Genomic DNA, 72,089 nt, shown 5'->3' on the forward strand with positions numbered 1-72,089 from the left:
GCTGTTGAAACCTGCTGTGTGCTGCACTGCTGAGCTGCCCAAGCAGCACCAGGTTTGCCCACAGGGCAGCTGCACAGGTGCAGCAGCAGCAGGGTTCTTCTGCAGGACAGCAGCTTGTGGAGCTCACTAAAGCTCTTAAACCCTCCTGAGGTTCTGCTGAAGCGGCAGCAGCCACCTCAGCCTTTGAACTTTGAAGAGTTGCTTGAGCAGATGCCAGCCGTGACAGCATTTAAACCCAAATGAACACATTTGATCTGTGCAAGAGAACAACTTGGAGCTTGCAAACCTACATGCATCCCCACACAACCTCCAAGGCAAGACTGGATGGGGCCTTGAGCAACCTGGTCTAGTGGAAAGTGTCCCTGCCCATGCCAGGGGGTTGGAACTGGATGATCTTAAGGTCACTTCTAACCCAAACCATGCTGTGGTTCTATTATTTTTCAGAGCAGCTGAGTTTACATATCTACTGCTTTCTGCTCAAATTTATCACCCTCTATGAACCTGGCCAGCACTGATAATGTGCTGCCTGTGCCACCCCTGCACCCTGAGCCCCAGCAGAAACAGGGACATGCAAACCACAGCTTAAGCATCAATCAAGATACAGCTTTTATTAACCAGATTTTCCATCTCTGTCGCACACTGTGAGTGCTTATACAACACGAAGCTAAACACTGCTGGAAGCAATCAGATCAGGTGATACTTCTGTACCCTCTTAACACACAGATTCTTTCTTGGTGAGGATTTTTTTTCTATTTCTGTTCATTGATTCTCCTTATTTAGACTGCGAAATTCTTAAAACTGTGTCAAGATTGTCACGTCTTAAATACAGATTAAGTTGCTAGAGGTACATTATTTTTTATATATATATTTATATACACACATACAGAAAAATACAAGACTGTTTTTCCACAATATTTAATTTATACACTACTGTAACTATATGCAACTTTTAAAGACACATTAAGGGGTACAAGAAACTGTTTACTTGCTCTAAATAGTTTGGTCCAATATTATCTTTACTGTAGTGCTTATTCTTGCCCTTCCTCTTACATGACAACATAACACAACATACACCACATGCACAATCATTCACCTGTCAACAAATGGGTAAAGGACACCACTCAGACTAACATTTGTACACCCAAAGGTTCAACCAGCCACACACAACTCTAAGGCTATGTATGATACAACTATGCAGCATAAATGGTCAACACAGCTGTTCCAAAATGAGCACCATATATACAGTTGTATATAAAAACATTGGAAACAAAATACACCTGGGGTTAGTTAACAGGTGCCATTCCAAGGCTGTACATAATATCAGGAAAGTGTATTTACAATACTTGGAAAAAAGCTGCAACAAATAAGTTTATTGCCAATGCCCTTTATAAACTTGTCTCCTACTCGGATGTTACACTCACTGTCTGTGAACCACACATCGCATTTCTGGCCCTTGGTAAGACCCCTACTCAAAAATGTCAAGCAAACGTGTTCTATGGCTTCACCCACACATCTGTCCTTGTAGCTTTTAATTTCTAACAAGTGTCATGCTGACTAAACTGCAACTGCAGTTCAAAACAGAAAGGAGTAAAACACTTGTCCTTGCCTTGCTTAGGAAGCAGAACATAAAATCCCCAGTGAGGGTCAGAGCACTCCACACTGTTCATGCTCCCTCAGTAAAGTCTCTTACTGATCAACAAGAACTGTTGAACCTATGACCAGGCGTGAGGCTGCTCTCTGGTGCTCCACTTGCTCTGCAGTGGATGTGAAAGGCCTCATATCTGACCACTCCGCAAGCATTAGGGGATGCTTAACAGCATCAGCTCCTCTCTAGACACCCAGCATCTGCCCAGGGCACTGCTACATAACTACCACTAGGTCTCACCAGCATTGCTTAGAAGACCTAGTGCACAGCGTGAAAAAAATAAAACATTCCTGCCCTTCCCAAAACTAGAAAACTGCAATATATTTTATTCTAAATAATAAAATTCCACAAAGTTAGTTCATCTGGTCAAGTCTCCTTTTGTGCAGAAATACTCTAAGTCAAGACCATGGCATGGCAATGGGAAACCCAACAGAAAGGTTAATTGCTGCAAAATAAATACTTTCCTATATGCTATTTTAAACTGACTGTATGAAAAAGCATTATTACTGAGGGAAAATAAGTAGGGCACATGTGGGGAACAGCAGTATCTTAAGTCTTAAAAAGAGTAATAATGAGAAATATGTAATTACAAGAACAACTTCAGTCTGAATCCAGTTACCCAAAAGGTTTTCCATCCCTTATTGCCTCTTGAAATAACAAGGAAAGGAGGAGAGGACAAGGGAAAAGGTCTACAAGGGTAAACCCCTAAAATATTAAGTGTCATGATATACTAATAACAAAAGTAATTCATACAAATACTTTTATTTTCAGTTAGAATGTAAAAACTCAGAAGTAGACTTAATAGTTTACCTTTGTTCTATTAAAAAAGAAGATTGTCTGCTTATAATATTAACACATTTCTATGGAAGAAAGCTGCCTTACAAATCTACTTTTTTAAAGAAAGAAAGAAAACTACCTCTAGCAAAAAAAAGATCTTTTCCGTTTGATTTTTGAGCCACAACTTCATCCGTATCATAGCTTAAGACAAATAGTTGTGGGTTTAAAATTACCATCAAGATCACTAATTTTCAGTGCACCTTTGCTTTGTACAAGCCTTGGAACATCTGAAAGCTCCCTGAAGAGTTTTCAGCATCAAAACATTATTGCTTTGGTTCTGTTTCAGACACATGGAAGTATGCCACATATCACATATTTTAGTTATCATAGAAGGTCAGAACAAGAATTAACATTTCACAAGCAAACAAAAGCTTCTCTCTCTAATTTAAGTGCAGAACAGGAAACTTCTAAGTGCTCCATTTACATTAGGATCCAGATACTTATATTAATTTAATCCAGATCTTTCATAGTAAAATTATAAATGTAAAAAGTACACAATAAAATATTGTTTTGTTTAAAAAGAAAAACAGATCTGCTAGCAGCATGCAAAGACCATGCGCTGTCATACCATCAAGTGAACACAAAAATGTAATAAATAACTGCTCAAAGCTCACTTAAAAATCTTTTAAGACAACAAAAGGGGGTCCGTGACAAGGTGTTCACTGCTCTGAACAGGAAGATTGATGCTGTCAAATAGATCAAGCTACTAAAATCAGGTCATCATCAAATGACATGACAACAACTGGTTTGACTGGAGGTACAGAGAAGCCCCTCCTTTGGGTTACGCTGAATATTCACAGATATCATCTTTTCACAGAGAGGTAGTTGTAGCACACTGTTTTTCAAGTTCCTATTCTTTATCCGTTCAAATTTGTTTGCTGTGACTGACATTTGGTCAGAAAAAAATTTCAGGCTGCCCAGGGACGAAGCCTGGCTTGCACTTCCGCTGGAGCTTATACACATTTTCCATGTTGATTTCTCTTGTACTTTTACACTGGAAAAGGACAGATTGTTTTGAGGATCGATAATGTATTTGGTGCTGCCGTGAATCTGTGAGCCTAGGCAAAGGCTCATAAACTTCAGGCTTTCAACCAGTTCCCCTGCACTTCTAGACGACAGCTGCAGGGAGTTTCCAGATCCAGCACATCGCCGAGTGGAACCTGAAGTGTTGGTGCCACCGCCAGAACTACCAGAGGGGCTCCCCCCACCCTTGTTGTTATCACTTGGGCTTGTTTTGTCTAATCCTCCATTTGCATTACTTGGTTTGCTTTGTCCACCTCCATCTCCCTGGCTGCCGGGTGGCCCTTCACTACTATCCCGCCTGTGCCAGGAATAAGTAAACCCACTATCTTTGTCTAGGCGTCTCCTGCTTTCCGAGTCATCATCGCTTGTTTCTGAGCTACTGCAGCTAGAGCCCCGGCCCTGGCTTTTCCTCCTGTGATAGCGTTTATGCACTGTGCTCGGTGAAGCAATATTCATTTTTAACCTGCTGAGCTTTGGGGGCAAGTTCTCATCCATGTCAAACTCATCATCTGACTCACCCTCCTCAAAGATCTGATTGAGGACTGGTGCACTCTTTCTTGAAGTAAGTCGGTTTGTGACTGAAGGCTTACGGCGCAGAACAACTTGAGTAGAAAGAGAAATAGGTTTCTTATCTTCTTCATCCTCCTCTTCATCCTCTTCTACTCTGAACAAGCACTTCCGGCCACTTGTGGTGGGTTTTAAGCTCACAGATGGGACTGCTGAAAGTGCTGGCCCAGCTAACTCGGGGATGTCCTCCTTCTTTGCTGAATCACCAAGGGTCTTGCTCCTGTGGCCGTTGAGAACACTCTCAGCCATGCGAGCTGGTGACTGAGGAACAGTGGCATGGGAGAGAGGAGAAGCTGTAAGGTCATCCTCCAGATCCTGAGGTACATCAATTTTTGTTGGCCATGATTGCCTACATAAACAATTACAAAGGATGAAAGAGAAGTCAGATCATGGCAAATAAAAAAACGTAAGATCTGCACAAGAGAAGCACAAGTACTGCCACACAAATTGTCTGCAGAGTGGAATGTTTGTAAATAACAGCACTGAGTGACTGAGGAAAAGGAAACATTCTCAGAGAATGCGGATTCCTTTAGAAATGCTGTTATTTGAAAGGAACATCATATATACAAAAGCATAGTTTAGAAATTATGTTGATTACTGTCAAATGAAACCTTAAGATTTCACTTTTCTCAGAAAATGAATTAGGCAATAAAAAAAACAAAAAAAACCTTCAAAAACTTGTGTCTCAAAGAAAATAATCTGACACACTTATAAAACAACCACTACCTAGAGGATGATATGAGCTGATTCAAGCACAACTTAGCAGTATTGCAGACACCTTTTAATCTGAAGCTTCTGTTATTTTCTTTCCCCAGTATCCTTACTATACAAATTTAGGTTAGAATTAACCTGAGTGAGATTGAAAAGCTGAGTCAGGAGAAACAATTATCTCATTTTCAGTAAGTCTTATTCAGACCAAGCTCTATTCTACAAAATCCCCTCTATTTTTAAACACACATGAACTGAGATCATACATTTATTTGTCCTTGGCTGAGCAGCTGGAATAATACAGCTGCATGAATCCAGGACTCACACTGCTTGCGAGTATGACATTTGAATCCACTGTAAATCCAAGCTCAAAATTTACAACCGTGTAATAGCATTAGCTCAAATCAAAACTACAGTAACACGTGAGTGTAAATCAGTTTTACAGTTAGCAACCGGTATCTCCAGTATCTGAGAGTATCTAACGACCTGTATTCTACTTTAAATACTATATATTGTAATTTTCCTACAATGCACACAGAATAAATTAAGAACAAAGACTGTCAGTATTTCCTCTATTTTGAAAGCCTAATCTAAAAGACCAACACCTTAATACTGAATAATTCTTCAATTGCTTCACTCAGCATAAGTTGCACATTTCTTGTGGAGACCAAGAAACGTTTTCTAACCTCTCAAACTAAGAGTTACCACTAACAAAAAAGACTTTGCCAGTCACTTTACATAACTAAAGTTCTCCAGCATATTGCATGAAAATATGTAGTAGACACCTCTGTTCAGATATAGGTAGCATATCACAAGACATTCCCAACCATATTTTGGGTGTTCAAAAAGAAAGGACTGCCTGACTTTGTAGCCCAGTTCAGAAGGAAGGCATAGGAAGAAAGCGGGAGAGGAAATAGAGAATGTTTCACACTAAGTGTGACCCCAGATACCTGCTTGGACAGACTGCATGCAAAGACAGAAGGATCATACCAACTTCCTGATCTCTGCCATGTTATGAGAAGAAACAAGTAAAGGTCAGACACCTCTTTGCTATTCTTATTCTAAATGTGTTGTTCTTAAATGTTTGGAGTTAATGTAAGCCCCTGCAATATGGCTGCATTTGTTCAAGGCTCATTAAAATCTGGATAGAAAAGGATGCTGAACTGTGAGACGCCTGTCTACACAGGTAACAACTGACAGCTACCTACCCAGCTGTATGAGCTGTGAAGAACACTTAAGTCCACACAAAACTCATCCAGCCTAGCTGCACACTTTGTTTTGAAGCTTCAGTTTTGCTTATCAAACCAGTGACACAAAAATCCACCAGGATCCTGACACCCATGTGAGCCTGCATAGCCTGTTACCTGGTATGAGCCGCACTGGCTCTGTCCTGTCTAACCGTGAGCTACTGGTGGCCTCAGAGCAGCTTCCCTCCAGGAGAGGCTCTGCCTGAGAGAGGCCACCCAATCAGCAGCTCTGATCCAAGCTGTCCAAAAAAGAAGTAGAGCCCTGGCTGTGGCCCTCCTTGGTTTGAGACACTGGCATTCTCCCTTAGGCCCAGTCTTAGGATGACTCCTGAAAACAGTGGGAACCACTGACCTAGTTTTCTGATCACTTGCGTTGTGCTGGGTATTTTAAACAAACAACTGACTTAAGTCAGAAGCAGAACTATAAAAATGACAGAAAATGAAGATCTAAATCTCCCAAGAATTTACCATGCTTTAAGAAGAGAGTGGTTTGTCAGCAAAAAAAGGAAAAGAGTTCTGTGGCTGTCACAATAAAGTGTAAATATAATATCTAACAGTCCTGTTGTTTCCAGGCAATAAAACTCCTCACTACAGTATGTTTATCTCTCATAGCAACCCATGTTTGCCTCCCTTCACTTCCCTCTCCCCTTATTCCCAGAAGGCCCGGGGGGGGGGAGTGGGACAGAAGAGAAGTTCCAGGTTATAAGTTAATTCTATTTTTTCATATCTTCTGAAGTCTCAAAATCAAAGTAACCACTATTTTGTTGTCTTTTCCATAACATTATTCTATATAAACACTTTGAATTTAGAACCATCAAGAAGATAAGGAGTAACTACCTGGGACCATTAAGGGCTAGAGTTCTCAAGTTTATGCATATGTTCTTATGATGAAAAGAAAATTCATACTCATAAGGCAGGTTTCAACAGCTCCAACTTTACAAATTCATACCAAGATTTAGATTCAATGAACTTGTTTGTTCTAGTCCCTTATACAACTGGAGCAGTTTTCTTCTATACAACTTTCTTCTACTGACAGAGTGACACTGATGCAGAGGAAAAAAAAAAAAAAAACCACAAAATTTCAAAGCAGACTGTATTCACAATTTTCATTTGAAGGTAAACTCAAAAGTTTTCCTCTAAAGTAACCTGTTTTACAACTAATACTTAGTATTACATAAATTTGATGTTCTGCTTGGATTTCTTTTTTTAAAATAAATTGATGTTAAAGAGAGAACTGCAGAGGGAAAGTTACAGTATTACACTTGAAAAAAGCAAAATCTGTAAGGTGGAGCTCCACATAATTTCTGTTCTGTAGCCAACCCTTAGCTTGCCTGCAACAGTAGCTCCTCTAAAGTACTGGTAACCACAGAGCACAAGATAAAATATCCTCCGTTAGGGATTATTGAGTGAGTGATCTTATAGGAGCAGCAACAAAATTTCAGTCTGCTCCAGTTCAACCTACAGGGTGCAGTTTTATCTGGAGATGACAAAGGTGTTGAGAACCACACTAAGGTTCAGAGAGAAACAACTCATTATACAGGTAGATGAAACAGTATTCCAAAAAGACTCCTCTAAAAGCCTACAAAATCCCAGCCTAAATCCAAGGTAACAACCAATGGAGATGATGTATCTTTCACCTAGTTTCCAAATTGTGTGTCCTTAATTTATAACAAATGTCCATTTATTCTAGATTGAATTTGAGGTAGTAGTACTTCACTTTTATCAATTAGGCCAAAGAATACATGCATACATGCCAGAAGGACACCACAGCATTTATGTCCCTATTATCATTCCTATTAAATTATCTCACATGTGGCCTTGCATGAAAGGTACACAAAGAAAGCTTTGGAAAAAACAAGCTATCCTGTCTTTTTTTCCAAATCCTACAAATAGATTAACATCTCTGAAGGTAGGCAGCAACTCTAAACATCAGCACAAGCACTTAACATTGTTTTCTCATTAACAGATAGCTACTAACAATTGTTGTTAATAACAGTTACCAATTATATTTTACCTAAAGGCAACTTTTGAAGAGGTTGGAGGTTAGAGAAGAAAAATTGATGGAAATGCCTCAGCACAGCGTCCACTTTCACTGGAAAGGTTGTCAAGATGGGCTAATAAAGATTTATGTTTTCATTACCAGCAGATCCCCGGTAGAAGTCTTCCACTTCACTCAGGAAATGAAAAACCAGAATGTGTAACAAAAGTAACCGCTCAAAAGCTGCATTGTCCAATAGCAACGTGCTGATGGAAACTACATTATTTGCCTTTCGGGCTTTTTGGTGGGTTTTTTGGTTGGTTGGTTTTGTTTTTTTCCTGTGTTGCTCTTTTTAAAGGATATGCTGCTGTAACTGAACATACAGGATGCTTTGGTAAGTGGCTGCAGAGCAAATGGACTGGTTGAACATGTCTAGCCCAACTACATGCCAAAACCCCACTTCCCCCCTCTAGTTTTCCTGTGTCTGAAGCTTTGAAAATCTCAGTGAACGCTGCTGTGAGGTTTTTCCATCATGTTTTTGTCAAATAAATAAATAATTAAAAGAGTATCTATTGCAATGTCTTTAAATGGCTGATAAAGCAATTATTTCAGTAGTTTTCCTTAGACAACAGGCATCAACTGACATGAGAAAGAACATAACCTACAGATGTTTACTCAAAGTTTGATTTAGGGGATGTTCAGCCAATGAAAAATCAAAGCTAACAATTAAACCATAACATCAAATTCAGAGTGATTTCTCATTTATAACTAATTACCCATCAACAAGTTCATGGATTATGCAACTGATTTTTTTCCAGGCATATTTTTTTACAGAAGTTTGTCTGAGGTCGATGAACACACCCTTTCCTAGCAGATGTGAAAACTTGCTGCTTCAGACACAGACCTCAAATTGATTAGTCATTTCATGAAAAGTGTAGGAATTGAAGATATTATTGGTAACTGATTTCTGAAGTGTCGACAGCACTTTGAAGACATTTAAGATTTGCAATAAATAAATATTTCACTACTTGAGCAATTCAGCAATATTCTCAGAAAGACAAGTTAAAAAAAAAAAAAGGAACCATTTAGATTCCTAAATTCTCACCTGAACTGAGCTTTGATGTTGCTGGGGCTTGCAGATCTGGTCTGAATTTCTTTCTCTTGTTTTTCTCGCAGAATCCTTTCAGCTAGTAAGAAGTAAGTAGCAGTGATGTGATTGTATTTGTTAGTTTCCAATGCCCTGAGGAAAGTACAAAACATGAAATAAACCATACATCAATGGTTTTCTCTAAACTGGACATGCATCTCACACAACCTGCTCTCCTTTTCAGAGCAGAAAGAGTGCCTGAAAGCAGAACTGTGTATTTTTGATGTTTTGACAAGCATGTCTTGGTTTTATTAAAAATAAAGAGACAAGAAGTCTAGTAATTTCAATTTAAGTAGGATGAGGACATCCTCAGAATGTAATCCAAAAAGAAATTAAGGAATTCTTCCTTTACTAAGCATTCTTTAAATGATAAAATTTTATTTCAATTGATGCTGTACCCCAGTGACGGGCTTTCCCACTAGCACTTACAACCACAAAGCACTAATATTTGTTAATGCAACAACTGGAGGAAAAACCTTCATTGTTTTAGGGCTGCCACATTAAGTTTGTGGTAAAATCAAGTTCATAAGCCAGTAAGCATCATTCAGACATTCTAACAAGAAAGGATGCCGCTGTTATGCAGCTAAAAGCTTAAGTAAGACTAATGCTTCCCCACACACACCAACAGACAGTTTTTCCATCTTAAACACAAACAAATAGAAAACACAATTTTAAGTCCTCTTTCAATTTTGGTAATATTTTAGAAATTTGTGTGGTTTAATCTATTAGAAGGAACTGTAGCTTTCTGGCAAGCTCGCTCAGTGACAATGACTTTTGCATTATGTAGATAAAAGGAACAGTATTTTTAGTTAACAGAAGATTCAGGTAACATACTAATGGAAAAATACCAGAATCTATCACTTCCAACTATGTGTGAGATATGAAGCACAAGTAGAAGCATGGATTCAAAAACAGTTACATTTACTCAAGGTGGCAAACTGCTGCAGGAATTAAACACTGTTCAAACACATTTTTCTAAATATTTTTCCTAAGGTTGGGACTGCTTCAGTATATTTCATACTGCAATATCCTATTACAGAGCAAGATTGTAATATTTTGTCTGTAAACTGAATAGCTTGATACTTAAACACTGAAGTGCCCAGGTTCTCACGACATCCTTTAAGTAAGCAAAAGCTGTACAAAACAAACTGCATATAGAAAGCTGGTAACGTAATATAGAACTGGTAACTTACTCCACTATTGTATCTCGGTCTGCTATATCCCCAAGGACCATACGTTGTATTATACTGTTGTGTTCCTCTTCAGAGAGATTTTTATATGACACAAGAGGAATATTGTACTTTGTTGCAGGAGAAGGGTCAACTCCTTGGAGCCACGCATGGTTTTCAATCTCTTCTAAAGATGCCCTTCGCTTTGGGTCTCTCTGCAACATCCGTGTAATTAGACTGTGAATAAAAAATAAATCTAAACAAAATGCACTCACATGTTTAAAAAGCAGCCACTGTAAGAACATTAGGAAGAAATTTTCTGCTGTTGGCTACATAGATCTTTAGAAGTATCTACAGTAAAGAATGTGATGGGAAATTATTTATGCTCAAAGACATTCCAAATACTGCTGAACCAAAACAAATGACTGACTTATTAAAAACTATAAATGCCACAAACACAGCAGTTTTCATTTATTATGCTTAGGTTCTTAACCTGATTTTTCCAGTTTGTTTGGTTTTAATAGGTCTTATAGGGCAACTGTCACGGGCAACTGTCACAGACAGACTATAATTTTCTATTATTGCTGCTTTCAACAGGAATATGGAATGACAAGGTAAGTAGAAATATTTTATTCTGAAGTAGCTATCAGACATTTGATTCTTCAGTTTCCCTGAGAGAACAGTGATCTGTTCTATCCAAAGATTAAAAAAAACCCACAAAACAAAACACTGTCCGAGATGATGAAGTGACAAACCTACTAATGGGTTGATACTGAGTGTTTACAAGCACTGGAAAGGAAGTGCATAAACTCCCCAAATAAACAGCGGAAGAAGACTTGATTAGCACAGCACATCTTGTTCACTTACTATATGTGAAAAATTCTTGGGGGAGGTATTTTTGGCTTTGCATGACAAATAGAATGTGAATATACAGTTTTAGTGCCAAGGTTTTAATGAAACTTTATTGCTCCAACATGTGGAATGAACATTCTGCGGTTCTCACATAATGCTTTTTATTGCACTAATATACTACACCATGCAACTTTAAACTGTAAGGCCACACAAATCAGAAAGCTAATCACAATTTTCTTTTATTATTACTTCTTTTTAGTGCAAGATGATGCATAGAATTATAAATGGAAGTTTACTCAGGATTCTTGAAACTCTACTGTAAAAAAAGAAATGTCACATACATACTTAGTAGCTGTAGTTTCTGCCTTTACCAAAAAACGAAAGGCGGGGAGAGACATGGAAGCCTTGATTTTCTTTGCTTTTGTTAGTATTGTGACAGAAAGGGAACAAATTATATACTTCATTTGACTTTTTTTAAACTGCACCTGTAGTGAAACCCCACAAATGTGCCACATATACCTCCTGCTTTAAGTTTGCTTACGCATCCCAAACCACCAAGAATGCTTTCACTCCAAGCAGAAAGTTTAAATATTCCCAGTGTCTTTTCCCTAAGAAAACCTATGGAGGACTTGAGTAATGGATCATACCTTGTTGGTAAATCACACAGAAAAAGCACATCTACTTGGGCCTTTAAGATAATTAGTATTAACCACTATATTAAGCAAAAGGCTGCAAAAATACATTTCCTGGCCTCAGCAGAGCATGCAGCATCTCCAGAGGTTTATTCGACAGAATTCACTGATAAGAGCTCTTTTAAACCTCTTCCTGTATTGTATTTTAAGCCTCTTCCTGTACGTAAAGCTCTTCAAGCTGCTGAGAGCACTGACAGCAGCTTTTCCATGTTCCTGGAAATACTAGACACTAATGACAAGACACAAAAAAACAGCTATGGCATGTTATGCGTTAGATTCCTGGAGCACACAGATAACAGGTGAAGAGAGGAAACGTCATTATGACCACAGCTATAGCAGATTTCATGTTGAGCCAAGCAGCAGAATCCTAGATGCTGCTCTAGCTTTTGACAGAATCAAATGCATTTTTCAAGCATTTCTAAAAGCACCCAGATTTTTAATTTTTACTGAAAATTAAAAGATTGCAAATTCAAGAACCCAGTCAAACACTGTAAAATAGTCTAAGTGATGCAACTGGGACACATATTAAAAGGACTGAAGAGGTTATTAACTGATAGGGAAATACTGGGATGCATCAAAAAAACAAAAAAAGGTCCATTGAACACTGCAGAAAAACAATATCAAAATGAGTCATGATTCCCAAGTGGCATATGGTATTTTAAGACAATATTTTTCTCCCTTGATAGCCTAGAATATTGATTTGAAGTTGCAACTTCTGTAGGAGATGAGCAAAACTTGCTGTAATATTGTTGGGTTTTGACAACTTGTGTTTTGACCAGAAACCTGCAGGCATTGTTACCTTTCTAACCTCTGCCACAGAATACACTCAGCAACGCCTTGCAATTTATCCAGCAATCAATGATAAGCAACTTCTTCAGTCATTTATAAAATGCATGACAACTAAGACAAACAAAGATACATTGTGTAAAACCAAAATGAAGTGTCACACAAGTGTGGGGAAAAAACATATTGGCAAAAAATATCAAAGGATTAATCTTCAGACACAAAGAATAAGAAAAGCAATACTGGTGCCCAAGAAACTACCCAGTCGACAGAAGGAGACAGGCAAGGAATATTCCACACATGGATAATATGGTATGGGCAGTTCCCAAAGGTAATGAGAATCCACGTCTATGAATACTTGCAAGTTTTTTAGTACTCTACTTACTCTTTACATTCTTTGGACACATGAGGTGGCACTGTGTATTTGCAGTCCATTATCATAGTCAGAGTTTCACTGTCATTTGCTTCTTGAAATGGTGGTTGTCCGCAAACCAGCATAAAGAGGATGACCCCCAAACTCCATATATCTGTAAATATACAGCACATACTGTAAAATAACAGTTGAGAAACAGACATAATTACCATAAAAACCATAAAATATTCTTGAGATGCATACTGAGGTGATTACTGCAGTCCTGATTATAAGCACTGCTTATGGCATTTGCAATTACACTGAAGTACAAAATACAGTAGTTCCACTGTTTGACAGCTTTTATAGTTTCAGAGGGGAAAAAATATCAGAATTCATGACTTTAAGTCATGCACAACGTGCAAGATGCATAACACCTTCAACAGCAAAGAGCTAGATAAAGCTCAAGATAAGCTGGTCACTCAGAAGAATTCACTACCCTTTTCTTCACTGGTAGGCACAGGTTATTAAAGAGATTTGTATTCAAAGCATGTTCTTTTCTGAAGGACTAACATAAACTGGTCTTAGTACAGTTTACATTTTACTCTGAAGTAAGAAATCCCAAAGAAAGCCACTTATTTCAATGAAGCTGATTTAGATATGTTTTTCCTTCAGTGATTTTTGCTACTTCCACTGGTAAACCATTAATTTATGTAAAACCATCTTCTTACACCAATCATATTGCAAAGTGTAAAGGGGTGGTTGGTATTTTTTGGTGGTGGTGGTGGTGTTTTTGGTGTTGGGCTTGTTCTGGTTTGGTTTTTTAAAATATCCCAATGTAACAATTAACAGTGATTTCTACTACACTCTGGGAGTCTTCTTGTTCCCTTTTATTTCCTGCTTGCATAAACATAAAAACACTTAACTTTCTTGCTCCCCAGTGAAGCGACACAGAAAAAAAGATGAGAAAGAAGCACTTCCAGGCATGATGCCCTTTAGTTGGTTTCTACTTACTGTAAAAGCTAACATTTAGTTCAAATCATAAAGAGTTTGCCTGAAAGAAAATATTTCACAAGTCTCCCTGCATTCAATACAAGAAGCTTAAATATTGAGAAAAGTATCATACTGAAGAAAAATAAATAACTACAATATATGCTTAGAGAAAAGGCCATGCTCTGACACTTACGCTACAACTCCATGATCTGGAAATTTCAGCTGTAATTTTGGGTCTTACATCTTAGCACTTCACCGATCCATACCCAGTAAAACCAAACCAACAGATGAAGTGAGAAAACCTGAACTGTCAGACAACTCCTGAGGAAAGAGAGGAAAGCAGCTGGCACAGGGTGAGGAAGCAGGGCACACCAGTTTGTTCTTGGGAAGAGCTTGCAGGAGGGAACCACACTTAAGTTACCCACCCAACTGCATCTTACTTTATATGGCTTATTCAAAATACTTGACATGCATTTAACACTGAAGGATGGGTACAATTTTATTTAATAACATAAATAACATACATTCATCCCTAAAACAATTACTCGTTTTGCTACTTACAACCCATTCTTCATATGGTTTAGCTGACAGAGGAACAGAAAAACTATATGGTAATTTTTGTTCGAGCTCTAATTTGTAGTAAGTATATCCTATTAACTCAGACAATTATCTGATCTGTTAGGCTTACTAAGGCCTCAATTCTGTAGGTACTGAGCATTTTGAGGCCTGTGCACCATATCACACATACCTGCAAATTTAACATGACTATTCCCATGTTTAAGATTCAGTAAGTGCTTAAATACTTTGATAGCCTCATGCCAGAAAGCTAAATGTTCTGTAATATGGGATTTTAAAAAGCCTCACAAGAGAGATGATTTGATCTAAAAGACACACATCTTTAATTTTGTAAAACTACTTATACCTTTCTCCTGCTGTTCTGTTTGAAAGCCGCCAAAGGTTTTGGGGCATTATCCAAATCTGTTTGGATGTCCCACAACACAACAGATTACAAGAACTCATTTTTTGCAAGCACATAAAACATATGAATTTATGCTTTCCTATGAACAGTCATCTTTTAGATATTCATGTCCTTCCTAGGTTCTTATCTTTGCCTAAAGATCTATTTTGTGGTATGATCTGTCCTAGTATTCTGTTTGATACTCTCCCCATAATAGAATTCTCCCTGTCTTATTTCAGTACAAAGTATTTGTGAAGAGTTCACATAGTATTCATAATTACAGACAAATTATGTTTGCGATAATAAAGCAATATACATTGGTAAATTTAAGCCAAGAGAAAAATACTGGGAAGGGAAGCAATATTAATTAAGTTGTAAGTTAAAAATAAGCATATAAAGTGTTTAAACAGAAGAAAAAAATCCCACAATACTCTAAGAAATCAAGCTTAAACCAGTAATACAGTATTGAGAAAATAGCAATCTCAGTAAGACAGAAATTAAAGTTCCATGAAATCATCATATACAGGAAACTCTAGTAGACCTTGAAGTTTCAACTGCACTGAATAGATACTAAACATCCTTAAGTCTTTCCTTTTAGCAGGCAGCCTCTTAATCAATTTTCTGTTTTACACACGTGGCTTCTTTTCTTGGATATACATATGCTTCTCTATTTCAGTTTGGAAGGATTTATGATGATAGATATCATTTTAGTTTTCCTAAAGTTATTTAGATAAACCTGGATGAACATTTATGTTATAAAAGGAATAAAAAACACTCTTCAGAAGCAGAACCCAACTAATGAAACAAGCTTTTTCCTCTCTTTTTTTTTAAATACACCTGCAAGAGAAATAAAATACAAACTCTAGCTAATAGTGAAATATCAATCATGTTGGAACTGTTCATGAGGTACCATTCCTACGGTAACAGTTGGACTTGGTGATCTTAAAGGTCCTTTCCAACCTAGTTGATTCTATGATTCTATGCACTGAACTGGTACTCTATGTCCATGTATCACGCATTTTGTAAAATGCACAAGATGTATACTAAAAAGGCATCATGTATGCAGAAAAAAGTTTTGTTAGAAACTTGAAATGGTGCTAAAGACTCTTTGACCTTGTCACATCATCTATACGTTTTCTTACACTCTCAGCAAAGAGCACTAGGGTAGCAGCAACTATACTATCTTATTCTTGCATACTACAAAGCTTACCATTACATTTTTCAGACAAATGTGTACTTTGTTAGCCTGCCAATATAGCAGACACTTATTCTGATGTGACCAACAAATAGCAATGGAGAGAAAAAATTGCATTGCTTTTATTCTCACCATATTTTTATAGCTGTGGCTGAAGATCAACTTCCTTGAATCTACAGTCATGGCTGCTAAAATGACTTAGCTCAGAGTGTCAAGGACACAGCTGAGCAGCCTAAGCAGACTTGAAAGTACAATAATAACTAGGAAACAAGAAAATATTGTGCCTAAGGAAGTTTAATCTGCATGTTAAGACTGAAGACAGAAAAATCACTGGAAGACTTAGTGCAGACCTTATTATGTCACAAGACAGATGTCGTCTCGAGGTCACCTTCACAAGCACTCCTATTATCATATTATAGCAAGCCTCTTCTCATGGAAGCATAGACAAGTGAATTAAGAGACCAAATTCAACAGTTCTGTCTTGCTCCTTCACATGCAGACTCTCTAATCAAGGGGTTGCTTCCTGGTCCATTTTCTCTGTCACAGTTTAACTAGACCCAGTCACTTGTTTGCAACTCCACATTGCAATTAAAACCAACCAACCTGATAAATGATGCAACATCTTTAAAAAGACTCTCTTTCTGGTCAATTGCAAGTTTCCACCTTGTTAAATGCACAACAGAAAATGTACATGTTGTTACAGCCACATCTAAGAAAAAAGAAAACTCACGGTGTTTGCATGTGTGTCCCCCACCCCAAAGTGGCAAAACTTACTGCATTTTCCAGCAGCCTTTTTCCTATATACAAGTGACCAGAGATCAGCCTACAGATCTTTGGTTACAGGTGTTTGCAGAAGTTTTTGATGGTCTTTGACTACAAAAGTTGCATAATGACAACGCTCACTACATTTTGTCATCCAGCATTTCAGACAACAATCTGTGAGAGTTTGCTTAAAAAGAATGATCAATACATAAGCAACCATCATAATCATGCATCACAATAATTAGGAGGGGTGTCAATTATGGTCAGCAGGTCAATTGAGAAGACCCTTCTGAGGGCACATCTGAAGCACTGTGTCCAGTTCTGGGCTCCACAGTACAATAGGGATATGGACATACTGGAGATAGCCCAATGAAAGCGATGAAGGGACTGGAGCATCTCTCTAGGTGTCCCTGCTTGACCAGGGGGATTACGCCAGATGACGTTCAGAGACACCCTCCCTGCAGCATGAAGCACCAAGAGTAAAACTATACTTCCTTTTGCCCATGAGAAGCAGCACATTCTAGGTGTTTGAGAAACTGAAAGCATGACAGCACAGCAAGAACTAAAACAACATAGTGTGAACACACAGAACTTGAATGCTTCATTTAAAGCAGCACAGTGTTGTCTCAGCTCCACTATAACACAATTATTTTTCACTTCTCACTGTGTAAAGCGTACAGTAAGTGTATGGTAAGTGTAAAGGAAGTGGTAAAAAAATGCTGACAGGAAGCAGGAAACATTAAACAAATTTTCAAGTAACTTAATTTGAAATATATGAGCCCAGGAAGAACAATGGAAAAACGGAACTGGTATTTTAAAAGTGGATTATTTAGTGGTATTTCAAACTACCACCATTACTCAGACAACAGCTGCGTGCAATTCTAAACAAAATAAGAACAGTAACAACAGTATCGTGCCCTTCTCACAAAATTTCATATATTCACTTTTTCCAAGAAACACACAACACGCTGGATTAAATAAAAAGCAGAATTTTTATTGGCAGATAGAAGAATGGTTTGGATTGGAAAGGACCTTAAGATCATCTAGTTCTAACCCCCTGCTATGGGCAGGGACACCTTCCACTAGACCAGGTTGCTCCAAGCCCCTGTGTCCAACCTGGCCTTGAACACTGCCATGGATTGGGCAGCCACAGCTTCTCTAGGCAACCTGTTTCAGTGCCTCACCACCCTCACAGGGAAGACCTTCTTTACATCCAACCTAAATCTCCCATTTAAACCCATCACCCCTTTTCTTATCCCTACAGCCCCTAACGAAGAGTCCCTCTCCAGGATCCTTGTAACCCCTTTAAGACACTGGAAGGCTGCTATGAGGTCTCCACACAGCTTCTCTTCTCCAGGCGGAATAGCCCCAACTTTTTCTCAGTCTGTCTTCATTTGGGAGGCGTTCCAGCCCCCTTATCATCCTCATGGCTCTCTTCTGGACTTGCTCCAATAGCCTCATGTCCTTCTTATCTGTTTCCAGGACAACAGATACCTTCCAGTTTTGCTTTATAAAGTTTTTATTTTATATGTTTTGAAGACACTTACAGTTTGACATAGATAGTACTATCAAAAAGGGGAAAATAATCTCCTTTGTAAAAAGGATCAATAAACTTGAGGATTGAAAGTACTGTTTATAAACATCTCTTCTGAATTTAAGTAGGTGACCTACACTCCCAACATGCAAATAAGTTTAAACATGCTGGTTTGCCAGCCTTCAGTGTAATCTGAAAGCCAAGGTTTAAACTCTGAAGATTTCAAAGCAGATAGTCCAAAATAATGAATTAATACCCACATAACATTTTGAAAGAGTTAAAGATCAACAGTTAAATAACTATATGGTACATTCAAGAAATACTAAGTTTATACCCAAATTTTTATTTTTAAGCCATTCTATATATGCAAGAAATCAATCCTGCATCTGTGCTTTCCACCTTTCTCTACTGGAGATTCGTAACTGCATGTTTTACTGTCAAATTCAGAAAAATACTGCAAAAGAAGGTTTAAAGAAATAAAAATTATGCTTCTAAGATACAATTTTTTGTTCACCCATTTAATGCAATAACTATGTGTCCTGGGTTCAGCAGTAGCAGTCATGTTTTTTTTTTCCTTTGTGGTAGCTGGTACAGTGCTGTGTTTTGACTTCCAGCCTGAGAACACTGTTGGTGAAGTCGATGTTTTCAGTTGCTGCTAAGTGATGTTTACCCTGACCAAGGACTTTGTGAGGCCCATGCTCTGCCAGGGAGGAGGGGAAGCCGGGAGGAAGCAGAGATGGGGCGCCTGACCCGGGCTAGCCAGGGAGGTATTCCATACCACAGCACGTCATGGCCGGGGTGGGGGGTGACTGGGAGTTACCCGGAAGGACACGGGCTTCCGGGTGGAACTCGTTTTCTTGGCCGGTGTATTCTCTTCCCTTGTTATTTTCCCTTATCATTGTTGTAGTTGATAGTAGCGGTGGTGATTTGTGTACATTGGTTGCTGGACTGTTCTTGTCTCAACCCGTGGGAGTTGCACTTTTTTTTCGATCCTCCTCCCCGTTCCTCCGGGAGTGGGGGAGAACCCCGGTGGGGGGGACACACGGACCTCGATTGTTGCCAGCTCGGCACCACTCACTGGGAGTGAGTGAACAAGTTACCTGACTGGGTTTAAACCATGACACTATGGTACATTTTGGAGAATTGTTTCCAGAATAGTGCCATCTGCCTAAGAGATGCAAGATCTTTATGCATGGCTGTCTGAGAAATTAGTAAAGGAGAACCAGATTATTTTATTATAGCGCATTTTTACAGGATTTTTTTTATTTCCCTGAACAATACACAAAGCCACAAAACAGGAACATTCTTTGCCATTCAGTTTTGTGCTGTCATAATCAGTGCTGCTCTATTATTCTTTCCTATTAACAGAGAAAACTTATCCGTCCTCTGGATCCTAAGGAAGACAGAGGATGGAGGTTTGCGTTCAGCTGATCAAGTGCTTTGACCAACACTTGGTCAGTACATGCTGCCCATTCTTGTTCTGTACCCTGCTACTGACCATTTCTGCTCACATCCTAGGTGTCAAAAAATGGGAATAACTCCTTCTGCTGAGAGACTGCTTCCACCAGCACAGCAGAAAATGACACCTTGATTTGTAAATCCCAAAGACTGTTCTTACCCTATTAAAAAGAGAGAGTTCACTCAAACTGCGTGAAAGCCTCAGTCAAGATCTAGTGATCTTATTTGGTCAAAAGCATCAACTGTGACAAGACAGCTGCATAAGCAGATTAGAAAGATGTTGGAGCAGCAATGAGATAAAAGCCTGACATCTCAAAGCAAGGCTTTCAAAAGGAACAGCATCTCTTATTAGACCTGCTAATAACTGGGAAAAGGAGGAAGAAAAATAAAAACTCAGTTTTAAGGAACAGATGTTTTTCTTTAGATCGCCACACAGTTGCAAAAACATATCTTTTTTAAGTGAATAGAGCCCCTGTAGTATGTTGACACCTTGTGTCAACTCAGGGGAAAAACCCTAGCTGAGACAGTTTCCTACCTTTACACACCATTAGAAGCTGTAGATACACATTTAAAAGCAAAGATGACAACATCTATTTACGTTTTTACCCATTCACTGAATGGCAGTAGGTTACTAAAGGGCTACACAAGCACCAATATCAAAAAACCACAAAGGAATGTGCAGAACTATATGGGCAAGATCTGAGTGCAGAGTAAGACTGCTTTTTTGAGACCTTTAAATGGGCTACAGCATTGTTTCCCTTCAGTTCAATGCAAATACGGTTTGACATACAGGATACACAGTAAAGAACTCTGCAGAGATGTACCTTATTCCCCTTGCATACCATTTTAAGATATTAGCTAAAATGCTACATTAATGAAAATAAAAATTAATCAGGTTTAAGACAAAACTTTTAGATATTGTAATAAATGTACTGCTGGATAGTGCAACCAGATAAAGGAGCAGGTTTTGTAAGCCAAACTCCTTGCCCTGGGCCAATGACTCACCATACATTTGCAGTTATATTCCCTTATCACAGCTCAGAACTGAGGTGCCACTGCCAATTCTAGATTTGAGACTCTTAACTGAAGAAACAAAGGGAAGACAAGGGCTACAGAGACCCACTTTTAGCAAAGCAGATCTAACCAAGAATTTATTTTTAACAATTTCAAGTTATTTTACTATTCTTAGTAATTTAGAAGTTGGAGGCTTTCTGGAAACTGATTAATGCTCTCCTCCCCTTAAAGGGTAATCTAATTTGCCCTCTTCAGAAAGCTGAACTTAGAACTTAGGCCTGACATGCTGCATTGAGCATGCTTATGACCTGTAAAACTTCAAAGGATTATGTTGAAGGAAGGCACAGGTATACTGCAGCGGTCAAAATCTAGGTCTCTTTCAAAAGCACAGTGAAGACCTCAAGATGCAATTTAGCCTTTAATTTGCATAGTAGTATATTGAAACTGCCATTGCTATAACAAGAATAAAATATGCGAGATTAGGATTTTTAAAAGCAGTAGTAGCTAGATGCAGTAGAGAATATTTTATTGTTTTTAAAGCCATTAAATAATGTTGAACTTGAAAGGACTGTTAAAGCAGGATTCCCAGGATCATAAACCAGGGCTTTGTATATGCAACTTCCTTACATACGATGAAGTCACTGCCATAGAAACCAAACTACATCATTAGCTGTCTATGCTATGCCTGCCTTAACACAGGGCAGTCAAACATCTGTTATGCTCAAGTTTGTGCACTGCACAAAGGATATCCATATTCCTCTGCTTAACCACTGGAGCTTCACCATTTCATTAGGTATTGATTGCTTTCTGAAGTTCCTCATTTACTCCTAAAATAAGCACTATGGATTTCAGAAAGTTAGTTTATGTCACATAAGGGATTCTTATACCTTAAGATTCAAATTTCTACCACTCCTCAGAAGTCAAACATGTCACGCTTTGTATATGCTATGTGAATTTGTGATTTTAAGCAGCCTAAAACACATACTCATTTCGAAATAGACACATTTCACTTTTAAGTACCTAATGTAAATTGAGTCTGCTTATTAAAGTTGTTTATTTTTGTCCTTGACAGGAAAAAGGTGGGTTTTTTTTTCTTCTAGCTTAAATGTAGAACTGCTTAACAGTTTATACAGTACATATTTCTCAGTTAATAAGAGAAATCTTTCTCCAGAAAGTCTGCTTCTTCAAAAGTGATTCGTAACACTGAGTAAATTTAGTCAGGTTTTATGCATTTCTCGTTGTAATGTTTACTACTAGAAGCCATTTAATGAGAAAAAAAACCAAATCTTTTATGGAGATGACAGTAACGTTTACATGTTTATTTTGCCACTGCAGCAGTATCAACACTGTGGATAAATGAAGGATGGAAATGGACCCCAATTTCCAGCACCATGGGCAATCTTAAGACATTAAAGAACGTGATCACAACTGCTTCAAAACAGATTTATGGAAGAAAGCCCAATCCATAGAAAAAGACTCGACACATCAGCTTTTAAATATTAAGTTCTTCTATGTAGAGCTAAAAAGCAAAATCCAATGCAAAGATCACCAGCATCTCTGCACTTTGGGCACACTCAGGGCTATGCAGCAGCTGAGCAGTATGTAAAGACTGCTGTTTTAAACTCCAGACAAAAAAACCTATTATGAACTGCTTTATTTGGGTTGTAATTTAGGGGTGCAACCTTCACTGGGCTCCGAGTAGGTACAAGCTGATAATTCAGTGGTAAGAATGCTTTATACAAGTTGAAATTTAAGATCCTGTTCACAGCATAAGCTATGGAAAACAGAATGAACAAATTTATAGCATAGCTTCATGTAATATTCTGAAGAACCAGAACACAGTTGAAGAGTAAAAATTTATACGACATGTCAAACATTGCAGAAAATGAAACTTTAGAAAGTGATGAAAAATTACATCCTAGAGTATAAAAGGATAAAAGCTGATATAATACTGAATTGTTTGGATAGCATCTATTGATATACTTGTGCTTCAAAAGGAGAATAAGAAAAATATTTCCACTCCTATATAAGCTAAAAAGCTTTTAAAAATTGCATCTCTTGTATAAAAAGTCAGTAGCAAGATAATATAGAGTAACTGTTAATTATTTCAGCATTTCTATGTATCACAAGTATTTTTAGACTACCATGTGCACAGACTGCTGGAAGATGCTCAAACTGGAGCACTTGTGAAATCTGAAAAGTATGGGTAAACAACAAAGATTACTTTTTCACAGATGATCAGTCTTTAAGTGATTGAACTGTTCTTCCATTCTTTAACTTTTAATGAAAAAGGCTTTGAATAAACTTATGTACTGACCGCTCTAGTTTTCAGGGATACCACCACCTTAAATTCAGCTATTTTGGGGGTCTTTGCAAAGTAGAATTTATTTTTTCCTTGCAGAAAGCTGAGGAAGAGATCATCTACAATCAATGCTCGAAACATTTTCAAAATTAACAGGCACAACTGGGTTTTCTCCTTGTTTTAAAGCACTACAAATCCAATTAAAATTGCTACTAGAACACATACACAAGTGAGTTAGAAATCTTTTCCTTCCCCCATCCATCCAAAAAAGAGCATGAACAGCAAATGGCATTTAGTAATTTATTTTCATAATTAGCTTATCTGTCTGATGAAAGAGTCTGCTCTATAGATGTTATTTTATTTGACTAAAACATGATCGTCAGTAACCAGTCTTATATTTGGAAGTGTTTCTTATTTTCATTCAGTCTGGCAACTAGTACTTAGTTTTCCCTGAAGACAATAGCATGGGTTTTGCTGGTTGCATAAAACTATTAAAAGATAGAAAAAAAAAGTTGTTCCTTTTTTTTTTAGTAATTACTGACTCTCAAATTTCAGCAAGGATATTTTGACAAAAACCACCACCCTTGAAAGGTCTTACTGAACACATGCCACTGCCTTTATTCCAAAATAGCCTGCTTGACTCATCAATTCTGCATTTAGAAATGCATTCTATCTCCTTTGGTTTCTGTTGCTTAGTCACATTTCAGAAGTTACCGAGTCTACATTAAAAACACAAACAAAACCAACGTTTTCTGCGTGAATTCCAAAACTCCTGCTCCAGGAAACAATGAGCCAGAATGAACACCAATACTAATTAGTTAAATGTAAAAGGAAGGTTTTCTCTCTGTATAAAACATATTCTCAAAATCACTGGACATACCAGTCTATAGAGCACATACAGCTTATGCACATTTCACTGCAATGTTTTTGGTTTCCTTTGTATATAAATACTAAGGTGAGTGTGCTCCTGGTATTTAAGAAATGCTTCATATTTTCTGATTGACTATCTTTGCCTAGAGGTTTAAGCTGTAGAACGTATAATTAGCACTTTATTTATAAAAAAATAAGGTCTTAGTACAGCTTTCCATGGGTGAATGCAATGCTTGAGCATCTGGTTTATAGTAAGCTGATTTAGGTCCCATCATATCCACTTTGTCAAATTAGTCAGCCATGGGCTGAACATAAGTAATCTGAATATTTGTTCACAAGATACATGAAATGAAGCTTCCTGGCTATGGAGATGTATTTGTCATAATGAAATCTTGTTCCACAACAGCAGTTTGAAATATTATGAAAACAGTTCCCTCACAAACTCAGTGAGATGACTAAGAATCATCCCTATACTTAAGTTACAGTTTAGCTGATATGGTAGTAACTGAAGACTGTCTTGACAGGTTCTCCTCTGTAGTTTCACTTGGATAAATTATTCTTTGCTTCACCCAGTAATTTACTGATGAATGCATTAAAACGTGTGCATGAAGTATTCCAGAATGGAACATAAGTCGTACTTTATAAGTATTAGCCAGCACAGATTTACTGAGAAGTCATTAGGATCACAGACTCCCACCCTTCATTACAGCTCCGTTACATCATAACTTCATTTCTGGATACAAGGCTCCTAAACCTGTAGCACAACACCCTCAATTTCAGGCATTAAGAATACTTTCTTGTTAATAAGTAATTGGATTGAGAGTAAAAAGCAGAATCAAAGGATAACATACTACACAAAAATTAGACTCTCCTAGCTGCATACCAATCAGCACAGAAGTAAATTCTTTGTTAACATGGCATGAATATCCTCAAGACTGAAACTTCCTAAACGTGTTCTACCAACCAATTCCTTGTATTTGCCCCTTCTAAAAATTACAAAAAGCTCATTTCTGACATTTTTTTTAAATTTTATTTGGTTTTTTCAGCAGCGAGATACACAGCACAGCAGGGAGAAGGCAGAAGAGTGTGGCTACTAACACAAGGACATAGGAAGAAAGCACAGCATGGAAACACTGTGTACTCACAACAATTCCTTCTGTTTTGCTTCAAAAAAACATCTGAAGCTGGAAAGTAGAGCACACAATTCTCCTAAAACCACACTTCGGACACTTAATGAGATTCTCTTACATGGAAGTTGAAAATAAATAAACTAGGCTGAGTTCATCAAACCTGAACTTGCTAACACAAAAAAAAGGGCAGGCCCTGCCACCGTCTCCCAGTACTCTAATCCAAACTGCATGCTCCCTTCACTTCATTTGCACCAGCTCTTCCACTCAGTGCTAAGGGAACAGCCAGTTCTGCTAACCTGGCAGAAGGCAAGCCTTCTGGTAAGGTAAGGCAGAAAACGTTTCTGTCAAGTGAGCTGATAAAAACAATTCATCAAATGGTCAGTCATGGAATAGAGTGCAGCACATGAGGAGTAAACTGCACTGGTACAAGCAAAACAGGGAAGACCTTTCATGCTGGAAGCAGCTAAGTATTACACTTCTAGCTTTCTGCACCCTTGTATCTTCAAGCTTTTTCTATAATATATCTAAATATAAATCTTCTATAGTGTTGCAATACAACATTAAGAAGGGAGATTTTCAAAACAGAACAATCAGTGAAAGTTTTTGCAGGACTTCTTGCTTTTCATTTCTGTCATATTGGGCTATAATCCGATTTTGAGCATACTGAAACTCCAGAATGCTGTCAGGTATGCTAAATGATTCAACACTGTATATGGTTTGCAAGTATTTTACCATCTTTTTAACTCGAGCCTTGTATTCAGCATTTTTATTGCGCAAAAGGTTAGTGTTATACAGACTGGCCATTAGGCTTACACTAGTCATTCAGTTTGTGAATAAAAGCTGTACCCACACAGAAACATCAAAACTAGCTCCAGAGGCTAGATAAGGCTCAAGCAACAGATAAATGTGGCTGAAGCTTTGAAAACCCACTCCAACCACACTATATTCAAGTAAGAATGCAAACATTTGATGCAAAAAGAAAACAAAAGAATTCGTGATCATTCCAACAAAAGACAAAGTGGGTCTAAAAGCAGTATAATGATCTCAGGAAAGCAAAACGTATGTATGACAAATCTTCTGTTTTCTTTAACAAGATACCCAGGTCTGGATTGCACAAGAAAGCCACCATCTAACTACTAAAGCAATGGATGTTATAGAAGTGCAACGAGGCAGGATGTTATCCTTTGCAACTGAGGCAGCAGCAAACTGGATTTAGACTACAAACTGCCAGTTGCAGTAGTATGCAGCAGTATAGCACTGAGCCACAGGAACCACAATATTCTTGTTAGTCGTGTCTTTTATGAGGAATATGCTGCCACCATTCTCTTGGTGTTGCTGTGACAACAAACCACAGGGCTAAGTAATCGTGATGGTACCTACAATGTTATTTGTGTATCACATTACCCTGTTAGAGGCCTGCACTCAACTGCTAAAGAAACAATCACAGTCTTAAGGATCTGAATTTGCCCATTTCTCATCCCTAGAAGGATGAATTCACTCTGCAAATGTTTCCATGCAGCTACAAAACCACATACAGAATATCTGACTATAATAATAAAACCTATCAGAAGTGCCAATGTCTTCCAGAATTACTGTAGCCCACACAGCACTTAACACTTTGTAGAGATGCCAAGCAGTTAAAATAGAATTTGCTCTCCTCTGAAAGAATCAACTGATCTGAAAAACTGTAATTAAACCTTATCACCTAGGAAAGAGGTGATTTCTATTCATTTAATGATCCAATCTGTTGATGCTGGTAGAGCAAAAGTATTACCAGAAGCATGCTTTATTCTTTCTCACCTGTAGTTACGCACTTCTGAATACTGCTGGAGTTCACTGGATTGCACCACTGCTCTAGACAGAACTCAGCCTGACCTAAAATATGTCCATTTGATTTACAAAATGAACTTTATGTGCAACAACAGTCCTCTCACTTTCCTCTGACCAGAACAAATTTTAATTGAGTGTGAAAAAAATATGGGAAACTACAGGCAACAGAACTTAATATCTAACTCAGCTTTTTCAAAAGCCCTGGGAGCGTATGATCATTGCCTAATATTCCTCTTGCCTCATTTTAACTACAGCCTTAAACACAAAAGGAAATGAGAGACCTAAATTAAATAGTCTCTTCAAGTGTGAAAACTTTAAAGTAGCATCACAAACAGGACATTAATCCCTGAACTGGCTGAAACAATTATGTTTTCATAAAGCAAGCTTTTCCATGATATTTATGAAGCATATAACATAATAAAAAACTTGCCCGGAATATTTCAGCTCTTTGCAGCAAACAAATGTATCCTTCATATCACATTCTAATATTATTTGTAAGACACCACAGAAGACATGTTTGTGGAAAAAATCTTCAGCAAGAAAAACCCACTGTATACCTCGATCAATTTTTCTTGCAGTAATTTTTGCAAATACAGCAACAACTTTGGATACATAAAAAAAAGGTTTAAAAAATATTTAATGAATGCAAACATACCTTAACATGCAAAGCATATAAGCAGGGCAATCTTTTTTAATTTGGCATTTTAGTAAATCAAGCTGGTTTTCAAGTGACCAGATGCTCATAAAGGGGCAGGACCATGTAGCTGCACTGGAGAAAGCATGACCTCCTTTCTCATAAGCAACTAACTTTTAGATTGGTTCAGCTATAATATAATTTCATCCTAACTGCAAAAAATCTTTCCCATTGCCAGTCATTACTGCAATATTAATAGCCCTATTCATCCAACAACTGAATGAGTTCACAGCGCTTCACCATAATTTCAAGCTATATATACACACCTTGCATATTACTAGCACCAAAATGTAACTGATATAATTTCTCTTCTTTGAAAATGTCTAATTTATTCTTCATTTCAAGCATCTTCAGTTGGGCAGCAATTACAAAACTTCAGTTTTTGTTCAGTGTCCAAGATCTGACTGTTACTCTTTTTCAACACGTAATTCACATAAGACACTGTATAGAATACTTAACAAATGTACTGTTTCATGTAGCTTCGGAGGGCACTGCATGCTTCAGGACTCATGCTTCAGGAAATTCTCAACATAAAAAGACAAAGAACACCACAGAAAAATTCAGGAGTTAGGATCCCCGATTTGCCACTAATAAAACCAGAACTAACTCATCTAACAGGGGCCTCTAAGTAGAAATCACTTTGTCAAGCATCACTTCAGCATCACCATGGATTTGCAAAACCACAAATAGCACAGACCTCTAAAATCCCTAACTATAGCACTTGCGAAAGTAGCCCACAGTAAAACACCTATTCAAAGTTAGAAGCCAGGAAGTAACATTCAAATGTTTAAGCAAAGACCACAAGTTCTACTAGCTAAAAATATTTATATTAAAAATAATGCGAGAATTTTAGTTCACTAGCCTGCAGGAATACTTTGTCAGCATGTAAAATTAGCAGACTGTTTACCTCCAGTAGATTGGTAAGAAAATGGGCAAGTCAGTCTTAATTTAAACCATCACCACAGCTACTACTATAACCATAGCAAAATACACACACAGCTGTGTCAGAGCCTTAATGGGTGTTGTTAAGAGAGTATAAGTATCACGTACTGGGAACTCAAGAACTAGAGACATGTTGACTACAGTAAGGTATTTCTGAAGCATCATTTGGAATTGAATTTATTGTAGAGGTAAGTTCTATCTCAACCAACAGATAGGAGTAACCTGTATGACTACAGAATATTATCTAGTGACTCTTATTAATGCTTAACGGCTATTTGAAAAAAAACTCTAAGTTAATTCTAATATCATATGCAGTAGACCTAACAGAGAGAGCAAGAGAATTATCTGCAGTCTGCCTAGCACACTTTCCAGCTAGAAACATACAGACAAATCCACACATTACTATTTCTTCTACCTTTCAAACAATTGGGAGCAACTAGAAACTCACTCTCTACTTTTTCTCAGACAAGAAAAGGGCAGAGAAGGGAGTGTTAAAGCCTTCTTTAACACCCCATCTTCTCCTCTGATTAGGTTTAGACAAATTAGTATTTATTAGAAATTGATTCCCACCACCTTGCAGCAGAAGACATAAGAACGACAGTGTGAGTCCAGGCTGCTTATGTAGCTGAAATGAGCTAAGAAAATCACTCTGGGTGTTTGGGGTTTTTTTCAGCAGCAATGGGGGGGAACAATGGACATTAAATTAAAAACAGGCACTTCTCTGAAAAGGAGATAGGTCCTCTTAACAAGTGCAAATATACACTGTATTCACATTCTTAGTAGCAAAGTTAATTACAATGCATACAATTGCATCACTTCATACACAAAGAACTTTTATGCATTTTTGCAAATGTTTGAGTATCTCCTTCAAACGGAGCTGCTCCAACATTAATTCATCCATAACTAATCCAGATTATAAAATTATCTCGTCAGTTAGCTGGCTTTCACATGGGGCATTATCTTGAAACAGAAAACAGAGTGCTACAACACCACTGTACTTTAGATTAATAGGTGAATTCAAAAAGGACATACCCACTGCTGGTGCATCGTATTCATCCCCAAGTAAAATTTCAGGAGCAGAATATGCAAGAGATCCACAGCTTGTGGTGAGCTTCTTTCCAGGCTGAAATTTATTGCTGAATCCAAAATCAGTCAATTTCACAAGTCCTTGTTTTTCAAAGAAGACCACATTCTCTGGCTTTAAGTCTCTGTGAACTACGTGCAGTTTATGGCAGTAGGATATAGCATGAACTATTTGAGCAAAATATTTTTTTGCCAGATCCTCATTCAAACCTTCTTCATGTTTCATGATGTAATCGAACATATCTCCTCCATCACCTAGCTCTAAGATAAGATATAGCTTAGTCTGGGTATCAATCACTTCATACAGCCGTACTATATTGGGATGTTGCACTAGTTTCATGCATCTAACCTCTTGAAAAAGATGTCCAGTGGCTAAAGTGTCTAGCTTGGTCTTGTCAATTACTTTTACTGCTACTTTTTCACCTGTAAAGACATGACGAGCAAGTTTGACCACAGCAAAATGGCCTCTGCCCAAAGTTTTATCCAAGTCATACAATCCTGCAATTTTTCCATCGTATCCTCGCTTGAAGCCTGCCATTCTGTTTCAGAAGATGATATAATATTTAAGCTCTTTGGAAGTGCGATCTTTTCATATACGAGTATCAGATGCAAATAAATAGCCCACTGTCACTGCCAAGCATACCTAAAAAAATAAAGGATAAGATTACTCATTTGTGTAAAAACACACAAAAATATTACCCTGTAGTTCTCCTAAAGTCATACTGGCATATTTTTACAGATTACTTATGAAATTCTTCAGGGGTTTTTGTAAAGGGTTTGATAAGCCATGCTGTGTTAACCAAATTTCTGAAATCACAACAGTGCAACAATGAAAATTTCTCTTAAACAGTGGCCTTCATGTTTTTGAGTTAGAAACCTTGCAAGCAACACTTGAAAAAGTCAGCATTATGAGGACTGTTAAAATTGGCAAATCTGAAATATGTAACTTTTACAGCTACATCAGAAACGAGCCAGGCAGCACAGAACACTGACAAGATGAACATGCTTAATTTACTTAGTTTTGACATATTCCTTCATGTTGTAGCATGAAACAGCAGTAATACAAAGTTTTGAATACTTTCTCCCTTTTAACAGCTTCTTGTTTAGCAAAGCTCAGACTGACATAGAAGGCTTAATTTTGTTACTCTAGTTTGAGCATTATCAATCAATACTGTAATTACAACAAACAAAGCTTTATAGGCTGAAATGAAACATTTGGCTTGGATGTACTCTTAGTGCTAAACAAAAATGTTTTCTTAAATATTTTGACTGGAGTTACAAAAACTGGTGATAAAAAGTTTGCATGTAGGCTGCATATGTTCAGCAGTCCTGAAAATGAGTCAGAAGGGGAAAAAAGTGTAAAGGAAGGGAAGGGAACTCAATGGTTCAGCTTACTTATGCTGAACTCCCTCTTACCAGTTAATTTGGCATTTAAGCAAACAAGATCCAACTTATAAAACATTCATATTCAAACCTGGTTTTTAAGGTCTTATGTCCCATTGCCATTTTTTTCTTTTTTTCCACATTCAAAACTTCCCCAGAACTTTTCCTGCATCTTTAACTTAGATTGAGATTTACATAAAAATCTGTAGCTATCAAAAAGCTAACCATTGCTCCCACTTTGAGTGCAAAGTAGCTACAAATATTAAAGTTAGAGGGCTTATTGCCAACTCAAAATACAGAAAACAGCTCTTTAGCATGTATTTTCCATTTCAAAACTGAACTCCAGAAAAAAAAACCTCTAAAAATGAATCTGGCAAACAAACTGACCCTTACATTACTTATTCTCAAGTCAAAAATGTAAGCATTAGATTAAAACCACTCCCTGCTAAACAAGTTATTTCACAGGCAGTGAAACTAATGAACCTGGTTTCATATGGATTCAATTACAAGGTTGGGGGTCCTATGAGGATTCTCTGATGTTTAGCAATCTCACCTTACTGCTTCTCTCAGCAGGAGCCATGGTGTAACCTCTTCTCTATGCAGCTGTCTACTTCCATTAAGTCCATGGGAATTCAGTTTGAGACCTCCACCCCTGTAAAATTTGAATGAAATCAATCAACTTCTGAAACCTCGTAACTTAGACAAAGAACAGGGTAAGTGTAACAATTGCAAACATTGGGCTGTGGGGCTCTTCTTTAAAGATGATGATCATGCTTTAAAAACTTCACCGCGTTTTGTGTTACTGTACCCTTTCATTCTGCTACTAAGCTCTATGTGCTTCAGATGCTCTTCCAAAAACCATTTCACTGGAATATGCCACAGAATCAAAACTGGGGTTGGCATTATCTGCTTCCCATCGCATCCCATACTGCTCATCTTACAAAGTTTCCCCTACCATTCCCAGTGAATCATGTAATACCATCTCATCCTTATTTCAGAAAGTACAAAACTAGTTTAGAACATGCTACATTAAACTGAACACCCATGCCAAACACTCTCCTATCCATTACAGGTTGCACAGGGAAGAACATAGTACAAAGGCAAACACAGTAAACAATGAAAAAGATTTAAAACCTTCTTTACATCAGAGCACAGTGGCTTCTTGTTTAATAATGCCTGACAGATTCCACCCCAGCCCTCATGAAACTGGACAGGTGCTTTATTAAGGCATGTGAATTTTCAGTACCAAGAACATCCTGCAACAAGGGTTAACTCACTTAACTATGTGCTGTGAGAAGAACCACTTCCTCTTGTTTTTAATCCCCTGATAACCTGTGCATCTTCTCATTCACTGTCTGGTCCAAAACAGGAACTATCATACTCTATTTACCTTGCCTCAAGCAACTCAGTTTTAGCTTCCTCTCTTCCCAGATTCAGTTCAATCTTGTTCAAGTCCTAGTCTGTCACCCCTTTTAGAGGTTACTCTTTTTTTTTTCTACTGCTACTGAGCACTGACATAATGTTTTCATTTAATGTTTTATTATTGTTTTACAACATTCTGTCATACTGAGCTAACCCCCAAAATAAAGGCTAATGAAAAACAGTCTATGTACATGCAAAAACCACTTAACCTTAACCTGTATGAAGCAATAGGGGAGATACTAATCAGCTGTTCCACATATGGTTGTGTGACTCAAGTCTCAATCCTAAAAAGACTGCAAGCATTTAAAGAAAGAAGAAAAAACAAAACAAAAAACCACCACTCTCCCCCACAGAAACATGCTTTATAAAATTCCTGTCTTGATAGCTTCTAAAGAAATAAAAAAGAGCACTTAAAGACAACTTTTTTAACTGCCATTAGGACATAACACTTCCTTACAAATCTGTTTTACTTATAATGCATTCTATACTCAATACTTTATGCTAAACTGGAGTAGTTTAGTATCTACTTAGCATCGCTTAAATTTAAAAAACAACTTTAAAGTTGTGTCAAAAAACAGACACTTGATCCCTATGCCGTTGAAGTTACCAAGTTATCATGAAAAACCTTTACTCTCTGAGGAGACATGGCTTTAAGAGAGATTTTCTGTTAAGTCTTGGGTTCAAAAACAACACCTACAGACAAGACAGCTTTTTTAGTGCATGGCAAAAAATGTTACTGAAAGAGATAAGGAAGATGGAGGTAAAAAAGCACCAGTCAATTTTGAATTTGCTGTTCTATCTTAAATTCAAGAAGGTTCCATCCCTGGCAGAGCAAAAAGGAGAGAGTAAACCCAGCCAGATGTAACAGAATGCAGCTTGTCTGAACTGAAGTAACTACAACACTCAGCAGTAAGGAAAGATTTATACTAATTATTTTGTTCACTTGGCATATTCTCAACCATCTTTGTACAAACTCAACAACTGATTTATCTCTAAATGACAGAATACACAACAACATTGCTGGCACAAAATTCCAGCAAAAATCAATTATACTTAAGCCATGGAGTAATACATCATACAGTACTCAACAGGACAAAAGCTGACAGAAACAGAAGATAAACTATGGTCACTAATGTTGCAGCCCTATTAGCAGAAATAAAATTAATACAGATTCATTAACAGTTTAACATAAAGTCTCCACAATAACAGACCAACTAACCTTTAATTCTGTGGGTTTAAAATAAAACTTCAGACATGAACCTCCCGCAGCTAAACACAAGGATCTCACACCCACATATGGTTTGAACGGAACATACAAAATTAAGAATAGTTCAGTAGTAGGAAATGGATGCAAAGCTGTCACAGTGCATAGATACAAGCTTGATCACAATTTAAATAGGCTACTTAAAGGATCACAGTTACAATACAAATACGTTTCAGAAAAGTAATTTCTTAGTTGCTCTCTGGAATAAGAAAGCAGAATTTTGAAAGCTCTTAAGGATCAACCAAGAGTGCAGTTTCACAAGGTACCAGTTTTCAAGCTGAAGCCTCTTTAAGACCCTTTCTTTGCAGCTGTTTCCTTAGTTACATCAGTAAAACTTCTGGAGCAAAATATAAACGGAACTACCCAAAACTTCCAGATTTAACACATCTACTTACCATCACACTCCAAACTGCTATCTTTAATGACAGATCATTTCATTGATCCAGTTTACAGTCTGACCTCATGTCCATTTCTACCAATGGAGGAGCTGCAAACTGCAGCACACAAAATTTCAACCAGCCATACTTTGCCAGCAAGCAGAACTACAGCCTGAGGAAAAACACTTAAAAGACAGTTATATCACAAAAAAATATCTGCCTTTCCTTTTATTCACATTATCTCAAGTCCTTTATGAGTTTATTTTTCAGCACTGGGTTTTCTAGTTGGTGAGATTACTAACCATTAGCAGCGTATAATCCATGTGGCTAATTATGTTTTTTTTTTAAAAATGCCATTTTCCCTAACTATACCAGAATGCAGCTACGCCCTTCATACTCATTTTATGCAATGTCAACATTTGCCAGTAAACAGCTGGCCAGTAAACAGAGCCTTCCTTCCATAGACACTCAAATACCCTATCTCACAAAATACTTCAAACAGCTTCTGTAACAGAGATCTGCAGAAGTTGTTTTGTAGTATCACAAGCATACTATTGAGAAGCTTAACAACAGTACTGTGACTCAACCACCTTTAAGAGATGGATGAATAGATCTCTAATGGATCCGTTTAGAAAAACAGTATGTTTCAGAAACACTAGTTTTTCTTTCAGCAATTCATCCTGTTCAAAAATTTTTATTAGATTATACATTACATACAAGACCAGCCTAATGCATCTTACCTTAATGTGTGTATTAGCTTCTTTAGAAAATTAAGATTCAAGGTCCCATTTCAACAAAATGTTATAATACTATCAATGTAAAAACTTCCCTGCATTATCAGGCTAACAGACATGAAAGCTAAAGTAATCTCTGTCCACAGCTAACCATTCCTGTCTCCCTTCAGGATAAATGGAGATTCACTCAACACGGATAAGAGTCGATGATAAAACAAATTGCACCCTGAAGCAGATAGCTAAATAGATCAAATGAATCATTTCTTAAAAGCACACATTTTCATTTTCTGTAACAGGAGTTTAGGATGACTAGTTCAGTGGATGCATACACTACACACATCCAAAAGACACATTAAATAATTTTCACTCTGTTTCTCCTTTTGCTCTCTTTTGTCTCAGATGAGTAAAAGCATCTATAGCAATTATTTATTTACTACACAATTATATGGTAAGAGTAAGACTTATGTTGCTAGTCATCTTAGGAACAGGAAACCAAAATTTGACATAAACTGATCAGAGATCCAGAAGCAATTTTTTACTCTGAAAATAATTTGTACAGACCATTAGAATCTGAAAGCAAATATCAACTCAGTATATAAACTGTGCAAGTATAATTTTCCACATTTTTCCAGTATTTCCTGTCAATTTTTATCTGCTGTAAAATACCTCCACAACCTAATCTATGAGCCTTTAAAAACAGTCTTTGTTACTATATGAGCCACTCTTTTATATAATGGTGCCTTCACCAGTGTGTCAAACTGCTTTCCCCAAGAGGGTTTTTGATCACTTTTATATAAGGGAAAGCCAATATGCTAGACATTGGTACAAAGTGTTACAAGACTGAACATACACACCAAATTGCACCATGCATACACACATATCTTCCCCTTTACTGATTACAAACCCCGTAAGCTCTCCTGCTCCTGACAAGTTCCATAATAAAACACTACACTAGATCTTTTCAAGGTGTACATGCACTTCTTTTATTTTCATATTAGCCACAGCATCAGCATCCACCTCATACTACAATGACAAGATGTATCAGCAAATCTCTCTACCATTCAGCATGGCTACAGCTAAAATGATGAAGATAAGAGTTACCAAGTAGCTCTGTGCTCCAAACATAAAGGAAGAATTAACCTGCAGGATCTAACTGTATTCCTTACTTTTAAACAGCCTTCAGAATTTTGTTCTGAAAGATATGAGAGCTGCCAATTGCAGAAGCTTTGCCATTAAACATTTGGTAAACCTGTAGTGAAATGTCAGTTTTTCATGGTTTCAGAATGTATTACAGGCATGAGAGCTACTGATGCCTAGCCTTAACTCTTCCAGAATTAAAAACAAATAAAAATAAATCCAGAAATAAAAATAAAGCCCTAACAAGAATACTTCAACCCTTAAGGTCCATTATCCAGTGAAGAGCCAGCAGCAGAAATTTGACAGGCCAATAAACTTAATACAACATTGCTCTTCAACCTATAAACAAAAGCCTGGGGGAGACAGGGGTAGCATTACAGATTTGAGAAGAAATAAAAGTCACTAATGTTATTTTGTAATAGACAATTATGAAAGCCTGCATTACCTGAGATCTAAGAGCAAGACTCTGAGGCAGCTCTGATGTATGAGAAAAATTAAACTTACAATGCACGATTCAGGATATCACCAAATAGAGAATACACTTATTTCTTAGACAAGAAATTCCCATTGAGACCTACAGATTGCTGTCTACCATTCTATTTTCTTGAAGATTAGTACAGTCACATCAAGCATGGAAAGTTTAAATTTTCCTCTTTCACATGGGTCTACAAAGCTGTCGTGAGTGGTTTGCAGAACACCACCAAAGAGCAAACTAAAATATGAGAACTGTGTTGTAGAGCCTCACTAGATAGTTGGTATCTCTGTGAAAACCATCTTCAATACAGACAAGTACAAAAAGCCACTGGATTTGATTTAGTCCTTCAAAGCCTCATTTTAAACAGTCAAGAATATTCATTTATGAATATACTCTTTGTCCTGGGTTCAGCAATAGCAGTCATTTTTCTCCTTCTCAGTAGCTGTGGCAGTGCTGTGTTTTTGACTTTCAGCCTGGGAACAGTGCTGATAACACCAGTGTTTTTAGTTGCTACTTAGTCTGACCAAGGACTCTGAGTCTCATGCTCTGCCAGGGAGGAGGGGAAGCCGGGAGGAAGCAGAAAGAGGATACCTGACCCAAACTAACCAAAGAGGTATTCCATACCACAGCACATCATGCCCACTATATAACCTGGGGGCAGTTACCCAGAAGGGCTAGATCACTGCTCGGGTCAGGCTAGGTATCGGTTGGCGGGTGGCGAGTGATTGTATTCTCTTCCCTTGTTATTTCACTTATCATTATTATTGGTGGTAGCAGTAGTAGCTTGTGTTATACCTTAGTTACTGAGCTGTTCTTATCTTAACCCATGGGAGTTACATTCTTTCAATTCTCCTCCCCATCCCTCCAGGAGCGGGAGGGAGGAAGGGGGGAGTGAGAGAGCAAGCTGCGTGGCTGGGTTTAAACCACAACACTCTTCCCACCCCACCCAAAAAAAAATAAAAAAAAATAAAAATCCAACAACAAAAACTAGGGGCATGAAATTGACTATGAAAATTTTCATATCAGACAAAAATCATTATTGATTCCTGATGGTATCACCATCTTTTAGACAGAACACCACACCTTTATTTCCAGAAAAACTACTGCAGGAACTTCACAAAAACCAGACAACTCTGATTTCTATTCCACCAATCTGGACTCTCTTATAGCAATCGCCTCATCTACTCCATGTTCATGAATCCTCAAAATTGCTTTGCCTGTTTCAAATGTCAATTTATTAACATGACCACATTGTTTTCTCATGCAAGACAGTGTAGCAGAGACCACTAACAGAAGCCCTAAACATTCCACATTAATCAATGAAAACTCCAGTGTGCATTATCATTTTAACAAGTTACCACTGTTGTAACACCTAACTTCATCTTTTCTGTGTCAATTCAGAATCATAAACATGGTTTTTATTCTGTGTCAAGGGAGGTGAAAGCATCAAATGCTAGGTCAAATATGAGTTTTCAGATGCAAACGTGTATACATATTGTTAATACCTATGTCATGGTTTAACCCCAGCAACTAACCACCACAAAGCCACCCCTGCCCATGGGATGGGAGAAGAATCAGGGAAAACCGTAAAAAGTCATGGGTTGAGGTAAGAACAGTTTAATTGAAGTAAAATTTCAATAACAACAAAAATGTAAGGAAATGGGGTGTGGGGGATAGAAACAAGAACAGAACAAAAAAAAAACAAATTATGCACACAACACAGTTGCTCAGCACCTGCTAACCGATGCTTTGCCTGTCCCTGAGTAGCAATCGGTGGCTCCCAGCTAACTCTCCACAAGTTTCTGTAACTGAGCATGACATTCTATGGTATGGAATATCTCTTGGACTAGTTTGGGTCAGCTGTCCTGGCTGGGCTCCCTCCCATGACGAGCAATAATAATGTCTATTAAATTTCTTAAGAACAATCTCTGAGCTCAAATATCAAGACAGCTTCATTTGTTTAGCAATACATTTGCTAACATAAAACTTAAGTGCAGAATTGACTTAACTTGCCACTGAGATACTGACATTTTCCATTTAGGATACAAACTACTTAAACCTTAAGAATCAGATCTACTCCAATCTCCAGTCTATACTTCATCCTCATTTATAGCATTCTAATCCTATAGCATCCATACCAGTTAGTAACTGGCAGACACCTGAAATTCACCATGATTCAACATGAACTAAAATTACAGAAGTCTAGGCTATCATCTTATCTCCCAAGTAAAGCTGGTTTAAGGCCAGCCAGTAACTAGATAGTAGACTGCTGCAGAAAACACAGAATGATACATGAAGAGTAACAACCAGGCTGTCAAATTCAGTGCAGCATTCATGTCCCAACACTGTTGAAGATCACTGTAAACTGAGAGATTCAGCTTCACAGAAAGTGAACATGCTCTGTTTTATATTTCACAAGTACAAAAAAAAAAAAAAAATACAGAGCACTTTTCCCTCATTCAGTTTTACAGAGCACTTTTCCCTCATTCAGCTTTAACATTGGTGACTTACCAACTTATATATACTAGAACTCTGCCAGGGTAAGTTATCCTAGAATTGCAAGTGAACACACAGTTTTTCAAATCCTCTTAAACTCTTACATAATACTGTTATGTGTATTAAAACAACAGCTACTTTACATTATTATAGAAGCTGCAGCATTCCAGTTCAGTGCTTGAAAATAGCTTGATAAGGAAGATGCACAGAAACTCATAGGTTACTAAAGTGAAGAGCGCATGAAATTTAATACTACTATATTCATAATAAACTACAGTTCAACCTGATATACAAAAGGTAGTGTCCCTGATCTGAACCACATTTCATCCATTTCTTATTTTAAAACATAATTAGAAAACACTATTAAGTAGGAATGAACAGTTCATCAATACAGTTACAGCATTCCAGCGGAATTTTGAAAGCAGACAAAACCCAAGAAAAAGTGCATTATTTCATGAGAGATTCTGAGGAAAACCTAGCTGCACCAGGATATTGTGCCCTTGAAAGCAGGGCAGGCAAAGCAAGACAAAGGCATTGGTTTGGCATTACAGTTGCTAGTAGAATAAAAAGTACCATGATACACTGAAGGTGTAGACTGCAAAATTATTCGAATAAGATACTGAAGGCAGCAAGTTAGAGCTTTAGAAGAGATCAGGCTGGTCAGAACAGTGCGCAAGGAAGAGGACTATTATAAGCAGAATAGTATCTGCAGTAGCCTATTAACATGCACACTCTTAACATGCTATTTGTTTAGAATATTCAGAGAGCAGACTATGTATCTACAGTGTAACCACCCACAGCACATGAGAATATCAATTTTCACAGCCAGATGACTGTACAAAAGTACCTGTACTTTCTTGCTTCTTAATTGTGCAAAATCAAAAAAACAGCCAAAGAGAAAACCCCACATGTAACCCCAGAGCAGTTTATCACTAAGTCCACTTACAATGTCATCTTCCCTGTGTTTGTTGGAAGCTTCAGGTGTGGATCACAAAGATTCTCTTAAAAAAGCCAGATGCATGTGCTGTCTTAAATGATACATGGGCTCCCAGGCATTACTCTAGCATTCAGGTTAGCTTCTTTTCCCAAACATTTGAAAAATCATTCTACCACTCTCCTGGTCATTTGCACTATTCTGGAAAAATGTGAGACAAGACTGGACATTCTCCTCCTTAACTTGAATGGTTAAGTCTTTAAATCTAGATGCTTTCATGCACTAGAAGTAAAAGGGGCAGCTATTAGCCTATTTAAGTTAACATTTCAACATGTTCCTTAAGGTAAAAATCCGATTACATTCTGTAGAAATGACTGTTAGCTCTTGCAAGTTTATTTAAGATTCGTTCTTTCTAAGGATTAGCAATAGCACAAAACCACCAGCCAAATTCCCACTTCCTGTGATATACAGTGATCAAAAAAATCCCAACCCTTCAGTAACCCAGTTCCTAATGGTGCATGCCTTGCAAGACCTGCTTATTTCCAACCTAATAAATATTTTCCTGTAAACACCTCTATATAGAATTCATTTTGCTGAGATTCATTAAACTGGTCCTTCCCCAGAGCCTGACGATCTAAATAGATCCATAATAAACAACTCCAAAAAGCAGCCTATATGACTAAGTAGTGACTGCACTACAGAGGGCAGGCGTAAGCAGATTTACATGCAATTCATTCATGCTAGATGGCTGTAAACCATATAATACACTTCAGCCCCAGGAACTGCAATGGTACCATTAAGGAAACCACTTCTTTGCATATCTGCTCTTAATAAGCCCTTGAAAGCAAGATGATCAGTAAGAAACTATCTTCATATAAGCAAAAACCCAAAGCTTTTTATATGCGCATATGCTTTTGTAAAGGGTTCTCCCCTTCACAGGTGTTTCAGTACAGAATCATATCACAGAATGGTCTGGGTTGGCAGGGGCCTTAAATTAAGCCCTTACCAATAAAGCTATTCAATCTGAAAATAGGTCACATTTGTCTCCAGCCATCCTCTGGTCAATACAGGCTTTTTTCCTGGTGGATACTCTCCAATACTTTATCCAGTGTACTTATTAGGAAAAAATTAAAAAAAAAAAAAAAGGAAAAAACACCAAACAAAATCCCCTACCAAACTGAACCACATAGGTCTGTCCTTCAGCTATTACGAAGACTGTACATCAACCACAAACATCATCTTCCATAAATATAACCAGTGGAGTACCATCTGGGTGCCAAAACGTACCTAGCAGAAAGCACCAAGACCTCTATCCAGGGCTCACCTACTCATCCCACCGATTCTATAACGATCCAAAGGCAGCAAATTCAGTACAAGAAGTGTATTGACGGAAGTAATACATGTATCCACAAAGATACTTGTGCTATAACTGCTCCGTCAGGAACACGTTCCAGCTCCGCGGAGAAAGCCACCCACTTGCATTCAGAGAACCTGTTGGCTACGCACCCGTTTCCGAGGGGCAAGATGCACCGTCATTCCCCCCAAGCGCACCCGTGACTGGACCGACTCCATAACAGGAGAGCTTTCACCTCCCTTGTTTATCTCTTTTTGACTCAAGCGACAACAAGTACAAGGCGGAGCGGGGATGCCACGATGATCCCCGGTGCGCTGCTCCAGGGCGGGCAGTCAGGGTCAGCCACGCCGCGAGGATCCGGGCACACGCACTGTTGCCTCGGAGGGGGACAGGGCTCTCGTGGGGGGACACCAGAGGCTCCCGCCAGGATCCCACTGTCCCCACTGCAGTAAAACCCGCTTCTCTCCCTCTCCCTCCTCATATTCCGCTCCTCCTGCCCTGGGCGGCACCGAGACACCGACCTTCGGCGGCCAGGAAGAGCACCCGCACCGCCTCCTCCTGGGCCGAGGCCGCCATTGGGCCAGCCGGGGAGAGCCCGGCAGGCGACGCCGGCTCCGGGAGAAACGGAAAAGCGAAAGGAGGGGAGAAAGAGACCCCAACACACCCCACCGGCCAGGCCCAAGCTGAACCCGGCCCAAACCCGCCGCAACTTACTGCCTGCCGCAGCGGCGGCGTCTCTTCCTCGGGCCGCCGCGCCCCGCGCCGCCCCCTGCATGGGCAGCACCCGCCGCGACTGCCCTCGGGAGCGGCGGCAGGGACAGGGAGCGAGGCGGGAAGGGAGGGAAAGGTCGAAGACCGCAGCGGAGAATCTCGGCCGGGCCGCGTAGGCTCCTGCCCCTCGCCTGTCTGTGCCTGCCTGTCCGTCGCTCCGCCGGGCCGGGCCCTGCCGCTGCTGCGGCTCCAAAGCGCAACCGACAACAACGCCCGTGATGGCTCGCGGAGAGACGTAGTGAGGTTGGGGGGGGGGGGGGGGGGGGGGGGGGGGGAAGCGAGGGCGAGGCGGGGCAACGGACACCCGCGCGAGCCCGCGAGCCGCGCAGCGCTGCGCCTGCGCGACTGAGAGGCCGCGCCATTGCCGTCACGGGTGGGCCAATGGCGGGCGGGAAGGGTGAGGAGCAGCAGCGTGAGGGTAGGGCAGAAGGGGACAGCTAAGCGGAAGAGGGGTGAGTTGGTCGGCGGCAGTGGGGAAGAGGGTTAGTTCCGGGACCTGCCTTCTCTGCGGCTGCCTCCATGTCCTGAGCAATTCGGCCTGGAAATGGAACAAATAAGAGCTCAGAGGAGGGAGGACCGGTGGAGGTCTGAAGAGAGGACGAAGTCCGCGGGCCCGCCGCTTAGATGGCGGCCGCTCCCCTTTTCTGGAGGGCTAATTAAATGCAGTGAAATGGCCAACCGCTGGTGCGATCGCAGGTGAAAGGAGTAGAAATAATAGGCTATTAATGAGAGTACAGAAAAGGTGCCCCTTGCGTCCTGGGCAGCTCGCCCAGGTTGCGATGGTGTGCGGGCAGCGAGGCGCGCTGCGTTGGGTTCCGCTGTGGTGGTGGGGACGGGATCGAGGCGGGTAGTGGATGGAGGTCAGTTGGGGCTAGTGAGATGAAAGGGTGACATTGTGGCTAGTAGGAGAAAATAGGGCAGGGCATGAGCCTGGTAAGTATTTCAGGGGGAAACAGCCGTACGTGTAGTGAAGGGGAAGGAAAAACCTTGAGCCATTGTGCCACAGAAGTATTCAGGCTCCTATGTGCTAAGTAGTATGAGCAAAGAGGTTGCTTGGAGCATCAGAAATAATGCAAGACTTTCCTCCAGATATCAAGGAAAGAAAATGTTTGAATATCAAGGGAAAGGAAATATTTAAAAGTAGCACTTTTCAAAGTACTTTATTTTTTCTTTTTTTTTTGTAATAGAAATGGCCAATCAAGGTATATGAGGAGGAAATACAGTGAAGCCCAATTTTAAGAAAATGTTTGATAAATGCTTCTTAGTTTTCCCTATGCTTTGACAAAATGTGTATGTCTTCATGAATAGCTTACATTACACTTTACATCAAGGGCTATTGAATTAGCCTAGAATTTCCTAGGTTGAAACCAATCATTTGTGAATAAACTAGAAAATACAGTTCAGGAAATAACTGAAATAGTGTGATCATAAATAATGGAAAGGACCTTATGATTTCATATTTTAAGGTTTCAAAAGAGAAAAAAAAAGATTTCAGGATGTATGGATTCTGATCACTGTTTCCTAATGAGAATGAAAATTTCTTCATTTTGTTGTCATTTATACCGTTCAGCAGGCCTGATTCCCAATTTTTCCACCAATAAAGCATGACTGATTGGTGAATTTACAAGGAGGGTCTAATTCAAGAGACTGCAATAACCAGCCCATCACCTCTGGCTGCCTGGTCATCACTGATTTCTCAAGCCTGGGTTTGTACTGGTGTGTAGCATGTGCCTGTTGAATTCCTGAGACTACTTCAGTCAGATGACACCTAATGTTTATTATCTGCTGGAATTTCGGACTAGATTCTGTCTCTCACTTCCTAGTTAATAATAGCTATGATTTCCACTTGCTTTTCTGTTTGGGTTTCATTTGCATGTTGGAGATGGAACATCTTACAGAGGCTATATACACATGGATGTTGTAGTGCCTCTTCAGTTCTGTGCTACTAAGTCTCCCTTTGCAAAATATTTTGGCGTAAAGGACCTTTTTATATTTGCTAGAGATCACATTATCTGTTGCAGTAGCACACAGGGCATCATGCTCAGACGTACTCAACCATTTAGCATGTTTGTGTGTGTCTTTGCTTATGTGGGAGGACGGGTGGATGGAAAAGGATGCATTTTCAGGGGAGGGAAAGAAAGACTGTTCTCACCTGCGGTATAGATGGTGTGAGATACGATACTTTAGGTCACTTGTTCTTTAGTTCTGTTACTTGCTCAATAGTTCTTTTGCTCAGTGGGATGAGTCTTTGTAGACAAATGCGTTTGAGACTAGGAAGAGGTAAAAGAGGCCAAGAAGTATACTTGCAGCACTTAAGGGGAGAGCACAGGTAGTGGAAAAAGTCTGGTAGTTTCAGTGGGCTGGAATTCAGTACAAGCTTATTTGCCTTTCTTCAGGCAGTTTTATTACTACTTACATTGAATCACACACTGCTGGGGTGAGAACGATACCATTTCCTCACCAGGCCAGCATAAATCTCCTGTCACATATACAGCCACTTACACTGTGCTTTGTCTTCAGTGGCGCAGGACCTTGTTTTGGTTTTGTGAGGTTTTTCACAGTGAAAACTTAATTAATGTGGTAGCTACATGCCTGTAAAATCAGACAAGCTGCAGATAGGTTGGTAGAGGAGGTCAGCCCTATGCTGCTGCCTTTGGTTGGCCTCACCTGGTTTACCTCACAATAAAAATGCCTTTGTGTTGGTTTAAAACATGATAACTAATATACATTAGCTATGCCACAGGGAAACACACCTCATTCATCAGTCATTGGCCTGAGTGTATTTGTCTAGGAAAGGTGACAGCAGCAGCCTCATGCATGTATTGAAGAGGTTGCTCATGACATATATGCATCCAAATCAGACCAGACAGCATTCCTCTTTGCTAAATCCAAGCTTAGTCTACTATAGAAAGAAAATGGTAGATAAAATTTGTTTTTACAGAAGTCTTACTGGCTTACATTAGAAACAACCTTATTTTGTATAAGATACTAAACATGTAAGCCATCCGTGAAAAGTATGGCGCATATAAGCATGTGAAATTGTTAGTCTGCAGTACTTGAGGAGTAATATGTTTTTCAAAAGATGAATCATTACAGTTCACCTGTTTCAAAAATTAGACTAATAATGTAAATTATTGTGTACCTTTCCAATGAAATGTGTTTGAAATGCAAAGCAGAAAAAAGTTGGGATGTTTCAAAATGCATGAGGCTTAAATAATGACTTTGGACCTGCCTTTGTCAGTCTGTCCATTCTCCCTAGTAATTCCCAAGCCCGCTTGTCAAATCTGAATTAGGGGGTAGATATCTTCAGAGTTACATGTTTTCCTAAGGTGTCATTAAACTAGGGCTAGGTACTGGTAAGGTACTCACCTTACCTGTACTTCCTGTACAGCAAAAACTGCAGTGTGAGCTCACCCTTTATTAGTCACAGGAGAGTCCACATGGATGAGAGTGGCTTTTTCCCCTCAGGGTGGAAAAAGCTTCAGTAAAAATTCACACTTCATCAGACACTGGAGAGTCTGAGCATGAGGCTCAAATCCATAGGCCTCATTAGTTCCCTTAGTTATTAAATTATTAACAGTTTCCCTGACAAAGCAGAACAAAGCAGCTGCCTTCAGACAGATACAGAAGAGAACAATTTATACTGAAGCTTATGCAGGGCATTCAGATATTACATTTCTTAATAGCCTCGGTGCTTGTTGTTCTATACAGTTCCACCATCAAAGTAGCTAACTCAGGTTTCCGAGCTGATGCAGAAACTGCTGCATATGTCCAAAGGAATTACATACAGTCTCTTTTTGAGGTCAAAGCTCAACTAGAGTTTTAAAGGGTTCTCAAGGGCAACAAGAAGAGTTTCTGCCACAACTCCAAGAGGAAAAGACTGATAAAGGAAACTGTGGGCTTATTCCTGAATGAGGCAAATGACCTAGGAACACAGGAAACAGGTAAGGCTATGGTACCCAGAGCCATCTTTGCCTCAGATCTGCCATCATGGTCTCCCAGCTCTCTGTGCATTCAAAGAGGAGAACTGCCATCAGTGGGTGAGGATCAAGTTAAGGATTACATGGGAGAACCTGACCCATAAACATGCATAGGGTCAACTGAGCTGCATGTCAGGATGCTGATGCAGCTGGCTGTTGTCACTGCAAAGCTGCATTTCTATCTTTGAAATCTGTCCTGGGTTCAGCAGTAGCAGTCTTTTTTCTCCCTCTTAGTAGCTGGTGCAGTGCTGTGGTTTTGACTTTCAGCCTGGGAACAGTGCTGATAACACCAGTGTTTTTAGTTGCTGCTCAGTAATGTTTACTCTGACCAAGGACTTTCTGAGGCTCATGCTCTGCCAGGGAGGAGGGGAAGCCGAGAGGAAGCAGAGACAGGACACCTGACCCAAACTAACCAAAGAGGTATTCCATACCACAGCACATCATCCCCACTATATAACCTGGGGGCAGTTACCCAGAAGGGCTAGGTCACTGCTCGGGTCAGGCTAGGTATCGGTCGGCGGGTGGCGAGTGATTGTATTCTCTTCCCTTGTTATTTCACTTATTATTGGTGGTAGCAGTAGTAGTTTGTGTTATACCTTAGTTACTGAGCTGTTCTTATCTTAACCCATGGGAGTTACACTCTTTCGATTCTCCTCCCCATCCCTCCAGGAGCGGGAGGGAGGAAGAGGGGGAGTGAGTGCGCGGCTGTGTGGTTTCTGGGTTGCCAGCTGGGCTTAAACCACGACAAAAGTTCATGGAGACTGAGAGATGCCCCCAGTGACTGGAGAAAGGCAAATATTGTGCCCATCTTGAAAAAATCCCAAAGGGAAGCTGTCAGTTGATCAGCCTCACTGCAGTGCATGTGGAAATCTATGTCATCTTGGAACATGTTTCTGAAGGCAGGAAAGAGGAGGTGATGAGGAACAGCGTACATTTACCAAGGGTGAATCATGCCTCACCAATTGCAAGGCTTTGGACACCATCTACCACAGTCTTGTATCCGAATTAGGACATTATGGTGGGATGGATGGATGATTGGATGGATAGATGAATGGACAATCACATGAGTAAAAAACTGTTTGGATGATAGGGCTCAGAGGACAGAAGTTAATGGGCTCTACTCTACGTGGAGGCCAGTAAGAAGTGGAGTACTGTAGGGGTCTATCCTGGTACCTGACCTGTTAAACGTCTTTATCAATGCCTAGAGGAGATAACAGAGGGCCCTCTCATCAAGTTTGCAGATGATAGCAAATTGGTGGGACTGGTCAACGTGGTAAAGGGTAGAGCTGCCATTCAGAGGGAATCAGACTGGAGACATGGGTTGAAAAGAAACTCACGAAATTCAACCAGGGCAAATGGTACCTGGGACGGACTAACACCAGGCAGGATACTGGTGTGGGGAGCAGCTCTGCAGAAAAGGGCCTGCTGTCCTCGGGACAACCAGGCAAGCAATGAAGGCTAACATCACACTGGACTGAGCAGGAGCACAGCCAGGAGGTAGGGAAGCGATTACCATTCTCTGCAGCACTCAGACCACATCTGGAATACCGAGCTTTTCCACCACCACATAGTTGCAGCACCTTGCTGCAGGTCTTTTCAAAAGTTCTCTTCTCCTTCCAGGAAGGAAGAGGGGCACAACACCCACCGCAGCCTCTAGCAGGGGAGGAGAGACACAAGGGAAGGCCAGGTGTGTATTAGCACTGTAGAGGAAGGAGGTTTGTGCTTCCTGCTATGGGTGGAGAGCAGCATTTTCCACCAGTGCCAAGAACCATTTAGGGAGTTTCTGCCCACTGTGAAGGCAGCATGTATCGTGTCCCCTAACTCCTCACTTTTTAGTCAACACAACCAGTCCAACTGATGACATGCATAGCAGAGGCAGTTATGCAGGGAACAAGGGACCCTCATACTGACAGGAAACCTGGAATGTGGCCCAACCTGAATTACCCCAAGCAAGGGGAACAAAAATACCAGCCTGAGAACAGCACGCAGTCTCTTTGAGTCCTAGTTAGCACAGAAACAGTGCAGAGACATCGCCTTCCTATGGTACCTTTGCCCCACATCTAGTTCTTTGAGCTGATGACACAGTTCACAAGTTCCTGCTGCACTCTGACAGGAACAGGATATTAAAAGAACATCAAGCATAGAAATGATGGATGAAGCCGTGTGTGATGTAGCCTAATAATGCCTTGGTTCGAAAGGATTAAAATGTGTGAATCTGGAGGGGAAGATAGAGGCACAAGATCTGTGGACATGCCATTAGTGGTTTAGGTGATAAACTAATTAAACATAGTGAAGTTAGGAGTGGTTCTAAGGCTGGTGATTCGCATTCCTTTTCACTTATGGTTTTCAGCTTGGCCCAAGTTCTGTAGGGATTCCTAGTAACGCTGGGAGAGCTGGGGTAGGAAAAAGTGAGTCAGTTCCAGAAAAAAAATTTCCTTAGTGCTAACATGTTACTTTATAGTAGTTAGGAGTTTAACCCAGGAGTACTCTCTTGTCACTCTTTTGGGAAAGGTTGTGTTGGACAAAGTGCCAGGTTTCCTCATGTAAGTGTCACACTGGGTGTGGGGAAGACTTTGCCTGAACTGGAGTCTCAAAATCCCCCATCAACTTGCCACGGTAGAAGAATGCAGCATTGACCTGGGAGGAAGAAGGGAAGGCAGGGTTTAGAAAAACAGTCTTTCTGAAGAATAAGCTAATGGTGAGAGACTCTGAAAATAAATAGTGGAAAGGATTCTTTTAGTTTCTCTAGGATTTATGGGGTTTGAATACACTACATGGTAGGAAGTGTAGAAAATCAGTTATATATTTGCTCCCACAGGGAAAAAAATAATTTGTGTTAAAATCAAAATTAGAATTCTGATCACGTAACATTATGCAACCCCAGTATTTGCTACTGAAACGTGAATGCTAATGGCTAGGATATGACCTATAGTCCACCATGCCACTTCAAATGAATGAAATGAGTCCATCATGTTCTAAAAAAAAATGTAAAACCTTTTTATAGTATTATTATTGTTATTTATTTTTAGGTATGTTCAAACATATATTACCTAATGAAGTGTCCTTAATACATACCCCTGATTTAACAGGAATTCCATGCGCTTACAAGAGAACTGCACCCAGTGCACTGCAGAAAGTAGCGAGGTGCAATGTGGAGGGAGACCTGTAGCTGAAGACATGTAAAACCGCATCTCAAGGATGTAATGCCATGGATTTAAAAATAAGCAATTTATTGGAAGGAAAGCTTGAGAATTGCACTTGTGAGGGCAATTGTAGTCATGGAACAGTAGTAATCATGTTTTACGCAGCAAAATGTGTTTCCCTGGAATAAGCGATGTTCACCTAAAATGATAGTGTTGCTATTCTTACAAGTGCAACATTTTTGAAATTAAACATTTTAAAGGTCCATGTCAACAAAGGATTTGGGGTAAGGTTTTGTTTTGACTTTTTTTTAAAATTCTGATGAATGAAATACTGAATTCTTACACATGTCCTTGTAGCGCTGCAGCAAATACAGTCAAAATGACCTCTGCCAGCACAGTAAAAGCCAATGGTTAAAGCTGTGTAGTTAAATTCACCCCCTGGAATGAAGAGAGAAGGGCAGAGCAGTTTTCCAGGGTTAGCAGATTTAAGCTGCACATTGCCAAGAATTCATAGCTCCAGCCCTGGCCCATGCTTCCCTACCAGTGCTGCAGAAATGGTATATCCACCTGCTCCCCATCTTCTATCTGGCTCTGTGCCTTGTAGTCCAGGAGACAGACCTCTTTTGTTGTTGTTTTTTTTTGTCGCTTTCACTCAGTCTCTCTATGCTCAGTCTTCCTTTTCTTTAGATGGCCTGAGAAGACTGCTGTGTGTTTTATTTATCAGATTTCTGATTTAAGACTTAGTAGCAAATGTATAGAATTTCTCAATTCAGGCTGGAATGAAAAAAAAAAAAAAAGTGGTTTTCTTATAATGATTTTGCTTCTGAAGCTGAATAGGTGCACCAGAAACTGGGGTCTCTGGAATAGATAAAGAAAGAACCAATTTTCACAGAAAACATATCTTAGAAAAAGGCAAGAGAAGAAATAGAAATGAGACTTCACAAGCTTCTGGTTTATAAGATCTGCCACATAATGTATTGGTTGGAAACTTAATGCAAAATAACTATGCTCATACAATGTATGATCATTTGAACAACTAAGAGATTTACAATGGCTTAGACAATCTTTGTGCTGCTACAGGCACCTTCTATATGCTCTTCAACATTCTTCCCATTTCACAAAAAGAGAAACAATACTGGAGCCACATTTTTTTTAAATATCCAGGTTTAACTCCAAATGAGAGGCAACCCCAAACATAATTGAATGCAGAACTTTAAATTTCATTTCCATGTTTAAACAACGACATTCTCTTGCTTAACCACTGGTAAATAGTATTTGTTGTCCTTTTACAACTAGGGTATTTAAAAAAGAAACAGGATGTCATGGTTCCTAATTGGAACATTCACATGGAAGGGTTGTGAGACTTCAAGACAAATGCATGGATTTCTCTGTGTTCCTGCAGTAACTTTAATAGAGATGAGACGGATTTGTCACTGACATTTCTGAAACTATGTTGACATTTTCTTGAAGTTCTACTGAGCCCTTATCTGCAAACAGTCCAACTGAGAATCTAAGGGACCAGATTCTTTGAGGACTGAAACCAATCAAGTTATGTCATGAAGCCACTGTTGTGCTTGTTCTCCATTTCAGAGAAAGACCAAAATTAGTCTTTATTTGGACATACAGCAGGAAAATGTGATCTGTTTGAACTCCCTTCTTCACTCCACCAGTGTGAGGAGTGGAAACTCAAGGGAAAAACAGAAGGGTTGAATTATTTTTTTTCTCAGTGTTTGATCGCTGTCTGTGAAGCAGCATTTGTCCCATGGCACTAGAACCACATTTACTGTGGGACTATGTTAGAAAATTATCAAGACTGTTTAATATTACTGTCATCTATAAATGAGTCTATATTACTCACAGTGCACATACGCTTTGCTCTATTTTACTCTCATGTCAATGCAACACCATGATTATAAATCAAACTGAGGATTTGACAGACTAGTGCAGTTACATCTTTCTTGCTGCTCCCATTGATCACTGTAACGTACGCAATGTGCCATTTGAAAAATGAACAAACTCCAACATCCAACAGATTCTTTTACTTCATTTAACAGCTGATTGCATCTTGGTCATCAAAGATCATAGAATCATTAAGATCATTAAGTTCCAACCTCTCTGCCACAGGCAGGGACACCTTCCACTAGACCAGGTTGCTCAAAGCCGTTTCCAACCTAGCCTTGAACACTGCCAGGAATTGGGCATCCACAGCTTCTTTGGGCAACCTCTTCCAGTGACTCACCACTCTCACATTAAATAGTTTCTTCTTTATATCCAACCTAAATCTCCCCTGTTTAAATTTAAACCCATCACCCCTTGTCCTATCACTACAGGCCCTTGTAAAAAGTCCCTCTCCAGACTTCTTATCAGCCCCCTTTAGGCACTGGAAGCTGCGTTAAAGTCTCCCTGGAGCCTTCTCCAGGCTGAAAAAGCCCAGCTCTCTCAGCCTGTTTCCATAGCAGAGGTGTTCCAGCCTTCTGATCATCTTTGCGGCCTTCTCTGGACACACTCCAGCAGCTACACATCCCTCTTGTGTTGAGGGCCCCAGAGCAGGTAGGATCTCATGAGAGCAAGAGTAGAGGGGCAGAATCACCTCCTTTGAACTGTCGGTCATGCTTCTTTTCATCCAGCCCAGCACATGGTTGGCTTTCTGGGCTGCAAACCAAATTTTTTTTTGTTTGTTTTGACTAAAAAACTTGCTAGGTAGCTCATGTAATATTTGTGAAATTATAGTGGATTATAGAAATATATTTAAAGCAGTTAAAATTCACTAATATCCAAGCTCTTCAAAAGGCACTGTACAATCTTGTCAGTAAAAAACAAATATTCTACTTGAGAAGTAAGAGGCACATTCCTTATCTGTTATTTGAACAAAGAAAGGGTGGAGACATTTCTCAACCACTCACCTATTTAGTTTCCAGGTGGAATCACACCTGATGGGCTTACACTGAAGAGCATAAATTACATAAATTTATGTAAGCTTTTTTGACCAGTAATACATTTGGTCATAATACCTTTTCTTTCACATCAATAAAATATAATCGTTGTGCAGGTTGGAGAAGTTCTTCAAGACACCAGTTTCTTACTTTTAAATTGCTCACTGCATTTTTTTTAATTTTTTTTATGTTTTACTTGGTTTAAAATCAATGATGTTTTATCATGTCTCAAGGAAACACAAGCATGTACATGTAATAAAACCGTTATACTTGTTTGTGCACTTAACATGCTAGCTGACTAGGCAAGCAATTATGCTAATCTAGCTGCTAAATGTGTTTAGTACTTGTGCCAGAGGTACAGCCACACCCGTCTGCTCTATCTCCTGCCATGGCACAAGAGTTCAGGAGCAACAGTGCTTCTTCTATCCATGGAAATCTCTGTAAGGAAGTCCATATGTTGCAAGTCTTTTCCACTCCAAACTTCCCAGTCCTCAAATACTTGTCTTAAGGATATTTGATCCACAGATCATTGGGAAGGACTCACTGCTGAGTCATAGAGAGCTTTTTGAAATCTCTATGACTGCTTTTCAGTCTTCAGTGGATCTGCAGGCTTGTTCTGAGAGAGTTAAAGAAATGCAACTGAAATGAAGTTCAGTCATGTTGTGTCTCCCATAGGTACGTGGGAAATTCCACTGTTCTGCCCTCACTAAAAGGGTCTTCGCTTCTTGTAAGAGAAAAAGGATCTGCAAAGGGTTGGGAATCGCATTGCCAAGGAGGGCAAAACTAGTCTGTAGAATCATAGAGTAGTTTGGGATTGGTTAGACCTTCAAAGGTCATCTAGTCCAACTCCCCTGCAGTGAGCAGGGACATCTTCATCTAGATCAGGTAGCCCAGAGCCACATCCAGCCTGACCTTGAATGACTCCAGGGATGGTACACCCACCACCTCTCTAGGCAACCTGTGCCAGTACTTTACCACCCACACTGTAAAAAATTTCTTCTTCACAACCAGCCTGAATCACCTCTCTTTTAGTTTAAAACCATCACCCCTCATCCTATCACAGCAGGCCCTTTTGAAAAGTCTCTCTCCATTTTTCTTACAGGCCTCTTTTAAGTTCCGAAAGGCTGCAATAAGGTCTTCTCAGAGCCTTCAGGCTGAACGACCCCAACTCTCTCAGCCGTTCCTCATAGAAGAGATGTTCCATCCCTCTGATCATATCTGTGGCCCCCTCTGGACCCTGTCCAACAGCTCTGTATCTTTCCTATAATGAGGACTCCAGAGGTGGACAGAGTACTCTAGGTTGAGTGTCACCAAAGCAGAGTAGTTGTTTTCTTTTCTTCACATTCCCCTTGTGGGTCACACATAGGATCTTAGCTGTCTTCTGAGCAAACCCAGTGAGGTCTGGAGGTGCTGAGATACAGAAAGAGAGCAAGTTTTAGGAGAGGTGGTAAATTGTATTTCTCAAAAGGTGATAAATAACTTATTTTGTCTAAAAGCCAGAGGAGGCAATGTCAAGCCCTGGGTCTGTAGGCATCTTCCTTCATAAGTACCTTGGAGGTACAGTCTAATTCTAAAGCCCAGTGTTGTCAGGACTAGATTCCACATAAATCTGACTACTTAGAGTTGGCCACTGGTGGCTTTGGGCTCTGAGCCTTATTCATGTCTCTGGAATAATTACGCAGAAGCCTTTGTGGTGCCAGCCAATGGGAAACAGTAGGCACATAGATTTAGGTAGAATTCAGGCCAGCAGAATCTGGGACTAAGATCAATATTTAATTAATTGAAGGTGTTATTCACCCCTCTTTCCCCCTCATTATGGATAACTAGCAATCAGTCTTTTCTTTCTTTTAGAGGTCTGAACATTTATGCAACCAGGAACAAATATATCCCAACCACCTTTAGGCTTTCCACAGTTAGTCCTATCAACTATGCTCCAGAGTTGAATCACATACCTTCTAGCAGCAATATTCAGAGCACAACTGAGTGGCTGTCAGCTGGCCAAGCTTGCACATGCTTGACAGTGCATCTCTGGTTTCCTAGGCAGCCCTTGCCCAGGTCCTCCTGTAATGTTCCAAGGCACCCAGGAGACATTTCATTACTGCCACTGCTCATGGTTTTGTACATCTCTAAGTAATCAACACATCAAAGATGCATTTGTGTTGAAGTTTCTAACACAATAAAATAAATTGCTGACCATACAAAGCTGATTGTACTTGTAGCTGTTAAACTCAAGAGCCTTGCTAAGAAGTTTGAAGTTGAAATTCTACCTTATTTATCTCACCTACATTGCCAATATGGGCTACTGACTATTACCACTGTTTTCCTTATTATGCTGTCCAGCAGGCCACTGTTCATCAGCTACCCTTGGCTTTGATCTGACTTATTTATCTGCTATTGTTCAGGACTAGTTATTTTTCAAATGTCTGTCACAGCCCGTATTTCTAATGTTATTCTGCAACCGTCAACAGTTTACCTCTTACCTTCCATGGTGGGCCATCAGGCTGAACTTTCTCTAGAGAGTCTTTAATGTGTACACAGTATCTTTGCTCAAGAATAGGCTATTTGTTTCTTAACAGAAAGAGAAGGGGGTAATAAAAGCATTGGGTATTGAGGAGATTGGCTAAAATCTTTTTGGTGAGCTTTTCCTTCAAAACAGAAAATACCTTGTAAAGAGCAAATATTTTTGGGGAAAGCAAAGGTTTAATTACAAGGTTTTTTTAGTCAGTCTTCATATGCGTTCATTCATCTGTCTCTAGAGACTTCACAACCCCTGTCACAGATGTAGGCTTGATAATGCACCTTATCTTCTCTTGTCTACACAAACTGGTCACAGATGTCTGAAAACTACATTTTCCATGGCAGGCCGAGGCTTTAATGCTTTCCCATGAAGGAGAGATAAGAGCCAGAACACATGTAGACTGCATTACAATTTTATCTGTAAGCAGGGATGTGTGAAGTTTCTAAAAGTTGTTGACACTTTCATGATATATTCTATCTCCATTAGAGGGGTAGTGAATGGGGTTACATGATAAGATACCATTTTGATTGCAAAAAACTTCTCTCCTTTTGCCAACCCAGAACCGTTCTCCATCACTTCTCTTATGTAATGAAATACACACCCTTATCATTTTTCAGCCTTATTCCTCTTTCTTATCATTCATATTTAATGTATTTCTACCTTCTATTTTATAGCTGTTTACATTTTATTGATTTTTGGGTACAGTTTACAAGTCACTGATTTATTATCTTTCACTCCTCTTTGTGCTGACAGGGAACATTGGTATTTTTCCACTTCAGGTATAATTCGAAGTAAAAAGAAAGATTTGTGGTCGAAACCAGTGACAATGTACACGTTTAAGCTGTGCTAATTGTTATTACATGGATTTTTAGAAGAAGAGAGAAGGAAATTCATGGTAAAGGATGACACCCAATTTTCTGCTCACTAGACTTGGTATTGCAGCATATGCAATGTAATAGCTGTCACTGTTTAGAGGGCTGTGCAATGTCTGACATGAGAAAGGACATAGAGGATTCAGGCCAGCTTTTTTAAACTTCGGTGCTGGAAGGTGGGTATCCCGTATGTTTGAGCCAAGGATGAATTTAAGAGCCTATAAGTTTAAGAATGGAATACAATGGCATGTGTGCATGAAAATAAAATGTTTAATTTAACAAATACTGCTAGAAAATGAGCCAGGATATTTCCTTCACAGGGTGGGGGCTGGAGCAGCAGTGTGGCCTGTATCACTTTCCAAGTGGAGATGCTGTGGAGGGGCAGGCAAGAGGCAGCAGTATGAATAAAACCTTGGAGGGGGGACACACAACATGGGACAGGGACCAGGTGCAGCTACAGGGCACTGCTCAGTTCCCTGCTGATGGCAGCAGTGCGGAGGACTGGCATTAGAGGTTTGCCACTATTACCACACCAGGCATCTCTAGAGCAAGGACCAGGTCCTCCTGGGTGCAGTGCCATTTGTCCTGCCCTTTGCTCCTCTCTGCTTTTTACAGCAGTTTTTTGAGGGACAGAAGAGGAAAAATAGGCTACAGTACTGCAGCTGTGTTGACAATAACCAGTCCTGTTTCTGTGGTTCACCTAAAGACGCTGATGCTGTTGAAAACCTCACACATTGTTAGTGGAGGATCGAGCTCATGATGAAACAGCTTTACAAAATTCCACCTAACAGAAGTGACTTATTGCTTAGGAAGAATAGTCTTTTTCACTCCTTATGGAAGACATGTGCCTACCGTTTGTTGGTTCACACACAGAGGCTCTAGGTGGGTTCCCATTGCACAGTCACACATCAGCAGTTTCTAGGAAGTTTCTCGTTTTTGTCTGGCTGGGATGCTGCAGCAACATATTTTTTTCCCCATAGCAAGCCTTGCTATTGCAAGTGAGCTAGTTGTTCCTTCACAGCTAAATTGCTGCAACATGTTCACCTTTGGGCTGTATCTGCAGTCAGTCTAGGAGCTGTAGGCAGCTACTCTTTTACTGAACAAGGTACTTTGCTGCGAGCAGCAGTCTTACAAGATCAGCTGCTGGTTTTGATATGAACAGCTTGCACAGGATTTACTTACCACATCCCTTTTCTTCTGTCAAAGAAAAGGATAGAGCACAGATTGGAGCTCCAGATAATGGAAGGACACTTTCTGTGAGGAGCTCTCAGCTTTGTCATTTGCTCGAGGCTGTTTGGGGGCTGCGAGGAGGGGGGTGGTAATGATCAGAACAGGCTGTGAGTCTCTTCTGTTTTCCCAGGATTTCAGAAAGGATGGGTCTAGACCTGACAGCACTGCCGTATCTGTTGCGTTTGGAAAAATTTTTAGTAATATGGCTGAAATACTATCCTATGATCTCCAGTTGCTCATCATAAACAGTAGCACAGCTCTCACTGGGATTTTATGCCTTGACCCCACCTCACTGAGTCTACAGGAGGTTCTTCAGGTGCTCTACGCCTAAGCACATCGTAGGCCTTGCCTTTTTCATGGCCTCTCTCACACACTGCTTGACCACAGGCTGTTTCTGTCTTTTCCTTAGAAGAAAGGGAATTTTGTGTAGAAATCATATGTCCCAGGCCCACAGCTTCCCTCCTTTGGACTGCCCAGCAGCTTAAGAAACTCCTGCTTTGAGGTCCAGCACTGTGAGTGTTTGAGGGTTCCCAGCTCACCTCTCTGACCATCTGGGACAGAGGAAACAGGCAGATTTTGTGACTATTCCTAAATTAAACAAGCACACATACCTGGATGGTGTTTCCTACTGCCATGGTCAGGGGCAGAATAGGAGTCTTGGCAAGGCATTTCTAGTATTCTTATGTCCTACATCCGTCAAAAGAAATATACTGCTCTAGAATAAAAAAAAAAAACAAAAACAAACTCCACAGTATATCAATAAGCAGCTCTACATATTTCACTGTTTGAATTTCTTCACCACTTGATAGTGTTCTTTCGGTTTAAGTCTAATGCTTCCTGAGCACACAGGATCTTCCTCTCAGTCCTCCCCACAGTTATTCTCCATCCCTTTCTCAGCTGGTTCAGTAGCTAGACCAAATCAACCTGCTTTTTCCCTTTCCTGTCAAGTTCCTTGCATCTCCACATCTCTAAGTCTCTCAAGCCTTGCAGCGTTTAAAATCACAGGTTAATACATAATCTCTTTCTCCAGTTTATCGTGTAAGTCTCCTCTTCCAAACATCCACCCTGCAAACAAACTTTGCAGAACTAGTTTTGCCAAGTCTCACTCTGCCATCATACATTTTGATGGCTAGATCAGAGGAAAAGAAGGCAACAGAGGGATGAACTGACACTGCACCTGACATAGAAATCTTAAAAAGCATTGCAGTGCTGTATTTCTAATTAGTGGATAAAAGGAGGAAAACAGAGTGTTTGATGATGTTCGCCCAGAACACTCAATGAAAAGGTACAAGCAGAACCCACTAGAAACTGGCATTTGTGTGGATCATATGTAAATATTTCAACTAAAAAGTAGTGTACCTCCTGTGCCAGGAACCTAGAGACTTTGCCCAAATCCTGTTATTGATTTCACACTCTGACCTGACAGCTGTTGAAAGTCAGTATTGGTCTAGTTCTAGAAAGGGAAGGAATCTGCTGGTCCTTAACAGCGCCCAGTTAAATCTATTATATTGAGCTGCAAACACTTTAAATAGGGCCTATGTATCTGTTTGTTGAGGTTCTCTTGAACAGAATGAAAAAAGTGGATTTTTGAGCTAGATGGGAAAAAATATAGAAGATTCCTTAAGGCATTCCAAAAGGAAAAACAAAAAAGAAGAAAAGAAATTCAATCTGCTTTGTTGCTGAAGGAGGTCACACTTCATGCTGTATGTGGATAAAAGACAAAACAATTTCCCACTTTCCATTTCTGTTCTATATTGCCAGGTAAGTTGTTGTCATTGTATTCCCCGCAAGAGAAGCTTTAGCAGTGTTGCCAAATAAACCAGATTAGTGTTCAGGGACATTTGCTGGAAGTGATGCCAAATCCATTCTTGATCCTAATTATATGAAATATGCTCCAATAATTTTCCACAAGGTGAATAAAAATAATGCCAGAACTGCCGCTTTCACGGAAGCTCAGTTAGGAGGTATTCAGTAATCCCAAGACATATCATAGCTTCTTCTATGCAATTATTTTCTCATTTTTATAAACTGATGTTTAACTAGAGAAGATGAATATCCTTATTTCTGGCACCAATATGAGAGTGATATCAGGAGAGAGAAAAAAACAGACAAGATCTGGCCCATATCCCAGTGTTAGGCAAACTGACCTTTAGTTTTGATCCTGCAAACATAGGAGATACACACTGGAACACAATGTTCATTCCTGAATCTAAAAGAAGAAATGAATAGCCACGTAACTTAGAAAATAAAATCAGATTCAACAAATTATCCTTTGTTAGTCATGGAATGTTTCCTGCAGTGTACAATACCCTGTTCTGCAATGAATTTCCAATTTCATGATGACTGATTTGCAGCAGCCAACTAAGAAAGAGGTATGTGTCAAAACCAGGCACTTGCTACCAGCAGCTACAAATTCACACTATTGTTCAAACTGTTGAAAATTCATTTTAAAATTGAGAGGTGTCTGCTACATATGAGCACAATGAAATATGTTTTGATTGCATTTGGGGGAAAAAAAAAATCCATTACAGCTGGAGTTGAAAGAGGATGGACCAACATGTTTACCGAAACAGTATGAAAACAAATTATGTTCATAGTCTGTAGGTGGCTTATAAAATAGTATCATATTTCTGGATTCTCAAAGCACAAAACATCTTCATTTTCCATTTATAGAAAAAAACTACTTTTTCAATTTAGAGGATTTTACTAATGTTCAATTTTCCTGTTCTTCCTTCACACCTTTGCTTTTGTGGAAAGTCTCATGAACATGTTACAGAAATAGACATCATGTTTCATGGTTTAATTTTCCATTTTTTGAAGTTTCCTTCACATCTAAAACTGCTGGGGACACCATATTTATTGATTATCTGATACAGAATCATGGAATCATAGAATATCTCAAGTTGGAAGGGACACATGAGGATCATCGAGTCTGATTCCCTGCTCCTCCCAGGACTATCTGAAACTAAAAAAATATGACTAAAAGCATTGTCCGGATGCTCCCTGAATTTTGACTGGCTTGGTGACATGACCAAGGCTCCCTGGGGAGCCTTTTGCAGTGACCAGCAGCTCTTTCGGTGATGATCCTTTTCCTCATGTCTCATCTGAGCTTCCCCTGACACAGCTTTATACCATATGTTTGCAAGCCCAAGCTCTGACTAATTTGTGGGATAATATAACGGTTAAGGTACGACAGAGTGAAATGTGACATTCAAAGAGGGCAACAAAACTACTCAGGTGTTAGCAACTTCATGGTCAATGCATGCATATGCTCATGGCATACTCTCCGCTGCTGTCAGAATTATCTCTTAATTTTGGCTGATAGTTGCAACAGTATCTCCATAGCTCCATTCTCCCCAGTAGGATAATAGAGTATGTTGAGGTTAAGGAAAAAGCAGATATGCTTCTCTCTTCTCGCCACATATGCTGAATTCTGATTATACTCTCCCAGCCTTCTCACGTGATTTAGCTAAGCAAAACAGCTTGCACCATCCAAGCTGCAGGGCTCAGGCAGGCTATTGTTTTTCCCTTGGAAAAAATAAAAAAAAAAGGATTTCATTAGCAGTTGCTTATCAGGAACAGGGAGAGAAAATTGTTGCCTCTCTGACTGGTTCCTAAAATCCAACATGACAGGCAAGCCCCTATACATACACTACAGAGGCTTATAGCTGCAGTGTCTCCTGATATTCAAAGTGTAAAGTCTTTCTGGTTTACTGCTACTGGATGGCATAATGGGTTTTGCTCCATTGACTACGTTATCTCCTAATAAAACTAGTACCCTTTTTTCCAGGAGCACTGGAAACTTGCCAGCCCTGGGAACTTACCAGCAAGTCACTTCTTTAGCTTTGACAAAAGAGGGTTTAAAAGGTCTCCTGAGTGAAGTCTGAAGGAGATGCACAAGAAGGTTAGAGCATGAGGGGAAGGGGCTGAGCTGGACCCTAGACTGAGGGAGGCAGATCTCACAGCAGGTACTCCTTGAACTGCGTGTTTGCCTTCCTTGGCACAGGTGAATGCCCAGGGACTTCTGAAGCAGGACACAGTTAGATGAGGGGAAGCTGCGTTTCAGGAAGGGCTTGGGGTTTGGGGAGCTCTCTTGTTTGTTTGCTTTTAACAAGCTGGTTTAGGATGCTGTGTAAAATCTAGCTGCTTGTCTTTATTTCCTCAGTCTTTCTAACAAAAGACTAGCTGGAACTTGACAGATAGGTGGTATTTATAATCTCTGGGCTGAGTCTGAGGAATCAATACTAGATCTTAAGTAAAATGTATGTTTCAGGGAGGAAGCTGGCAGAGAGAGGGCTTGGGGTTAGCTGTATGATCAACAGGGTGTACCTCACTTCTATTCAGAGGCTTGTAAAACATGGAAATTCACTACTAGGACTCCTGATTTATAGGAATACAGTGCATCTCTAAGGCAGGTATGTTCCTGGCCCTTGTTTAACATGTGGACAGAAGACATGAGCATACAGAAAAAGGCCATTGGAAATGTAACCTTGGAAACAGGTCCATGACAATCTAGTAGCAAGCTTCCATCAGGGTTGCATGTGTTGAGAAATATTAATCATGGGTTAAATCTTGCATCCATCAATATTCTGTTTAGTTAGTTAATGGTGGTAAAGCTGTTCCTGGAATCTGAAAACCAGGCATGCATAAAAAGCAGTATCAGTATGCTGCATGATGATATTAATTGAGCTGGCCAAATGACATTGTTGTGTGCCTCTGCGAACTGCATGATTTAATTATGATTACATTACATTACAGATGCCTGCACTGATGGAGTTACCTGGACACTGTGTTGGAATAAGGGTATGGCGATGTATGCAGGCATGGGACAAAACAGTTGCAGTAAGCATGTTCTTTATTTAAGCAAATGCAGGGGATTAACAGAGCTGTAAAATGACCTAGAACAAGGAAACTGATGTCTCTTTCCAGTGCCAGGAACGAACATTTGCTAGTTGCTGAGATGGAGTGTATATGCCAATTAATTGCCATTTTAGAATTAATTGTTGCTATGACATACCTTTCCCTAAAGAAATTATTGAGCAATACAACCAGAACTCAAACTAGATCTGTCACAGCTGAGTGGGTAACTGACTGCATTTGCAATTCCTGCTTCCCAGATGTCCCACATTTCTTCAGGCAAGGGGCAGAAGCACAGAAAGTGTAATTGAAGATAGACATCTCTGTTCCTTGTCTCACTGACTGACACTCGGCTTTCTTCTTATTTGGTCAGATTTGCTCAGTGATGCTGATAGTTTTTTTAGGCAGTGGTCTCAGTGGATCTTGAAAAACCCTTGAATGTCTGCATGGGGTGCACACTTGCAGTGTGATAGGAGCTGATGGAGGCTGTCTTTACAGAGCCTTCAGTGGTCACTGGTTGTGATTAAAACACTCCTAATGAGCAGCTCTTGCAGGCCAATTAAATAAATGGCCTGCCAAGAGTAAACCACTTTTTCATGTTGCAATCACTATGTTCATTTTCCTATTCAGAAAACAGTGCTTTATTTCTCCCTTTAACAGATGAAGCCTCAGCTTGAATGTTCTCTCATATTAATATTTCTGTAAGGCACTTTCTCCATGGAACTTTTTGAGCTATAAATGCACTCAGTGGGCCAAAATAATGCTCTCTTAATGTGCCATGTCCTGTATACTCACTCAAGCCCTACTTACAGCACTAGAATTTAGTTTTCTGTACCTTATTCTATTTACTTGGGCACCCATCTAATATGTGGTAGCAAATAACTAATAGTGAATTCCTTGCAGGACTTGGTAGAAATAACATTTACCTTCTTTTAATAAGCAGCAAAAGTTGCTGGAAGAAAATTAAAGCCTGAAGCACTCTTGGCTTGGTTGTTGATGTTTCAAACTATTTTTGAATCTTCACTAACCTTGGAAGACTTCTCAGAGGAACGATTGCCTAAATTAGAGTATCTATTTCATATGAAACACTGGAAAAGGAAAGATTATATTAGTTATTTCATTAAAACTAACTCTCAGGGTCTGTATCCCAGCCTGCAGCAGAAATGTCAAGAGGAGCAGCTGCGACAGCACACAAGCCAGCAGAATATTTCCATCTGAACAAGACAAAACAGGGGGAGAATGGGGGAAACTGAATGAATTACGTAAGACGTGAACATTCTAAAGTAGTGATGAAGGACTATATGTTAGTAGATATTGAGCTGAACATTCTGTCTATTTCCAGAGATTAAGCATAATTTTCTTTGTGAAACATGCAGACCTTTAATAGTGCAAATGTGTGTTGCTTTTGGGCTTCAGTGTGGTTGCAGCAGAGTACCCCCTCCACCTCAGCCCTTTGTAACATGAGTCATATTGGCACAGCTTTTTCTTACCTCTCTGTCTTCCCTAGATACCAAATGAGCAGTTAAGCTGTTATGATACTTAGTGTTACCAAACAACTCTTGCCAGCATAAAAGTAGAGCTAATGAACTGAAAAGAACAAAGAGGGCAGTCTTTCATGGGCCACTTCTTACACTTCAGTCTCACAACTGCTCCCTTACAAGGTGGGCCATCAGCAATGTCATTAGGATTTATCTTTTCTGTCATATTTGCCTGTATTAAGTCAGAATCCAGGTCTTCCTGGGAACTATTTTGCCTTGTTTTTCTTCAAATATTGCTTAACACTAACACGTACTCATAAAGTATGTGAAAGGCCTGGGTTGTTGCTATGCCTTTTTAGTTGATGTCAGCATGTTGGACTGGTGTCTCACTGTAAAGTTGTCATTGTAATATGCCAGGCTTTGAAAAAAAAAATTATTGAGAAAAACATTGGCAGCTAAAAAGGCATGCAAAGCATATAGCAAAGCATATAGCAAACCATGGGGCTTACTCACTGCCAGCACATACTTTGTTTCATCCCAGTGTCATTCCCCCAGAGTTGTAGAAGGATTCACTTATAAACAATATCTAAAGCGATGAAAGTAGAGCAGTATGTGGCTTTGGGTATTTTCAAGTATTTCCATGTTACTGAGCTACAGCCTTTTGACCAGCTACATTGTGGGTGCATGTCTTCTTTTGGCTGGCTTAAAAGGTACCTCTACCTCCTTGTTACTCCCCACATCTCCTCTACCCAGCTACCCTGTGGAGTTGGTGTCTAGGCATTTCATGACCTCTTTGAGACCACTTAAACTGATTAAGCTAGTCTCTTTGATGATAGAGTTTGGCAAATGTTTGCCTGAGCACCATGCCAGGAGGTGTGAGGGAGCAGTGGTTGCCAGTAGGGAAGCTGCAGCAGAGCTGGGGATAATAATTTTCTTCTTCAGCTCAACTATAGTAGTGAGAGGTGGCATAGGCACAGTCTTGTTTCTGACCCAATCCACACTCGGCTCCTTTGCGTTTGAGCAGAATATAACTAGAAGGTCCTGATTGCCATGGGCTAAAACTGTACCCATAGCCATTTACTATACGTCAGGCTAGTTTGTGGCAACTCGGACACAATCAGATGATCTGACTTACTGTTTTTCATTTCCTATAAGATCTCGGGACACTTTACAGGTACCATTGACCCCTGTCTATTCTGTTTGTATAAATATCCTTACTGAGCTGCCAGGAATCTAGTGTTACCCTTTCAAATGCGCAAAAGCAACATTATGCAGGAACTTCTTATTTCACAGACTCAGTTTGCTCAGTCTAAGAATTCATATCACAATTCAGACTTACTGTATTGTGTTCAATGTTACAGCAATCCTCCTTGCAGCACATGGCTATCACTCTGTGTAAAGTCCTGATGATTCATGGTTGGGTGACTGTAGAAAGGATTTTACCTTTTATCTAAATTTTACCTTTTCTCTAAATCGGAGATATATGTAATATATCTGATCAATTAATTTACATTCAATACAAATCTAGAACTGGGAGGGCTCTTTCACTCTGGCTCTACACAGTCTTAGGCAACCAAGCAATAGACACTTATGACCTGGAAAAGTCCACAAAGCATTGACTTTTCCTATGCGTTATCTGCCTTTTGCATAGATCAAATTGTTAGTGTAAAATTACTAGCTAAGATATTAAGGTTTAGAAATTACAATCATTTAACCTAACTTCCTCATCGTGCTCATCATAATGCTCATTCCTGCAGTGGAGAAATTTAATCTTTGCTATTAATACTGTCTATTGAATCCAGATGGGTCCATTTGCAGTCCTTATTAAATAAGGACCCCTGCTGGTCCTTATTAGATAAATGAAGGACCAGAGCGAAGTCCTTTGCTACTTAAATGAAACCCATATTTAGCAAAGCTGTTAAATCACAGCTGAAGGCAGACATCTTGATGGATAAATCAGCATTCATGAATAAATAATTGATATAAGTGCTGATTAGAATTAAACTTGGCTAGGGGTGTGAAAGATAATAGGTACGCTGCAAATAAAAGACAATGGGGGCCCTCTCCAGAAGCTATCAGAACTGGATACCCTGGATTTGGAGGAGGCTGAGGTTCTTGATGACTTCTTTGCCTCAGTCTTCACTGGCAAAAGCTCTGACCACACCACCCAAGTCTTGGTAAACCACTGTCCACCATATTTGAAAAATCATGGCAGTCAGGTGAAGTTCCCGACTACTGGAAAAAGGGAAATATAATCCCCATTTTCCAGAAGGGGAAAATGGGTGACCCAGGGAACTACAGACCAGTTAGTCTCACCTCTGTGCCTGGCAAAATCTTGGAACAGATTCTCCTGGAAGGCATGTTAAGGCACATGAAAAACAGCAAGGTGCTTGGTGACAGCGAAGCATGGCTTCACTAAGGGGAAATCTTGCCTGACCGATTTGGTGGCCTTCTATGATGGAGCTACGGAACTGATGGACAGGGATAGAGCAGTTGACGTCATCTACCTGGACTTGTGCAAAGGGTTCAACACTGTCCTGCATGACATCCTTGTCTCTAAATTGCAGAGACATCAATTTGATAGGTGGACCACTCAGTGGATGCAGAGCTGGCTGGATGGCTGCATGCAAAGAGTTGTGGTCAATGGCTCAGTGTCCAGCTGGAGATAATAACAAGTGGTGTCCCTCAGGGATCTGTGTTGGGACTGGTCTTGTTCAACATCTTTGTCGATGACATGGACAGTGGGATTGAGTGCACCCTCAGCAAGTTTGCCAATGACACCAAGCTGTGTGGTTCGGTTGATAAGCTGGAGGGAAGGAATGCCATCCAGAGGGACCTTTTCACACTTGTGAGGTGAGCTGATGCCAACCTTATGAAGTTTAACTGTGCCAAGTGCAAGGTCCTACACCTGGGTCAGAGCAATCCCAAGCACAGCTACAGTTTGGGCGGAGAAGAGATTCAGAGCAGCCTTGCAGAGAAGCACTTGGGGGTGTTGGTCAATGAGAAACTTAACATGAGCTGGCTTCAGTGTGTACTCGCAGCCCAGAAAGCCAACCACATCCTGGGCTGCATCAAAAGGAGTGTGACCAGCAGGTTGAAGGAGGTGATCCTGCCCTGGAGTATTGTGTACAGTTCTGGTGTCCTCAACATAAAAAGGACATGAAACTGTTGGAACAAGTCCAGAGAAGGGCCACGAGGATGATCAGGGGGCTGGAGCACCTCCCGTATGAACATAGGCTGAGAAAGTTGGGGCTGTTCAGCCTGGAGAAGAGAAGGCTGCGTGGAGACCTCATAGCAGCCTTCCAGTATCTGAAGGGGGCCTAGAAGGATGATGGGAACAGACTCTTCATTAGGGACTGTAGTGATAGGACAAGGGGTAATGGGTTAAAACTTAAACAGGGGAAGTTTAGATTGGATATAAGGAAGAAGTTCTTTACTGTAAGGGTGGTGAGGCACTGGAATGGGTAGCCCAAGGAAGTTGTGAATGCTCCATCCCTGGTGGTGTTCAAAGCCAGGTTGGATGGAGTCTTGGGTGACATGGTTTAGTGTGAGGTGTCCCTGCCCATGGCAGGGGGATTGGAACTAGATGATCTTAAGGTCCTTTCCAACTCTAACTATTCTATGATTCTATGATTCTAAAATGAGGTTCTTGTTTTCATGCTGCTTCTGTCCTTGGCCAAAAATTGAGACAGTCTGTGTGAGTGGCAGTGGTCACCCTTGTGGTGGAGACAAGTAAGGCCAGGTTTCCAAAGGCGTAGATAGGATTCTGGTAGGACCAACAGAAGCATCTGAGTCTGTGGGGGCTCCAGCTCCTTTGGTTTTAATGGTCCTGATGAGGTAGGGAGCTGGAATGAGCCTTACTAACATGTTTCCCATAGGACATCAAATAATGTGAGTCAGTGCTGCTCTGGGACTCATTCACACTTTGATCTAACAGTTAAAGGCTCAGTGTCCCATTACCAGTTCACTGAAGATGGTTGCTTTTCCCTGTAATTGTGCTAGTTATTCACACCAGTGGAGCTTTCATCAGCCAGCCACTTCCTGGGGACAATTATTTCCCAGTTTGTATTGTCATCCTTAAGTAGGTTATGAGTCTTGCAGCATTTTGTGTACAAGGGCATGAAAAGTTTCAAGAATAACAATGTTTATGGAAGAATCTTTGTGGGTTTGTATGCATAGTGGCTGCATCCTCCCTGAGAGAGGGAGGGAGTTGCATCCAGTTCTCATCTCGCACAGACAACTGGTATTTTTTGTCTCCCACCTAAGCACTACATAGGACATATAAGAACCATTCCAGTGTGCCATCTTATTTTGCTAAGTATTTAAAATACGCGTGGTTATGGGGAAAGGCCAGTTCTGAAATCTGCCACTTTAATAATACAAGTGGTTTTCAGATGCTGGGGATAAGGATACAGCTGCTCCAAGAGCCCAGAGTGCTGGTATTCTTAAAAACTGCAGCCAGGCACCTACAATGCACTAGTGCCTTAAAGCCACAGCAAAGGGCAGGAATCAGAGGCTGCCATTCATGCCTGCACAGAGGCAGAGCCTCTGGAATCTTCCTGGTGTCAAAATAGGGTCAGATGGGACTAAAGTGGTGCCAAGTTCTTGTTGTCATTGCTGTGGTTTTCTCCCTCTTGCCTCACACAATGTTTTTGATAAACATTGGTGCTGGCTGCTGTGTGTGAAGGGCTGCACATGGCTTAACATGCAATCACCTGCAAAGATGCAGTGCTGGTACACTTACAGAGGGAAAAATCAGGATGGGGTCTTATTTCAGGCCATTTTGGTGTTATGTCTTCAGTCACATGAGCTCCTCACCTAGCATAAATTGACCCAACTGCACCCAAGGTGGTGGAGAGCTACACTGATTTACATATCCTGGAGGTGTGCTTTGGATTTGTGTAGTATAAAGCTATTCACTCTCAATTGCACTGGCTTATGACTTCATGAATTTACAAAACCAGCAAAAAAAATGTGCATATTATAGAACTAAGAGGTATGTCCTGAAAACAGAGAGATTCCTGGAGTTGTGGCGCACCCATCTGCCCAAGCATGTAGCAAGCCTCTTGTGTGAGGCATGTAAAAGCCACTAGCTAGAATCAGACTCTGTGAAGTACATTGAACACGTCATTGTATCACTGCCTGTGCAAAGAGCAAGGTACACAGCATCAGTCTCGTGAAGAGGAAGATAAATTGCGTAAAATTCATGAGTAAATTTCCTAAAATTCCAGAGTTCAGGAGAGATGGGAAGTGAATAATCTGGACCCTGACACAGACTGCCAAAGCTAGCAGTGACCTTGCTCTATGGCCTCTGTCATCCTACAGCCTCTTCCTCTTCACAGCTTTTGCAGCAGCAGTACTTCCCTTGACAGCTTCTAATTTCCGCACCCAATCAATGTTGCCTCTTGCCAAGTGTCCCTGTTTTATTTTGGGCATGAAGCACCTCCCCAGGATAGAACCTTATTTTGTAGTTACAGCATGTATCTAGGACACACATATACCTACTGTCTTAAAAGAGTAAATTATGCTTGGGATTCCCACATTGTGGATGAAGTTTCTTACCGTAAAAGGGGTGGAGAAGCAGACTAACAGTAAATTGTTCTATGTATTAAATATTTTTTTGGGGGTGATGAATTTGCTATGGGTGTGGTGAGAACATTTCCTAGATGAGGTTTAACAAATGACCTGGGCAGAGGACTCCCTAATTTAAGGTTGCTTTGGGTTTGTGCAGTATAAACCTATTCACTCACAATTTCACTGACTCATAACTTCATGAAGCTACAAAACCTGCAAACAAATATTTGCATACTGTAAAGCTAACAGGCGTGCCCTTGAAACAGACACAAACAAGTCGATGTTGAGACCTAGTGCCCAAACTGGTGGCACACAGGCTTAAATCTGAACAGAAGCAAAGGACGTAAGGACACATTGTGCCATAAATGTTTTTTACATCTGAGATCAATTTCCCCAAAGGATGCTGTCCTATGGGTCTTCACATCCAAGCTACTCTCTGGCAGGAGACAAGCTAAATCCAAGAGCAATGTGGACAGCATGCCCACTTCATGGCACCTGCATCTCTGACCTGCAGATCGGAAATTTTGGACAGATTTCAAGGGGCTTGTAGAACCTGAAGGCTTCCAGGACAAAAGAGATGTTGATGTTTTTGCAGTTACCCAACAAGCCCCAGTATTCTGCAGTGGAGCCCTAGGGCAAGATCGTGCTCATCCAAAACTCCTTGCAGGAAATGCTGTTGTTCCCCTGTCGTGGGTTCAGCAGTAGCAGTCATTTTTCCCCTTCTTGGTAGCTGGTGTAGTGCAGTGTTTTGACTTTCAGCTCGGGAACAGAGCTGATAACAAGGATGTTTTGGTTTGGCCAAGGACTTTGTGAGCCTCATGCTCTGCCAGGGGGGAGGGAAAGCCAGGAGGAAGCAGAGACAGGACACCTGACCCAAACTGACCAAAGAGGTATTCCATACCACAGCACGTCATACCCAGGATGCAACTGGGAGTTAGCCGGAAGGGCTGGGAGACGGCAGGGTTGGAGGAGGTATCGGTTGGACTTGGTCGGGCTTGGGGGGCTAGTTATCGGTCGGCTGGTGGTGAGGTGTTGTATTCTCTTCCCTTGTTATTTCCTTTATCATTATTATTATTGGTGGTAGCAGTAGTGATTTGTGTTATACCTTAGTTACTAAACTGTTCTTATCTCAACCTGTGGGAGTTGCATTCTTTTTTTCGATTCTCCTCTCCGTCCCTCCGAGAGCAGGGGGAGGGCAAGAAAGGGGGGGAAGTGAGCGAACGAATTACCTGACTGGGTTTAAACTACGACATCCCCACAGACTTAAAAAGAGAGAAAAATCTTCCTGCTTTTATTAATGTGCACCCCCCTGTTTCCTCAGTGATTGGTGACAGCAGATAACGAAGTTGTAGAATGGCATTTGTTTAGTAGAAACGTAGCAGAAGCATAGGCCTGAATCAGCAGTGCAAAACTCGCTCTGACCCAGCTCAGAGGCTAACATGCTGGAGCAGTGCACGTGCTGTGCCCAGGAGGTGATATGTTTTGCTCAGGTAATCTCACTGCCCCACGCATCCATACCCACAGCTGATTTCAGAATCTGCTGTATAAGGCTGATTTCAGAATCTGCTGTATAAGGCCTGTGGCTGGATAGGTTTACCTTTGAAATGTTTAAAAACTTTTTTAAATTTTTCTACGTATTCTAACATTTTAATACATTCTAGTCAAAACTGTACTTTTACAAAACATTTCTAAGGCCTTTTTCCAAGATTTCCGTTGACAGCAGCAGGCTTTGCCACAGACTCTAACTGTACAAATCATAGGACTATAAATACAGATTCCCAAGGACTTGACTGAAGAGAGTGACAGACGTATAGCTTGACTCTGAGATCTGCCAGGGCAACGTTTTCCAGAAGCAAAAACTGAGAATCATCTGTGTTTAATTTATCCACACTTGGACTTCTTTTCTTTGGTACGTGTGGGAGGAAATCACTAGGGAGCAGATGACTTTTTAACCTGCCAGTAGTGTAAAGTCTATGCTCTGTCTTGGTGGCAATGCATTCGTTGGCAATATGACATTCATTGTGGCAATATTACATTCGCTGGGTAGATTTTACCTCTGATGCAAAGGATATAAAGCATCTTCAGAAGGTAGAAGGGAGGATGTATGGTGAATAACTCTCTCTTCAGCACCTGCCAAAGTGCTGCCATGTGATCTTATGACATGGTTTAGATTTCAGATCCATATGGCTGGTCTTGCCATTAATGATATACACTCCCCAAGGACCTAATATGAACCCCACTGAAAAGCTCTTCTTGACCTCAGTGTCTTTGGAACCAGGCTACAATACATTGATCTTCCATTGATGTCTCACTGCCTACCAGAGACCTTCTTGCTCTTGGGACTGGAGCACAATCTTTTGTTCAGTCTGGCTAACAGGGTTGTATTTTTTCCTCCATTTCTAGTGACCTTTGGGGCTGAAAGTGCATTTTGAACATGAACTCTTGGGTAGAAGAATGCTTTGTTTACTCCTGCTGTGTTGGGGATGGAAACATGTTTAGAGGGAAGTCTGATTAAGATCATCAAAGTGTTTCCTTTCTTCAGCTCAGACCTGCAAAATACAAGCGCTGCAAGCCAAGAAGCATGATTCAATGCTTCAATCATTAATAAGAGGTGATAGAGATAGAAAGGAATTGCTCATCTTTCAAGGCATACTGGAGGGAGATAGCCCATACCAGTCTTGCTGGCATAGCCTTTCTGCCAGCACCCACCCATGCCCTTCACTAGAGGTGGGATACAGGGGAAAATGGGACCTTGGCTTGACCCTGTACTGATGCACTTACGCTTTTGTCAGAGGTTTGCAATGATGAGTACTGGAGGCAGCTGGAGCTGACCGGCTGGAGCACAGCACTAATTCATGCATTTGCAGCACAGGTTAGCAGGAAGGCCTTGAGCAAATCTTGCTGTCTCTCCATATCCTCTTAGTTTCCCCATCTGTTAGAGGGAATATTAACACTGACCCTGCCTGCCTTGCTAAGGTACTGGGTTGTTTTTCATTTACTAAGGGTACTGGTATCCTTGCAGGGCCTGGGTTGTTTGAGAGGGGGACAAGCTCAGCTTGTTGCCACTGGTCCCAGTGCAGTTGCCTGGCAGTTCTTGAGAGGAGGCCATGGCTGGCTGGCTGTAAAGAGCTTTGAGGATGAAAAGAGCCAATGCTAACTCATTAAATAAATCACAGGGGGTGTCACACTTCTGCAAAACCAGTACTTTAGTGTTTCCTGATAAGTTAGGAAAAGAGAATGCCTCTCTGGAGAGTCCAGGCTCAATTCCGTCCTCCCCATCCCCAAAGCGGCTCCTTTCTTCTGCACTGGTGGGAAAGAGAGGCTGGAGGCTGGCGGCAGCCATGCGGCTGGGAGTTTTTCCAGCAACAGGGAGCACTCAGATGGCAGCACTCTGA

The 72,089-nt window shown here is 40.2% G+C and overlaps 1 protein-coding gene and 2 long non-coding RNA genes across 4 annotated transcripts; 1 reads left to right on the forward strand and 2 right to left on the reverse strand.

Annotated features, from left to right (window-relative positions):
* Positions 1 to 582: 582 nt before the first annotated feature.
* On the reverse strand, positions 583 to 42,317 carry SNRK (SNF related kinase). Of its 2 annotated transcripts, none has more exons than XM_062603584.1 (7): positions 42,053 to 42,317; positions 31,699 to 31,797; positions 29,712 to 30,405; positions 13,034 to 13,175; positions 10,346 to 10,558; positions 9,111 to 9,245; positions 583 to 4,421 (listed from the first exon to the last, which is right to left on the reverse strand). In XM_062603584.1, the coding sequence occupies exons 3-7, from the start codon at positions 30,298 to 30,300 to the stop codon at positions 3,206 to 3,208; spliced, it is 2,295 nt and encodes a 764-aa protein (XP_062459568.1). In that variant the 5' UTR covers positions 30,301 to 30,405; positions 31,699 to 31,797; positions 42,053 to 42,317; the 3' UTR covers positions 583 to 3,205. The 2 variants fall into 2 exon arrangements, with proteins under 2 accessions (XP_062459568.1, XP_062459569.1); XM_062603585.1 differs by lacking the exon at positions 42,053 to 42,317 and adding an exon at positions 40,991 to 41,237.
* LOC134155894 (uncharacterized) lies at positions 19,765 to 23,608 on the forward strand. Its single transcript, XR_009961765.1, has 2 exons — positions 19,765 to 19,893; positions 23,313 to 23,608. It is a non-coding gene; the product is annotated as an uncharacterized LOC134155894 (long non-coding RNA).
* An 8,027-nt stretch (positions 42,318 to 50,344) lies between the features above and the next one.
* On the reverse strand, positions 50,345 to 54,189 carry LOC134155928 (uncharacterized). Its single transcript, XR_009961776.1, has 3 exons — positions 54,118 to 54,189; positions 53,150 to 53,575; positions 50,345 to 50,707 (listed from the first exon to the last, which is right to left on the reverse strand). It is a non-coding gene; the product is annotated as an uncharacterized LOC134155928 (long non-coding RNA).
* Positions 54,190 to 72,089: the final 17,900 nt, after the last annotated feature.

The sequence above is a fragment of the Pezoporus occidentalis genome, unplaced genomic scaffold (assembly GCF_034315485.1).
Source record: "Pezoporus occidentalis ecotype Australia unplaced genomic scaffold, CSIRO_AGI_Poc_V1 ctg80, whole genome shotgun sequence".
Classification (NCBI taxonomy): Eukaryota; Metazoa; Chordata; class Aves; order Psittaciformes; family Psittacidae; genus Pezoporus; species Pezoporus occidentalis.

Coding starts and splice junctions, on each gene's coding strand:
- SNRK (XM_062603584.1), bottom strand. CDS start 30,300: ATGGCAGGCTTCAAGCGAGGATACGATGGAAAAATTGCAGGATTGTAT. Junction 13,176..29,711: donor ATACGATGCACCAGCAGTGG/GTATGTCCTTTT, acceptor GTATATTTACAG/ATATATGGAGTTTGGGGGTC. Junction 10,559..13,033: donor GTGTCCAAAGAATGTAAAGA/GTAAGTAGAGTA, acceptor TTTTATTCACAG/TCTAATTACACGGATGTTGC.